At 31.7% G+C, this 67,801-nt stretch overlaps 2 protein-coding genes and 1 pseudogene across 3 annotated transcripts; all 3 read left to right on the top strand.

Moving 5' to 3' along the window:
• The first annotated feature begins 22,298 nt into the window (after positions 1–22,298).
• Positions 22,299–28,516, top strand: LOC139482007 (acidic phospholipase A2-like). 2 transcript variants are annotated; one of them, XM_071265638.1, is made up of 5 exons: positions 22,299–22,595; positions 24,336–24,384; positions 24,984–25,134; positions 26,828–26,931; positions 28,372–28,516. In XM_071265638.1, the coding sequence occupies exons 1-5, from the start codon at positions 22,581–22,583 to the stop codon at positions 28,500–28,502; spliced, it is 450 nt and encodes a 149-aa protein (XP_071121739.1). In that variant the 5' UTR covers positions 22,299–22,580; the 3' UTR covers positions 28,503–28,516. The 2 variants fall into 2 exon arrangements, with proteins under 2 accessions (XP_071121739.1, XP_071121740.1); XM_071265639.1 differs by lacking the exon at positions 22,299–22,595 and adding an exon at positions 22,604–23,065.
• A 1,637-nt stretch (positions 28,517–30,153) lies between these two features.
• On the top strand, positions 30,154–39,562 carry LOC139483342 (uncharacterized; annotated as a pseudogene).
• Positions 39,563–49,733: 10,171 nt separating this feature from the next.
• On the top strand, positions 49,734–63,406 carry LOC139482013 (basic phospholipase A2-like). Its single transcript, XM_071265649.1, has 7 exons — positions 49,734–49,882; positions 53,663–53,681; positions 54,253–54,301; positions 59,360–59,446; positions 59,990–60,140; positions 61,028–61,140; positions 62,391–63,406. The coding sequence occupies exons 2-7, from the start codon at positions 53,667–53,669 to the stop codon at positions 62,492–62,494; spliced, it is 519 nt and encodes a 172-aa protein (XP_071121750.1). The 5' UTR covers positions 49,734–49,882; positions 53,663–53,666; the 3' UTR covers positions 62,495–63,406.
• The last annotated feature ends 4,395 nt before the right edge of the window (positions 63,407–67,801 follow it).

Below are 67,801 nucleotides of genomic sequence, written 5' to 3'. Positions count from 1 at the left end.
GATATCTGATTTGCAAATACTGATGTTATTGTTAGTTTTCATATTGGATTTGTTTTCATTTTCCAAAAATGGCGAATAGAACTCGTCTTTCATCGGTCTCAACAGATAGTCGGGAAAACTGGCAGGTCAAAGTGTTGTTTGTGTCAGATAGACACAGGTGATACAGGCCACCATTTCTGAACCGGAAGTTACCGTTTTATCTTCATTAATATATTGTCTCATCGTTTTTTTATAAACTGTAAGTTACTTTTTTTATGAGTACTTTCATTGGATTATACCTACAACACAGCTTTCAAAGGATTCACAAAATGCAACTAATTTTAACTGACGTCATTTGCAAAATGAGCGGTGGCCATTTTGAAAAACAAAATTATGGACAGGAGCTGTTTTTTTAATTAACATTAAGACCACCTTTATAGCAAATTTCATGCTTGTATCACGATTTACACAATTGTTTGCATAATATATTCCACTAAAATGAGAAAAACATGGCATGCAACCGTTTTGTATATTAGGTACAATGTATCATCGATTGTTTTGCTACTACATAACATCACCTGGCAATTAATAGTTTTGGTCATATAGAGGACGTACGTTTATGCACAGCTTAATCATTCATTTTTTAGTGAAAATGCAACTAGAATAGAAACATTATTTATTGTTAAAGAAAAGTTGCATAATAAGTATTTTCTATGATAGTGTAAGTTGCTATATTAACAATACTATTATTAGGATAAGGACGAGTAATGTGCGTTCCCTGTCACCAACCAATTTAGTTTGCCAAATTTTATCTGGTATGTAGTGTTATTTCTTTAAAGATTGTGATAGTTGTTTTGTTGATAAGTAACTATATAGACATATGGAGCAAAAATAAATTTTACTTTTACTTCGTTCTGAAGTGGCTGCATACATGATTTTTAGTCTTAGATACTAGTACATGATTTTTTTATTAGTTTGTTAATCTGTTTGAACTACCTATCAGTAGATGTTCAATATACCTGTGTGTTCTGTCAGACCTGTACTAAGCTACTAATTTGTTGTGAGGGATGTATAAATACTGTGTCATGTCTGGTCTGTGTTTTTGTTACTTGTTTTACCGCTTAGTATTAATCTGATGAGTTAAGCCCTTTTTAACTGTTTTATAGCTTTTTTCATATATTGTGCTGTTACACCACCATACCAGGCTAAGGGAATGGTCGTACGCACGCAAGTTTGTTATGTTAAGCACCGCTTATTCGGTATTTGTTTGTTCCAAGTAAAGAACCTGCAATTGACATGATTCAGTGGTTGTCATTTATTGTTTTCCTCATATTTGTTTATTGTTTATTGTATAATACATTAACTAGGTCGTTAGAATTTCCGTTTGAAGTGCTTTATATAGTTATCAAAGGTACCAGGATTATAATTTAGTACGCCAGACGCGCGTTTCGTCTACACAAGACTCATCAGTTGATATTATGTAATTTCGGTGTCTTTTAAAACTTACTAAATGAAATGTGTTTTGCTCATTGTTGAAGGCTTCCTGTGGTATTTATGTCATTTGGTCTCTGGTGGAGTTTAGTCTCATTGGCAATAATTATTTTAATATATACATGCAAGTTAGAAGATTTTTTGGTTTTTTTTTCGAATAATACGCCTAAAGGATGTGGTCAGATGAAATTTAAATATAGTCCGTTATACGGAATGATTGTCTGCCTATTAAACTCAAGACTATAAAACTGGCATTTCTGGTTTTTCTGATCCGCACTCGGCATTTTAGAGTAACAGAAAGGCTAGTTGGATTGTTTGTTTCAGAGTGGGATGCGGACATAAAATCTACCAAACTAGAAATCTTGCTAAGCCTTTCGGTCAAATGAAGTAGAGGTTTCATATTTATATACTATTGTTATCGTCCTGTATATGTCGCCATTACTGTACAACTTGATATTTATCATCTTTTTGCCGGAACATTGTAAATATGTCCTTCTGTGGATTCAACATTATTCGTATTATATTTGTTTGTTTCAGAGTGGGATGCGGACATAAAATCTACCAAACTAGAAATCTTGCTAAGCCTTTCGGTCAAATGAAGTAGAGGTTTCATATTTATATACTATTGTTATCGTCCTGTATATGTCGCCATTACTGTACAACTTGATATTTATCATCTTTTTGCCGGAACATTGTAAATATGTCCTTCTGTGGATTCAACATTATTCGTTTGAAATTATTTTTTGTGGATTTCATTAATACAATTCAATGAATGAAAAATTACCTATAGGCTTGTATGCAGACCTCGAAAAAAACACGAAATTAAACATCCCCGAACATGTTAGTTTTTCTTTATCCACGAAAATTGGTACCCACGACAATAAATGAATCCACGGTTTGTTTTTGCAAACACAAGAAGTTGACACGGTGTGATTGCCAATGTCAGAATGTATTCCTATTTTTAATCATTTGTAAAGCCAATAGAGACAAGAAAACAAGTAGAATGAAATTTACACGTTAACATGGTTAATGGACAATATAATCTATCACGCATGCGATTTGTGATAAGTTTAATTTTGCTTTGTGCTACATCTATCTTAAACATGAAAATATATTGTTGATGACCAATGTTCGTTGCTTGTACATGACAAAAACACACTAAAACAATTAGCTAAAAAGCTTAACTTAGCAGATTGATACAGACAAAAACACACTAAATCAATTCGCTAAAAAGCTTAACTTAGCAGATTGTTACAGACAAAAACATAAACAAAAACACAGATAACACGTGGCGGTGTAAATATTCGGTTTAATCCTTTTCTCGTTTGTGTAATTTTACATTTTTTTTACGAAAGGATCTTGTTTTACTATACGGTTTATTTTGTGTTGAAGGTCATACAATTACATCCAAATATAGCTGAACGGTTCCACTGCATTTGATATATAGTGAATTGTTGTTTCGTTGACAATAAGACAAGATCTAATTATTTTCATAGTTAAAATTGTATTCCCTTGATTAATTCACACGAAATTTGTCATTCTCGAAACATTTACACAAATCATGTTGCTATTTTCATTAAATTTAAAACATGTTGCAGATCTGACAGAAATGCATATACGAAAGTCTCTCACTTCTATATTCTTTACTTGCTAAGTTCACTTTTCTGTGTTCTTTATCTATTGTATGGTGGCCAGTTAAAGCCATTTAGCGTTTTCGAGATTTTGCCTTTTCGCCTTTCATATTTTATAGGGCAAAACACATTTTATAAGTCGAAAATGCGAAAACACCAAAAACGCAAAATGGTTTCTCGTCTAGATTTCGCGTTTTCGACTCGCAATTTCGTGTTATCGACTTTGCGTTTTCGAGTTTTCGATTTTGTCAATGACTGCCCCTTCTGTCAAACATTTCGTATCTTTTCTCTGATTTGATTAGGAATCTCAATTTTAAGATAAGCTGCCTGGATTATGTTATTTCAAGAACTATTTTTTTTTCAAAGAGTCCTTAGTACTCATGCACGTAATATTAATAATAAGCATATATTTATTTAAAGACATTTACGTATGATTAAACCAATTATGAGTAAGGCTCTCTACACATAATATGAAATACCTAATATATAAATCACATTTGCTTTTCTTAAATTGTTTTATTACAAGTTAGGTCGCTACAGTTTACTCAATTATATTGTTTCATATTTTTCATGCCGGGTCCCTATATAGTTGACTATATGGTATTTTTTTTTTTTAATTGCTTACATCCAGTTCATTTGAACTTTGGTGAATAGTTGTCTCATTAGCAATCATACCACTTTTCCTTATTCTTTATATTATATCTTTAACAAAACATTGAGGAATTGTAAGTTTAACCAGAATTGTTACTATAATTATCTTAGTTTTGTTATATATGCATATATGTATATATTCTGTATATTTGCATATTTGTTAGATTGAATATGTTTAATTATAAAAAAGAAGATGCGTTAGTTAACATTGCATGTAGAGAGCCTTATTGAAAATTGTTTTAATACATACGAGTAGCTTCTTTGAAATAAAGATAGTCTTTATTATTATTGTTATTACATATAATATAAGTACTGTTAGGGATTTACAGATATCATGAGCGGCATCGCTAGTTAAATGGTAACAGAGGTCTATCTAAAGTTGAAAAAGTAGCTTGTCAAATTTTTATATAGTGTTGTGCTTTAGCAAATCATAATCTGATGCTTTATTTAAAAAAAGGATATGTGATGGTTATAGGCCAATGATACAACAACCCAATAACGAAACTAACCAAACGATATCGAGAAGGCACCATCACTCTTTAACGAACGACAGGCGTCTACACAATATGTCAATCTCTTAATCACCCCAAGTTAATAAAGTTGTGAAAAAATTAAACAAAGACAATCAAAATTATTAAGAACAAACACAAGACTCAAGTGAACACGTCCTCCTCAAAATATTTATTTCGTGAATATGTAAAACAAAATTGAAGAATTTTTGCGACTTGTCGGTAGTTTCCACTTCTTAACATTTGGAAGTCTAATAAATTATTAAGTTGAAGAACAATGAAAACGAAATATTCCATAAAGCTGTCCATTGTACCAGAAAAACATTTCATTTGCGGTTAATGTACAGACTGCATAAATGATAGTTAATCTCATTCAAGTAGTGTTGTATACTAGGATCGTACATGCAATAACTCGTGACGAAACGTCAAACAGTAAGAACCAATCAACTAGCGGACACGAAACGAAAAAAACAGTTTTGACCTGATGTGACAGTTGAACTTTTTTTTTGATGAAATATAAACGGAATAAATTAGCGTTATCAAAACATTGTTTTGTATCAATACATTTATTGTTTATAAGTGTGTTATAGTAGATGAATTATGTTTTATTTATGTAATTTTTATTGTATGTAGAGAGCCTTATTGAAAATTGGATTAATCCAAATGAGTGTCCCCACTCTCTATAAATACATGTTAAGATATTATTATTATTTTCATTCTTATTATAATTTATTATTACTATTTTGTTGCCATTTATTCGGCACTTTTCCCCCATTATTTTCTATTCTGTAAACCCCATCCATACCCTCATATGTTACTAGTATTGTGCAAAATATTTCCCTGGATTTACTTGTGCATGTGCACTAAGCATTTGGGAGCCTTGAAAAACATTCGTTTTTTTATAGACGATAATCAAGATAACATATTGTTTAAAAATTTGATTTCCACTTTCTTACTCTGTCAACGTTTCGTGACCATAAAAGTATTTTCAGCTCAAACGATCTTAGATATTGTAATTTTTTTTGTCAATTGTTATTTCTACTTTTCTGTCACTTTGCAGACGGACACAGTCCAATTACGCTGGTTTTACGTGTAAGTAACATTAAAATTGAATACCCCTATACATTGTAAATGTAATAATACTGTACTGATTAAGAAATGTATTTGGCCAAAACAGCAAAAAAAAAAAACAACCTTTCATACTCTGACTGCGGAGAGTTTGTCTAATTCACATTGTCATTAATGCTATCTTATTTTGAAAGCAGTTGTTCATTTAATAATATGTTTCTAAATTGTATGGAATTTGCCACTTCCTTTGAACATTTTTCTGCTTTTGACATTCTGCCGTGATAATTTCCAAAAATACTATGTACCTAAATTGTTACATGTACATGCCACTTACACCACTGTAAATACAGCTATCAACATCTAACAAACTAAATATTAACCAACAATAAATGTGTGCTAGAAGAATAACGAGATGGAAACAAAGTGCCTCTTTAAAGAAAATTTCTTTCGATATAAATTGATTATTGCTGATGACTTCTTGATTTTTATTCCATGTTTTTAATAGAAACATCAATTCTATGCTTGAAAATTGATAAATACACCGAAGTACGTTTCTGTAAATTTTTCAGTGTATACCCTCATACAGATAGTAAACACAGAAGATTTAGAAATATACATATGCAGTAATTCCGAATACACTTACGGCCCCATTTCCCATGTCATAACAGGAGACCTTAACATCGTTCGCGACCGAGAGTTAAAAGCATTCCTCAGTAAAGGACATAAATATCGTCCTCCGTCAATTATTAATTGGAATGAGTGTCGTTATATCATCCACGACTCACTCCGTACCTACTGTTTGGAATGGGTAAAACGGGGAAAAGCTGACAAAAAATCTTTGGACTCTTTTTTTAATTCAGTGATGAAGATGATATTCTTGATATTCGAATACAACATTTTAAAGAACATTTTACTCTTAACAACAACCATAAAAACCCTATTTCGCGTATCAAACATAAACTTAAAGAACTAGCCAAAGAATTTGTTTTTGTCCCGGCTGACAAAGCTGCTAATAATATCATTATTGTTTGACGTAAATTTTATATTGAGGTTCTGCAAAAGGAAATCACGAATTCACCAACATTTTAACTGACTTCATTTTCAGAAAACGACATCTGTAACAAACACAAACTTGTAGCTACTTCTTTACACCAAATACAATGAAAGTCCTCACTATGTACTGGCTTCCGAAGCTACACAAAAAACCTTACAAATATAGATTTATTTCATCTTCAAGCCATTGTTCCACTACTACATTGTCTATTTTACTTACTAGTACACTTGGTACAATAAAAAACCTGATAATAAATTGTTCAAATAAGGCCTATGCAAATAGTGGAATAAATTACTTTTGGAGTGTCAAAAACTCGTTGGAAGTACTTGATGAATTGCATGCATATATTAGTGATTTTGAATCTGTTCAAAGTTTGGATTTTTCTACCCTATATACCACTTTGCCTCATATTCTCATTAAGAAAAAAATCACATCCCTAATTAACTGAGCATTTAAAAAGTCAGAATGCGAGTACATATGTTCAAACTCTTTTATGTCATTTTTTAGTAGCAATGAACAAAAGAACCATGTCAATTGGACATGCTTTAATACTATATATGCGCTTGAATTTTTACTTGATAACATCTTTGTTCGCTTTGGAGATTCCGTATATTGTCAAGTTATTGGAATTCCAATGGGGACTAGCTGTGCACCACTTATTGCGGACCTGTTTTTGTATTATGAGTTACAATTTATGACTAAAATTAGCAAGGACCCATCAAACCACATTTGATACAAACATTTAACAATACTTTTAGATATTTGGATGATATATTGGCTCTCAATAATGACGACTTCAGTATGTATACCAAAGAAATTTATCCTGTTGAACTTACTTTAAATAAAGCTAATACTAAAAATAACCACTGCCCTTTCCTCGATCTTGATATCTATATCATTAACGGGAAACTTAATACAAAAAATGATGATAAAAGAGATGATTTTTCATTTCCTTTCGTTAATTATTCATTTTTAGATGGTGACGTTCCCTTGTCACCATCTTATAGTGTTTACATATCTCAACTTGTACGATTCGCTCGTTTATATAACAACGTATTAGATTTTAGCGAAAAAATTAATGTATCACTGAACCAGGGTTTTCGATATCACAAACTAGTCAAAACATTTACTAAATTTTATCATCAGTATAAGGAAATAATTCGTAAATATAACTCAACATGCAGACATCTTATACGTTCAGGTATTTCACATCCAATCTTTTATGGTAATATTCTTTACAAAGCACAAAAATGTCAGTATTCACCTCAAAAGCTTACAAAACCTTTTAACATACTTATTAAGAAGGGATATAGTTACGATACTGTTGTCAGGTCATTAAAGATATGTTGGCTTTAATATTGATTCACTTATAGGGTCTTTGCAACGGAACTAAACACATTTATTTAAAAAAAAACAGTTGTTGGCATGACACGGATTATGTTCTTCTCATATATTTTTTGATAGTATGATAGTAAAACCCTAACAGAAGGGATTATGCCTGATATTCATATGATGAAGACATTATCGTTCAATCCGTTTAATTGAGGTCTGGAACTGGCATGTCAGTTAACTGTTAGTAGTCTGTTGTTATTTATGTATTACTGTCATTTTATTTATTTTCTTTTGTTACATCTTCTGACATCGGACTCGGACTTCTCTTGAACTGAATTTTAATGTGCGTATTGTTATGCGTTAACCTTTCTACATTAGCTAGAGGTATAGGGGGAGGGTTGAGATCTCATATACATGTTTAACCCCGCCGAAATTTTGCGCCTGTCCCAAGTCAAGAGCCTCTGGCCTTTGTTAGTCTTGTATGATTTTTTATTTTAGTTTCTTGTGTATAATTCGGAGTTTAGTATGACGTCCATTATCACTGTACTAGTATACATATTTTTTAAGGGGCCAGCTGAAGGACGCCTACGGGTGCGGGAGTTTCTCGCTACATTGAAGACCCTTTGGTGGCCTTCGGCTGTTGTCTGCTCTATGGTCGGGTTGTTGTCGCTTTGACACATTCCCCATTTTCTTTTACAATTTTATAGTATACTGAGTACTATTAATTGTTATCAAAGGTACCAGAATTCTTAACTAATACGTCAGACGCACGTTTCTTCTACATGAGACTCATCAGTGACGATATGATAAAAACAGTTATAAAGTCAAATACCTACAAAGTTGAAAAGCATTTAGGACCCAAAATTCAAAAAAAATTGTGCCAAATACGGCTAAGGTAATCTATTTCTGGGATACGAAACTCCTTAGTTTTTCGAAAAATTCAAAGCTTATTAATTCGAATTTATAAACAGACCATATATAATCAATACCGTTATCAAATGTATACCATGTTATTTATACCTCCTTCCATGTATTTTAACGTATGTGTATAAAACTAATCAATTATATTTTACTGATAAACGGAGTATAAACACAATTTTACACTAGAAAGAAACATTACAAAGTATTTTATATGTTAAACAATGGCTATATGTATATTGCCGCAAGTAAGAGAGACCATCCGACTTGAAGTTGAATTTTACTTGTTTCACCTCCAGATGCAAATATGTCATGCATATTCAAATTAAACACACATTAAACACATCAAATATAAATACAACAGACTGCAAACAGACAACAGAGATGAGGCTTGGAAATTTGAACTTCAATTTGTAAGCTAAAAATAAGACTCGTCACATAATATGCATGGTATATATCGAATTTCCTGTACATTTATATGTTGTTTTAAAAATGAATATAATTTATGCATTTGTTTTAATGATTTTATGAAACGTATTTGTATTTCAGAATGTTGCTGTATGTTTGTTGTGTATCTTCTTGTATATTGATTTTGATAAAGTGGGTACGTAAGCAACTGGTTGAAAATAATCTTTAGTCGACGTTGAATTCCAAACCGGTTAATACATTCTTCATAGACAAGATAATTCAAATATTTTCATTTTTTTGGTCATGGCTCCAATGTCAACAACTAATCTTAAATGTCAGTCACTCCTTAATGTTGACTTTTTTGTATACACTGATCACATATTTTTATCCGTTTTCTTTTCTTCTTTAGATTTGATTCAGAGCTTTTGTAAAAAAAATACCAAATGCCTGATATAAAAAGACATAAAAGTAAAAATAAAAAGCACCGAAAGTATAAAACTTGATAAGAATTAAAAACCAATTATTCAGAAGTTCTTTTGACATTTAATTTCTAAATAATCAATAAGAAGCTTCCTGTGGTTTTACCCAAAGTAACTTTTGGTATCCGATTATATATAGGAAGATGTGGTATGAGTGCCAATTATACAACTCTCAATCGAAGTTACAATTTAAAAAAGTAAACCATTATAGGTCAAGGTACGGCATTCAACACGGAGCTTTGTCTAACATCGAACAACAAGCTATAAAGGGCCCCAAAAAATACTAGTGTAAAACCATTCAAACGGGAAACCATCGGTTAATCTATACATGCTATATGCAAACGATAAACGAGAAACACGTATAATTTAGATTCCTTTCAACTGATTATAAAAGAAAAATACGTGAACTCTTTATGATATTGTTTGCAATGAGTGGGTCAATTTGCTACTTACAATTTAGAAATGTCACTTTCGGTCTCATATGATAGCTTCAGTCATACAGATTACAAACATAGATGGTTCCTTTATACTTTTCCGTTAGATAAATTGCCACTTCCGGTTTACAAAATTTCATTATACTAATTTCAAAAATATATTTTTCAAGGTACTTTTAATCGATATCAGTGCGGAAAATGGCTTCTATCGGTTTACAAAAGGTTCTTTACAGGTCTTCTTTAAAGGTCATTTATCTACCAACATAATGCAAAAAAAAAACATAGCTTTATCATGTATATTTATGAATTTATAACAGAGGTCGAAATCTAGAACGTCAAATTTACGTTTGACCTTGACCTTATTGTCAAGGTCATAAAGCAAGGACCTCAAATCAAAAGACCCTAGGTCTCTCCTTGATATGGTTAGTGAATTATCTCACAATACAGCTTAATTTAAACAAACAAGGGAAGAAAGTCAACTCCCATTAAAGATCAACGCAATTTTTCAACCAACGTTCATATGTATGTGTTGCGACATATAGTGAATAGCAATTTAGTTAAACTATTTAGTCGCTATCTTGTACGGTTTCTGATAAGTAGGTATCATAAGCCAAAATTGAAATTCAAAACATGACTCTGACCTTTAACATTGACCTCATTTTCTTTTTGGTGGACCCTGATCCTCAAATTAAAGACTTTAGGTCTATCATTTGTGTTGTACCAGTTTCAAATCCACATCTTTAATTATTATGCGTAAGGGGAAATAACTCTCACATGAAGTCTCAGGACAACCTGAGGATATAACGAGCAATTTGAAAAAATAAATTTGTCGGTTCTTTTACGGTTACGAAGGAGTAGCAATAACAAGGAAAACAGTGATTTGGTAGATAACTCTTACAAAGAAAAGTGTCAATATCTTACGAAACAAAATCTTCTCGCAAAAAAAAAGTGGCGAAAAAAAATAGTGACGGTCTTTCCTCTCGAAACGATATATTTGCTATGGGAATTTCCAAATCAAGAATTGTATCTCATTTTCAGTGTCAAATGATATCTTATAGTATTGATTCAAAAAATATGTGGTTTCTTTACATTTTTGTATGAAATAAAGGAAATAATTGGTTACTTCCGGTAACATACATGTCGTAACAAACAATTGAGTATCATTATATTGTCTTTATATTAAACGGTTTTTGAAAGGAAGTGGAAATAAACCAAAAACAATTTTTTTAATAAAACCCTGATCCCTGATCTTGACCTATGTTAATTATTTGGAACAAGGACCTCAAATCCAAAGACCCTAGGACTGTATCACTTATGTATTTCGTATTTTGTATTATGTATTATGTATTATATGTTCTTTCATGCACACCTTATATTTATATATATTATATATCTCTTGTAAAATTCTTATATTGGTGTAAAATTGTGTATATGTATCCTATAAGCTGTATTGCTTTCGGAATAAAGTATTATTATATTATGGTTTACCAGTTACAAATGCATATCAATTATTACAAATACATAATTGGAAATAACTTTCATATGGAGCTTATTAAGCACAAGAAAAACAGTGATGAGAGATACCTCTTACATAGATAAGTATTCGGTTAAACGGTGGCAGTGTATCATGTATATGGGTCATTTTAAAAAAATGTCGAATTTTCAGTACACCCATGCTAAAATTTGTATTTCTAATGGAAATTTCAGTTGTAATGGTTTAAATGAAAGCTTGTCGGATTTGTGATTCAAGACATTAATAATAAACACACCTTACATCTATTTTGATTAAATTAAACTGCATTTAAGTCCGATTATGGGGGTATGTGTGTGCGTACATTGTCAGAAAAACACATTTCAAATGATTTTTTCCGATTTTCTGATCGCCTTGATATCTGCAAAAGGGTCTTTTTAAGAACGTTAACTATAATTCTAACGAAAAATCGTAGCTTCTTTATCATTGTATGTAACAGATTATCTACAAAGTAAATTCAATCAGCATACAGGAGGTTCGTGTCTATCCTGTTACCGCTACTTAAATCAGCCGTTAATTTTTTCTCCCTATGAATATTGAATCAGTCAGTGTTGATTTCAAAAATGCAAAGTAATCTTTACATTCAAAACGACTCGTTTCTTGAACGACAGTGTAGAGAAAAGAAATTTCAAGACATTTAGTGAAAAAAATAGAGCGTACTTTTTTTCATGTCTATGCTGTTACCAACCATTTTGATTAATTACACTAACAGTATGGTTGTAAAAAGTGCAATAACGTGTTGGAAACCAAATTCACAATAGAAAACCATAATCACTTCACCAAAGGGAGTAGTTATTTCACAACAGCAATAAAAAACGAAGAAATTTGTCTATCCTGTTATGTCTATCCTGTTACTATGGTTGCTATGGTTACAGTAACAGGATAGACAATTATAGACAAAAACGTCGTTAATTTTTTTATCTTAACATGTAGGTGGAAAACGAATGAAATATTTCATTGTTTGAACTCATCTTATGGTTATAACGTCTTAATCTTCCCAATCAAGCATTTGCAGGTGCAATACTGATATCGGTAACAGGATAGACAAAAAGGTAACAGGATATACTTTTATATAGTGATATATCAGAAACGTACGTTCCTGTTACCAACGAAATAAAGAGAAACGTAAATTAACTTATGAGGGATTTACTTGATGTTGGATTTATTTAAAAGGGTGAAAAAAGGCCGAATAATATAAATTGCTATCTTAGACTTGCATTACTGGTGGTAATTTTTACAACCTTTGAAAACCAATTTTTAGAGCCATTTTTCAGTACAACCTAGAAAATTGGCAAATAATCTATTATTTTACAGAATAAATACATATAGAAGTTTATTCTCTTGAAAACCATCTAATTGGTAACGCACAACAAGCTTCACATTTTATCTAAACCTTTTCTTAATAACCCAAAATTTCTTTTTAAAATGGTAACAGGATAGACAAAATATTGTACCACCGATCAAAAAATGTTTCAAGATATTCCTGTATGACATCATTAAGATTGCATCTTTTAATATGTTGTTCTTAAAGTAGTGTTTGTTTTGATTTGCTTATATAGAGGGTTGTTTGGATAAGTAACTTTTAATAAATTTTTCAATTTCAAAATTCGACATTTTTTGAAAATGACCCATATATAAGAATTAACAGCAAAGGTCAAAATCTAGAACGTCAAATTCACTTTTGACCTTTTACTTAATTTCAAGTTTATAAAGCAAGGACCTAAAATCAAATGATCCTTAGTCGCCAATATGTAAAGGAAATGAGTTCTATCCCAATACAGCTATTTTGAGTATTAGAAAGGAGGAAACTCGTAAAAATTGGAAAATGTAATCGCACCCTCTTGACCAAAATATATAGGTTACGACATGTCGCAAACATCATTTTAGTAAAAATACTTTGTCGATATCTTATACGGTACTGCAAAAAAGCAATTTTTAGCCAAAATGCAAATTTTGAATTTGAACTTGACCTTTGAACATGAACTCATTTTCTTTTTGGTGGACCAGTGACACCAACTCAAAAGACCCTATATTTCTATCACCTATGGTTTGCAAGTTACAATTACATTTCACTTATTTAAAATACAGAAAGGGAAATAACTCTTATATGGAGTCTCTGGACCGCTATCGTCAAAATTATTCTTAAGATCCGGAGAATATAACGAGCAAATTTGTGAAATATGTTTGTCATAATCTTTAACGGTTGCATACGAGATGCACACACAAGAACGACAGTGTTAAGGGAGTTAACTTTTACACAGAAATTAGTTCGGTTTAACAGTGTCAAATTTGTAAGCGCATACACTGTTCGATAACATATGCCTGATATTTATTTTAACGCGACATCTTGCGAAACAAATTTACACGCAAGACCTAATTATATGTATAATTTTAATTCTAATACATATATAATGTGATTTTATGCATAATCCTGAAATTGCGTGCATACAAACTTGAAGTATAACTATTCTTTTTATACTCAAAAACTAACCAATCAAAATATTGGATTTGGCGTTTCGAGCACACATTCTACATTCCGAGTAGTGTGTCAAATTTCATGGTCGCTGACCTTGTATTCATATTTGTGTTACAGAAACGAGTACCGTGAGGAATAAGAGAGCTCTTTGGAACCTTGGGTATCAATTAACCTATTATTTCGGACCGGTTCGAGCCACTGCACTTCTAGACTATGGATGTTTTTGCGGATGGCATGGTAGCGGTGCACCAGTTGACGGCGTAGATCAGTAAGTATGCACGACTACGGTTGATTTTATTGCTGATATGGAAGTGGTAGACCAGTTCATGCGGTGATAATAAGTAAGAATGCATGCCTTCGGTTGTTTTCTGCTCTTTGGTCGGTTGGTATCTCTTTGACACATTCCTCATTTCCATTCTCAATTATACTAATATCAATTAAATACTCAATAAAAGGACTTGTTGGTTCTACGCCTATGTTTCACCAACTGAACGATGTAAAAACAAAAAGATATATCAATACACTCTTAAACAATAACATGACTACTTAATATGTCAATATGGTAAGCACTTAAACATTCCAATTTTAGAACTGCTTTTAAAAGATACAACAAAATACACTCCTAAGTTAAATGAAAACAATTGAAGAATGTTTAAACTTACTGAAAAGTAGGAATACAACTAGCTCTATAGTGTCCATTGAAATACTAAAATCATACAGAAAGTTTATGAACCAAATATCAATAGACTAAAGGAAGTATTTGATATGTGCTATTTAGACAGCAATCCATCAAAACTATAAAAACACAAAAACACAGAAAGAACATCTAGGAGTCAAAAGACAGTCGGCAACAAAAGATAAGTGCCAAAATGACTGTTTTAACAATATAGCATTTTGTTTAAAAGAACAACAGTTCTGATACTTAAGACAAACACTTGCTTTGTTCTTAACTTGGGAAATGCATATTGACGTTTGGCGGGATAACACATTTGTGTTCTTTTAATTGCTTCGGTTTATAACTGATCAAGTATAAAATAAGTTAGGAAGCAACATTGATAACCAATGTTTTCAATTGACATGTCTATTTTAAATATGAGTTCAGGCACAGACCGTTTTGTGTATTCTAGTTTTGTATATTTTTTTTTCTATCTATCAACCATTAATTTGAATGTACCCGCTTTGAAAACTTTCTTTATTTTACAGATGTTGCAAAGACCACGATGATTGCTATGATCGCGTGAACGAATGCTGGCCTAAACTTTGGCCATACGCATATGAACTTAAAAACGGAACAGTTAATTGTCAAAGTAAATTTAAAATTTTTATTTTTAAAATCTATGTTGCTATTATAATAATGATATAAATGATAATAATTAAAAAAAAGATAATATAATAGTAGTAATAATAACAATGCACAAAAAACAAAATAATACTAAAACTGCCAATTTGTAAGATTAGTACTTCATATACACTCATGATATATATATTTTAGTATATAGCAAAATGCATGTTTTTGCCAAAATTGACTTTTGTACAGCTTTTTATTATTTGCATACATGCTGCATGTCTTGTTTTATTTGTTATTGCATATATTTTTATACTCGGTGAAAAGTTCATGAATGTAATCATTATAGTAATTTGTCAATATGCCGAGTCAAAATAAAGTTTCACTGACTTACTTATTTACTCACTTACTCACTTACTTATAATGATTACAAAATACCAATAATAATTAATAACAATAATGCTAATTAATGATACTAATAATCAGCATAATTATGGCATTACCTCTTTCTCAAAGGATACATATGTGTAGATGTCGTTTATTTATGTGGTTCATAAGTATTTCTCGTTTCTCGTTTTTATAAAGATTAGACCGTTGGTTTTTCCGTTTGAATGGTTTAACACTAGTAAATCTTTTGTGGTCTTTTTGTAGTTTACTGTTCGGTATGAGCCAAAGCTCCGTGTTGAAAAACGTACCTTGACCTATGATATATATCACTTTTATAATTATGACTTGGATGGACAGTTGTCTCATTGGCAGTACTTCTTCCTATATCTACTTAGTTTTATGATATGTTTTTTCTTTCCAGATCGTGCCAGTTCCTGTAAATGGAGAATATGTTTGTGTGACAAAGTTTTTGTGGACTGTCTTCATAACAACACGTTTAATCCGGACAATCATGACGTAGACCAAGATGAACATTGCCATGGGAGATAATAAATGTGGAACATATAACATACACTCTCAGTTAGTTTTCTTATATAAGTATTTTAACGTTGCATTGAATTACGGACAAAACTTATGATTCTTAAATTCATTAAGGACAACAGAAGTGTTAACTTTGATATGTGTCCATTTGATTGTTGCATATATGTTTTGATTGGCTGAGATCAGGAAGCCAAACACATGAAATATATTTAAGAAAATCGTGTTGAGATTTTGAAAGACAATTTTGAACTTTGTTGTACACAACTTTCTTAGGTAAGAGGAAGGTTAACCGTCATAATGAAGAATGAGAACATGTGATAAATTTATCCACCTTTTTCTACATTTGAAAATGCGTGTACCAAGTCAGAAATATGACAGTTGTTGTCCATTCTTTTTTATGTGTTTTGTTAATTGGTTTTACCATATGTTTAGGCACTTTCCTATTGAATATTCCTCGGAGTTCAGTATTTTTGTGATTTTATTTTTTATAAGTCCCAGACATTTTTTTCCAAAAACTGAAACCAAATTACGTAGAAGTTAGCAGCGCACATGTTTAACACAACGGTGTCACATTTTTAAGTCAGCCAGGAGCTTGTAATCCGACGGCTGTCGTTGTATTTGATTGGATTAGATTTGATTTTCGCTTATTGATGTAATTTAATTCAGACTGTTTGCTCTTTGTTTAATTTGATTTAATTTTGTCGTCCCATGGACTTAAATATGTAACTTTACGGCACAGTTTTTGTAATTGCTGAAGACATCGCAGTGACTTTGAATTATTCACACCTTTGTTCTTTGTACTATATGGATAGTTGTCTGATTGACAATGCTATTTTAAGTCATGAGTATGCCTTTTCCGTATTCTTTGTTTGGTTCTTAATATACTACTATGTGCTAATGTGTAGGGACATATTGAACAATAATTATATTGATGTTAAAAATCCTTAAAACTTTAGATATTGATTCAATTTTCTTCCTGGATGTCTGGTATGTTTTTGATAGAAGATTCCAGAAGAATCACTTTACACTTGTGATAATGTATAGCCAATAGAACGTTGTTACTTAATTGGAAAAGCTACACATGCTAGTTTGGAGCACTATATTTTAAAGACATTTGATGTACTATTCTCGCCTACAATGATTGGTAAAATTTGTGCATCATGAAAAATATCCAATGGCTTCGTTTGTTATTACTCTTTAGTACATACACTCTATATCATAATTGATATATAAGTCTTAGATAAATAATTTATGTATTAGTTGTTTTTTGGTTTGAACTAGCTCTCAGAGACTGAGAGTACTCTTATATCATTCTATACTTGTTTCTTTTGTTCTTAGGGATGTATAAATACACTGCAACGTCCGATTTGTGTTTTTTTAAGGTTTTTGGATGTCTCAATTTGATGAGATTAGCCGTTAATTTTATCAATGGAAGTTTCATAAATCTTATGTATAGGCCTTTTATAGCAGACTATACTGTATGTGTTTTTCTCGTTGTTAAAGGTCGTACGGCTGCCTATAATTGCTTTCATACACTTTATTTAAACTTTGAATAGTTGTCGTGTTGAAAATCCTTTCACAACGAATTATAAGAACTAACTTACAATTTTACTAAAGATTTAACATTAAATCAAATACCTATGTGTGAAAGGGAAATGATGAACCTGTTTAAGGGAGCCTCGTAAGACTTGTAGGAATTGAAACATAGAACATATTCCATACAAACGTAATATTAAAAGAGTAGATTGAAGGTAACACTGCATTCAAGTTTGAGATTCTAAATATAACCAATAGTCGTTAATTTATAGGATGTTGACTTCCAACGAATGCAAACACACAGTAAAAAGAGATAACAAGATGTGGTATGAGTGCCAATGAGAAAAATCTTCATCCAAGTCACAATATGTAAAAAGTAAACCATTATAGGTCAAAGATAAAAATAAAGTATATTTATTTAAAATGTTTTAAAAACTACTCAGAAAAATGCACGAACTACTCGATGTTCATAATTAACGTTTTTTTACATTTATGTTATTATATTATGTATTCTTTAAAAACATTATTTGTCTCTAACGGTCTTAGAAATAAGTTTATTCTTTTTTATTGATGCTGGTTTACTAAATACTTTCACAACTTGGTGTCAAGTACATGTATGAGAACGTACTTTTTATAGTCCGGTGACCAAAGTCAGAATCATGAAATTTTAATCGTCAAAAATGGTATACGGCTATATCATATATCATTGGATTCGGAAATATGTGTACTTTGAGATTCTTCTGGTCGTCAAAAGAAAATATGATGCAGTTTTTCAGAAATCTTGATCAAAGGTTACATGTCGTTTTTAAGGAAAAACAAAATTGAATATCCAACTCCAATTTAAATACTCTTTTTACAGTAGAATGATTGAAAACTTGAATCTCTTTTCTTTCTTATTCAATTTTCCATCAAAAAAGTGGAAACTAATCATTAAATGAGAACTCCAAACACACGTATGCGACTTTACAAAAAGGGGGTAGTTTTCAGTTTTATGGAAAATTATGAACAAATATGTATTTATTAATATAACCATCTAGTATACCTCAATTGCAGTTAAAACTTTAGTTTTGACCATAAACATTGAATTCGGTACATGCAAAACAGACAACAAAAATATTTTCAAAACATACTTATAATTGCAATGTCATGACGATTTCTATGAAATGAATTGGTACTAATAGGAATATAAATCATTTTATGATAAACTAACAACTTTGAAAAAATATGATTTATGATAGAGCAGCTTTCTTTTCGTTTATAAATGGAGAAAGTTTCGGTTATTCAATCCCAAACTAAGTGACGCAAGATAATATTATTTTTCTATGCATTATAGTTTAACATAGCACTAAATATACGTAACTTTAATCAGTTATTCAGACCTCAAATGAATTTTGTAATGTGGGAACGTTATTACGATGTTCTGACCCTTGGCTGGAATACATATATTCGTAAGTGGAAGGTGTAGCAAATCTAGATTGTCAGTATTGGTCCATTGTGTTTAAAGAACACGACAAAATGCTTAAGCTATGAATCCTATAATAATATTGCCAATATAAATATTAAACTTCGGACATGTAACGTGTTATACATTGCAATAGAGTGATGGTTAAATGTCTTTGTACCACATATAGCGAGCTTTTATCAAGCATGCTCATTGGACATCAATTTCAAAATATTTCGTCATTACAAAATACCCTTTGGCAATATCAATCTATAAATGGGGGAAATAAAACAACTGAAATATCAGTGCACCTCTAGGACAAATGTCAAAAAAATCCTGTATTGAACCTGTCTTGTCCTTCTTAATGTAAATAAAAAAAAATCTGAGGCACTAAACAAAAAGCAAGAACAAAAATCCAATCTCTGATCGACAGTTTACACTAGCATGATCACATGACTGTAGAATATTTCTGATTGTCGTGGTCGTTATGCCCTACAGTCTGGTATAATATATAATTTGATATCTGAACTAGGGTTAGCATTTATATCGCACTGTTAGTGGTAAAACAAACTTTCTTCTGTGAATGTTCTTGTAATTCTGAATAAAGTTTGACTCCCATTAAAGGTTTATAGTGGCTGTATGACAAATTAGCTTTAACCAGCCTTTACTCAAATGTTCTTGTTTAGAGAACGAAATTCCTGGTTTTGGTTGTATTTTTTTTTTTAAATTTTACAATAGATGCAATCATATGAAAGAGAGACGAAAGATACCAAAAAGACATCAAAAGTCATAAGTCGAAAATAAACTGACAACGGCATGGCCAAAGAAAAAAGTAAAACACTCACAGACAAATGATAGTACACATAACACAACCTTTGATAGTCGTGACTTCGATTTCTTGATTTGAGCCGGTTGCTATTTTATGTTTATGTCCCAAAGAAACATTAGAGGCAACAGAATTTTACCGATGATTTATGTTTTGAAACAAAAGCTAGGTGAATTTTAATTTTTTTAAAAAGAGTTCAGTTTAGTCAACAACATGTAACCCGTTTCATGCGAATCAAAAGTATCTGTATGTTACAAACAGGAATGGAACACAAATTAAATGCAAATGTTCAGATCTGATCTGATACTTAGTACCTAAAAACTTAAACCGCAAAAAGATGTTTCTACAGTGAGTTGGATCACGACAGAGCTTAAAGATAACAATTTTCGTGACACGGTGATTAAAACTTTGTCTGGTCTATTTCAGACGCCTGTTCTTCTCCATAAATAAGTACATGTCACCAAATTCATTTTTTTACGTTCGACACACAGAAACAGAATCTGCTAAACCTTCCGGGGCAGACCGGATAACCCTTGTTTTTCAGTATGTTTCTTTGTAGAGTTCTATAAAATTTGTTTACGTCGTTCTTCGACTTTTACCATTCCGTTTTGATATTGTCGTCGATTAAAATGTGTGAATATGCCTTTGAGATCTGCGGCCTGTTTTAAGTAGTCAGGGATACACCCCTATTCATGATGTCTGCATTGACTAAGCATGTACGACCTTAAGGTATCATTTGATGGCGCAGAGTAGTGTAGTACATTGAGATATGGGGAAATTGAAAATTGGAAAGTTAAAAACACCCTGCAAAGTTTGTCATAGAATTTTGTTTGTAGTCATCAATCTGTCTCAATATCAGAGAAATGGTCAAGATATGAATCAAACATTCTATTTTTTCTGTAGTATCCTTTATCAAAAGCTAACTGGTAAATGTAAGTACTTCCTGATCCACTGATGTGTGGGTAAAAGAGAGACGGGAAATCAGGCTTCTGTATATCTGAATTTGAAATCAAAGAACTAAGCAAATGATGATTTTCTTTTTAGCCTTCGAAAAGGTTCTGCATTTCAAATTGCAGTGCGAACTGTAACTTTCACGTTGTCATATAGAATTAATCCACTTTTATTATATTCAAGCGAATAGAATGAACCATATATGTATTGTACGTCTATGAATGAACGAAAGTCACAATTTCGGGTAAATTTCTACATTACACCAATCTACTGTGTCAAAATACCTCGATTTTCTATAAGTTGTAAAAACAAATCAATTATTTTTACAGAAAATAACACTTTATAAAGGATTAAACTGAATATTTGCTTCTTTGACATGTTAAAGCCAGGTTTCAGCGGACTTTCTAGTTTTCTTTTTTTGGGGGGATTTTGTCGGATCCATGTTTTTTTTAAGAAACAACTAAAAAACTCATTTTGCCTCTTATATAAATAAATTCATACTAACAGAATCTTAAAACACAGCTACGGACACACAAATAATTCAACGAAACAATCAAACATCAACAAAAACAAGTAATATTAAGTCCAAAATATTACAGGAAAACTATGTCTTCAGCCCAATTAGGGATGGGACATAACTATCCGGAATTTTTAAAAGTTAACGATTGAAAAGCAGAGATTTTAGTAAGTTGGAAAAATACTGCTTAAAAAAAAGGCCTCAGAAAAACATGTGTCCATGAAAAGAAAATTTGCAGTTTTATTACTTTATACATGTAGTATGTGCGACATAATTCATTTATCGGCGCTTTATTGTATGATGTTGGAATTAGGTAAAACACAAAAAGTCCCAATTAACAGTAGTTTTTACCTTCATAATTTGTCATCAAAAGGCTTTTAGAATTATCTTTTCCGCCTTATGGATAGAGTATTATGTCTACTGTTTAAATAAATCAAAAAAGAAAGATATTCGAGGCCAGTTTTTGAAGAAAAAGCTAAACTGCTGGCCACGAATGATCTGCATTTGAAGTCAAATTTGATTACCAAAAGTTAAAATGAAAAATATTGCACAATACGACTTTTTGACGACCAATCTAAAATTCAAGTAAAATCATTTTTCTAGGACTGTGCCAATTTTTATCCGTATACCATGAAGTGAAACTAAACTCTTTTAATAATCGCCTTTTTCCTATTCTGTCACCACAGTATTATATCTATATTCTTATATATTACACTATCATTGTATTCTAGAGTTATTTCGTCGTCGGATTAAAAATAAATTACAATCATTTTACCTTATATGTCCCTAACAAATAGACAGAACAGATCATATAATCGAAACGTTTACATATTACATACATCGTATATTTTAATGTCATCTTCTGTCATTCTAACAAACATGTATATTGTAAATTTAATGCAAATGAGGTCACTAGTTTGATCTATATACATGTAAAACGTCAGTAGAAGTCAGTATATACACATTTTAGTCTTAAACGATGGTACAATGACTTGATTATCCCTAGCAATATGCCTACATTGCTCTTCTAATTATTCCTTAGTAGCGAAAAGTAGTGCTGTAGACCCGGCGACCGTTTGATTTGTTAATATATTGCAACTCGTGTTGTATTCACCATTCAGTGAGAAAATCTTATTATGCAGCTTTTGTGTGTAAGTAACTTCGTAATATATTGGTTTTGTTTTACTTTTTTGACCAAGCGTCAGTTACAAGTCTTCTGAAGACAAACGCACATTAAGCGTCAACAATACTGTACAACACTGATATGTATGAGGAGTACATTTATCGAAATATGCAGTGTGGATGTTGTAACTGGAATATATTTAAACATATCAGATGAATAGAATATTTAGTGGTTATGTTATTTCAACATTCAACTTTTGGTGGATGGATATCTTGCTTTTTCTAGACAGAATAGTTACACAAAAAAATAATTCCCATAGGATGTTTATAGAATTTCTTTTATTTAAAATTACTGATAGAAAAATGAAATATATGTTTAGTAAACTAACAGGTATAAGCTATACTGAATACCGTTTAAAAAAAGCAACTACCAAAGTTATGATTCACAGACGGTTTCTATGGGGCAATCACTGCTAATTTTTCAATAAATGAATTTCAGGTAAGTCCATTTGTAAAGAACGATCAATTCTCTTACATGCATATGTTTGTTATAATGCACCAAAGACTTTTTATTTATTATTGTGTATTTTAATCATCTCAAAGTTTCCTTTTAGACATGCTTGTTTGAAAGGATACACCATGTAAACGTATGAAAAAGAGAGGCGAACAATACCAAATTGAAACTCATGAGTGGACAATAAACTGACAACCCAATAACTTAAAAAAAGACGAATTGACGACAAAAATAGACAACACACAACATAGAAAAAAAAATGAAAAAAAATGAACCCCACCAAAACTTTGAATGATTATAGGTACTCCGGAAGAGTAAACAATTATGTTGCAAATTTAGAAACCATAGTGTTGGTAATGTTAGTACAAACCCGGTACATGTAATAAGTCTAATTCATAAGTTAACATTGGAGGAATTTGGAAATACTTTTAACTTATCCTCTTAGATCTCTTCGCTTAACAACTTCCTTGGGAGCACCAACCCTCGATCAAGCTTTTTAGTTAATCAAGATAAGAAATTAATGCTTGGTAATATAATATCAAATGGAAGATATAAACTTCGCATGATGTCGCTGCTGAAATGTTTCTACACAAAAATAAAATGTTCACAATTGGGAAAATGGAATCATACCTATCTGCCTATTGCCTGAAAGTATTGTTTTCAACGGACCTTTATTGTCAGTTTCAACATGGCAGTCAAAATATGAGGCAGATATAACGGTACTAGTTGTATTTTTTACTAACCTTTGATTGGATAGATGCATTCAACATAGACACCAAATTTTGATGAATATCAAGACTTATATCATACTGATTGATTGATTTATTGTTGGTGTTTTAATGCCACTTTCATGCGCCACTTGTTGGCTATTTCATAGCGGTCAGTTTTTAAAGGTGGTAGCAGCCAGAGTCGGAGAAAACAACAACCCTTCGATAAGAAAACTGACATCCTAGTCAAATAAGATTGGAGTCGAGTGCAACCGCACGAGCGGTGTTCGATCCCACAACATGAGTGTTTACTGGCTAGCTATTGCAGTAGCACTTAGACCACTTGGCCACCAAGGCCCCCTGTAATCATATTGAGTTACAATCATAGTAGACATGTTATCACAAACTGTAAAAAGATCCTGTATTGACTTTTTTTTAATAAAGAAAAAATGTTGATACACAAATCGATTTATTTTCTTCTAATTTCTTGATAGATTTGTCACTTGATTTGCACATTACCATTACATGCATATTTGTGTTTATTTCAGAATATTACGGCATGCTTATTGTGTATAATAATGTACATGTATATAGGAGGTAAGTAAACTCAGGGTTGGAAACAATCAATTATTGTCTTTTTTGCCGTCCTCTCTGCACTATTGTTTTTAGCAACGTAATTGTAGATTAAAATACGTTAGATTTTCATGAATGATAAGGTACCATAGAAAATTTTGAACGATTTATTTAATATGAAAACATTTAAAAACAAACAAGGGTACGCATACGGTAAAAGATAAACGCATTGTTCGTAATGGCGAACTTGTTATCAAACTTGAAACTCTCTAAAGCGAATGTTGACTTTGCAATATTGACATTGTTGTTTTAACTGACTTGGTTTATCCGGACCATCGTCTTATATTTCCTTAAAAGGGTGACGAAAGATACCAGAGTGACAGTCAAACTAATAAATCGAAAATAACTGACAATGGCTAAAAATTAAAAAGACAAATAGAAAAACAATAGTACACATGACTCAATATAGAAAACTTAAGAATAAGCAACACGAACCCTTAAAACTCGATCAAACATAACAACAAATGGAAACGTAAACAATAGTATGAACTAATAATTTGTAAACACTACGATGTTCGGTGTTGTCTAAATTATATACATTATTGCACATGTTTGTGTTTCAGAGGCCAGAACGGTGAGACATAAGAGAGCGATATGGAATTTTGCATATCAATTAACCTATTATTTTGGAGCAGGTCAAGCCTTTTCACTTTTAGACTACGGTTGTTTTTGTGGATGGTATGGTGAAAGCAAACCTCTAGATGGCGTGGATCAGTAAGTATGCTTAAAAAAAATAACAGTTTGAAAAATAAAACGTATACAACATGCTAATTATATTTATCATATATTTAGTACAAAATACAGCAATTTTGTATATCTAATAAAGGTTCTTTTCTCCAGTCTGTATCACCTACCCTGTATCGCATACCTCGTATCGCATAGCTAAATCTGTATCGCATACCCCTTATCGCATACCTGACGTGACGTCATAATTTGAATGACGTCAACATTTGACCTATGAAGTCCAGTTGCTGTATTTCCTTGAATAATTGGAAACAATGAGTTCCCACTTGAAAAATATCCTATCATATCAACTAAAATCGATATTTTTCCAAAACTTATTACCCTGTAACTTAACGAGTGGTTATACTATATATATTATGTTGCTCTTGTTGCACACAATGTGTCTTGTTTATATAAATAAAAAAAAAAAACACAATAAGATATTGTTCATTTTGTCATAATTTTCGTGTAGTTTGTTTTCATTACCTGATGGATTAAACACAAATGCAATTTTTTACGATTTTAATTTGGTTAGAATAAATAGCAAACTTTTTAAGAAAATGTTCTTGCTGTTCACCTGGTCAGAAAATTAAAATGATCATGAATAATATCATCGCCAAATAAACAATAAAACTTTAAACATTTCTACATCTTATGATATGTATTTGATGAATATTAATTTTAGCTGAAATAATAGGACACTTATCCTGGTGTATCCCCTACGTGACTATCTAAAAAAATACATGTATGAATCAGGAAATTGTATTTTAATACATGGTATTTAACGTATATTGAGAATGTGATAAGGTTATAGGAGACATTACGACGTGGATATTAAGAAAATAAGAAAGTCTATAAAAAAAAATAGTCAGTTTGAAAAATACAATAAAATCAAAATATACTTTTCTAGCTTATAATTTCGGACGATTAAAACACAATGGATATCTCATGAATCTGATTCTATTAAAATATATGATAAACAGAATAATACATGGCAAAAAACCTTCGGCCCTCGGGACTGATATTGGTTTCTCGTGGTGATACAGCATGCGATAAGGATTTTGCTATGTACTATTCTATATGTATATACAGTACGCGTCACTGGTCTTAAATTAGTTTTATTATAAAGATGATGTATTTAAAAAAAAAATGATAAGGCTATCCGATTGAACCGACACTTTGTCGTAAAGTGGTCTTTTAAAGAGAAAATGCTTGTTCCAAGTCATGAACATGAATGTTGCTATTTATTCGTTTAATGAGATTGAGCTTTCAATGATGCCATTTGATTAAACCCTTTCGTTTTCTGAATCTGCTGGAAGTTCGGTAATTTTGGTATTTCACTTTTTGAAATACAATAACCGTTCGAAAATGACGTTTATCATTGATGTTATTCATGTTATTTGATGATATGATGATATATGCTAAATTCCTGAACACTATACTATATCTCAAATATAGTAATAGAAACATAAAATAAAAATACAGATTGTGAATCTTTCATGTTACTTCACACTGAGTCTAATTAATATTTACTTCTAATTATGAACGTGCATGTGTATGTCTATGATCGTTTCTAACGAAACTTTTTTCAATCATTGACGAAAGTTAAAATCGAGAGTCGTTATTTCTGTTTTCCTTATTTTATGCCATTTGTTTGCTCATTCATTTTCGTTTTGTTTTGCAGATGTTGCAAAGACCATGATGATTGCTATGGTCGTGTAGACGCATGTTGGCCTAAGACGTGGCCTTATGCATATGATCTCCAAAATAAAACAGTTAACTGTCAAGGTAAAGCAACTATTTTCGAAATGATAATCGTTTCATTTTTAATTGGTTACAGTTCTTTCTGATCAAGATCTTAACAAAAATGTTAAAAAGTCAAAACACATACAAAATATTGTAAATAAGAAATCTATTGACTTAACATTAATCAACATTTTGCAAATGTGGATACATTATAATAGCGAAGCATTTGCCTTTTATTTAAGCTTGGCAAAACAAATAACTCTATCAAAATATCCTCAATATTGTTAATATCATGCATAGCATAGTATAATTCCTAGTAAAATAGTCGTTGACATAATAAATAAATATAAACAATCTTCAACATTCAAGTTAAATTATCCTCACCCCCATCTTTTACCTTCTTAGTACAATAGACATGTACGTTACGATAATCTGCACTTGTTCATATTTGTAGGAGTTAATATGCTATGTCATGCATAGTAACACTGCAATTTTCGAAACTACATGAACTGCAATGAATAAATTAGTCTAATTGTGGTTTGTTTTATGATGTATAAGAAACAGAAATGTATGTGTTTCTCCTTCAATAATTCACATTGCATATTTTGTCAACGCTGACATGTAAATATAACATATTGACAGAGGCTTCATCTATAAAAAAAAACATGTCAAATTTGAATTTAGATGAATGTCTTAAAATAGAAGAAGATGTGGTGTGAGTGCCAATGAGACAACTCTCCATTCAAGTCACAATTTGTAAAAGTAAAAAATTATAGGTCAAAGTACGGCCTTCGACACGGAGCCTTGCTCACACTATGTATGATTGGGAACATGGCTATGCTGAATTGTTTAAACTCCCTCGATGGTGTGGTAGCGTGTTTACCTCAATAGTGGGATTCATTGGTTTGAAGACATACCTGGTCATATCAAAGGCTTTTAAAAAGGTACATGTGACAGTTAGACTTGTTCCCGTCCTGATTATGCAGTTAATTTACACAGCGATCAATCATTGTCATCATCTGATTTCCTTCTTAAATTATGATAATTATCATTTATGCTTTGTTGTTGTTATTGATATTTGTTTTATTATTATTAAAATTATTACCATCATGTTTCTCAAATTTACTACCAATGTTATATAGTTTAAAGAGGGACGAAAGATATCAAAGGGACAGTCAAACTCATAAATCTAAAACAAACTGACAACGCCATGGCTAAAAATGAAAAAGACAAACAGAAAAATAATAGTATACATGACACAACATAGAAAACTAAAGAATAAACAACACGAACCCCACCAAAACTAGGGGTGATCTCAGGTGCTCCGGAAGGGTAAGCAGATCCTGCTCCACATATGCCCTCTTTGTCGTGTGTTTGGTTCACGAATATACAGTTATATCTTTATTGTTTTATATATCACATGACCTCCAATAAAGTAAATTGATAATTCAGTGTTGTAATATGTCTTTGTTATATTTTCAGATAGTCCCAATTCATGTAAGAGAAGAGTATGCATGTGTGATAAAACATTTGTGGACTGTCTTCATAACAACACGTTTAATCTAGACAACTACAATATAAACCATGATACGCATTGTAAGGGGAGAGAATAAATGTGTTAACAAAATATTATTGTCATTTTATTGGAATTACCATTATCAAAATGCATTTAATTACTTTTTTTGCAGAGATACAACAATGTTTACAGCGAAATATGTTACAAACAAACATAATTTTCCTTCGATGTACATATTTTATTTCTGCAGTCTTGATATAAAAAACAAACGCAAGATTTTTGATAAATTAAATGTTCGTATTAAATAAGCTAGAGAGAAAATTAATTAAATGAAATTTGCATATACGTACTATAAATTGTTTAGAAGTGATTGTAGTAAATGTTTAAAGCCATTCACACTGATTGATGTTTTAGGAATATATACGACTTTCAAATCCAAACCAAATCATATTTGTGAAATACACGTAAAACTGTACATTCGAATGAAAGTGCTGGGTCGAAAGAAGATTATGAATTGCATTTGGTCACTGAGCCTTAATTTCAACATGTATCGGGGTTTCCTATTTTTAGTAATTAACCAATGTATTTTATACTAACTGACATTTAAATGTTGTTCCAATTCAACTGACACAGTTACTCAATCTCTAGAAAGGCGCATTAATTAGAGACAAAAAATCTACTGTTATTGAACAATTGTTTACATACAATTGGTTCAAAGTAATCAATGCTTGATGCAAAATTTATGTTACTTGAGAGCAATTCAGAACTGCAAATATCATAATTATAGATATAAATATCATGCTGATTATAAAATGTAAACATTTTTTTAAAAAAATCTCACCAAGTTCATCCATTCAAAATGATTAAGTATGCTAAAATGAATAAGTCTGCTTTATTATCACTATACACGTTGAGGTTCTTATCATCTTTCGGATGTGTTGCCGAAAATAACATGATCTAGGTCCTGATAAACATTTATGACATAATCATGGTGCACGTGAAATAAAGATGAGTTGATATTGCGATATTGTTTTTTTTTTAATTTTGCATTACTTTCGAGGTGTTAATTGATCACTACAATATTTGCAATATACAAGTATCTAAGTAGATGAATAGTTCTGTCAATGGTTATTTTCATTTTTTGGTCTTCAATCTACAATGAGTGCAGAATTACATCAAAAAGAACTTTGTATTATGACGTGTTCTTGTCTATCAAATATCTGTTTTTCACAATCATTTTATATGAGATTAATGATTATTTTCTTAAACAAAACATCTGTTTGTCAAGTTTTAATTGACAAATCAATTTAACGTCTTATACATTTACCTGTAAGCGAAAAGCGACTAAACTAAACAATTCTCAATTATTGCAGTATTTCTGTAATGTTTAAAAGTTGTTTTAACGTGTTAAATTAATGTATTCTTGGGAGGATGCACATTAGTCTGTTTTACATATAATGTCAGAAGTAATTACATTTATTAAGATGTCATCTTTTAGTTAACATACATGCCCTACTTTTCCTCCAATAAACTTTCACCATGGATCATTGATAGTAGACATAAACAATTCCCGTCTGTGATAGTAGACATAAACAATTCCCGTCTGTGATAGTAGACACAAACAATTCCCGTCTGTGACAGTAGACATAAACAATTCCGTCTATGATAGTAGACATAAACAATTCCCGTCTGTGATAGTAGACATAAACAATTCCGTCTATGATAGTAGACATAAACAATTCCCGTCTGTGATAGTAGACATAAACAATTCCCGTCTGTGATAGTAGACATAAACAATTCCAGCTTGATGTAAATATTCTACCTTTTGCTAGGAAATATAAGTATAAAGCAATAAGTAAAAATGTTACAGATAAAGGTAAGTTTATTTTAACGTATTATTAAAGATACTTTCAAAACGATTCAATTAACTAAGCAATATATATAACCTGCCTGCATGGTGGCCTGTTAGAGTAAGCAGTTTCCTTGATGTTGACATTTGTAAGTTGTTTTCATCTTAATAGTTGGGAAATTGAATACAAATTTGGATATGCAATCACAAACATAATTTGATTTCTGATTTGAACGGTTTTCCTTCAATTGTTTAGTGTTTGTCAGAGTAACAAATTGAATGTAAATGATATAACAAACAAATACAGCATTGGTTTTTTTTTATAAATTTTAATGTGTACCAAGTCAAATTTGTCTTTTAAGTCTATGCATGACATGATTGATTAGACAGGTACACAAAACGTTTACTAAGGATGGAAAGGGGGTTTTTATTTCTGTATTCATTTAAATTTGTAGGGAAGTAACTTTTACCTTTGAAGTAGTCCTGTAAATTTCCAAAGAAATGTATAATATTGTATTTGTATTTGTTTCTGCAGTTATATGATTTATCTATTCTGTTTTTTTTTTTCTTTTATCATTAGTATTTTTAACATAGCTCTTTTTTCCACGATTGTTCGTTATATTCTCGCAAATCAAATTAACTTATCGATAACTACTTGTATTACAATAAACCACATACAATATACGAATGCACCGAATTATTGCCAATGACATCAAGTAATGCAGAAATTAGCAAGTATTGTTCGTTTTACGGCGAGGGACCTCGGTGGCTGAGTTGTCTCACTGAGGCTGTAAGTTCTAACCCCGCTCGTTCGGTTGCAACTGATTATAATTTTAATTAACTAGTATTGTCAGTCTTCCGATCTAAGTTCCGTGATTTTATATGGGCACTCCGGGCACTCCAGCTTCATCAATCAACAAAAACTTGCCGCCACGAAATAGTCCGTAAGCAGTGCCAAAAACTGGCATTAAAACACAAAAATGTACAGCTTTTAAAAGCCATACATTGTAGCAAGCTATAGGTGGATTAGACATAACAAATGTAAAACCAATCAAACAAGAACGCATGAACAAAACCATCAAAGAAAAATAGTAGATGATAAACAGCAACATAAATCTCGCTAGGATATTTAAAACGGAGTCAGATATAATTCTTGTTTTTGGAAATTATAGACACAGTTATGAGGCTTAAGATACCCAAGGAATTTAAAATTTTATAAGGGGAAAACAAAATGACATTGCAATGACAAAAACGAAAATCAATCGATATCCAAATAACAGTATGAAAAAACCAGACATGAAAATCTAAAGTCTAAGAATAAAAACCGTCGGGTTGTCTCAAATGATGTGAATGGGCAATCAGGTCTGGTTCCTCTAGGTTTAATACCATCAAATCGTAGTACGTCATATCTGGTTGAATACGAAAAAAGGTCGACAAAATATTCCTTTGGATTTGATAGTTTTAGAAAATTCATCTTACATTGCATTGCAGTAAATGTCTCATAAACATATATCGTGGATGTTTCAAAGCACCATTATTATTTTTATAATTGTGTTTAATAAATTATTTTAGAAACTTGAGGTTACTAAAGCTTGTACACAAGAATAAGAAAGGTTGATGGTTATTATCGTATATGCAATGCAACATTATGTGATTTTTTTCTATAGTACTGGACAGGATTAAACATATGCAAAGAATTACTTTATTGAAAACAAAGATAATATTCTGAACAATTTTTTGAAAAGCGCAAATTTAACAAAGACTTATAGGGAAATCAACAGTCGTATTACATTGATAACTTTGTCTAATGACGTCCTGGTCGATTTTGTAGGGTCATATTTTATAAAAAAAAAATAGAAAGAGATTGAGCTAAATAAATCGACATATTTTGTTCGTCATCTGTAAATCAGTTATTAGATAACGATCAACTAATTCGGAAATGCATTCATGTACATTTCGATGGAATGATTTTAACGTTCCTATTCGGGAACTCTTCGTTTAAAAGAAATCTTCAGATTTTGAGTAGCAACCCCTTAAACAATTTGTTTTTCTAAATTCTTAAAAATCCACATATGTCTGCACAGTTCAGAAATTATTTTTTTAAGACTTCAAGGCATATCCAATTGCCTTTATTTCTCTTTTAGCTGCCATTTGCAGATGTTTTTACTCTTCAGATTTAATTTGCAGCGCCCCTATCGAAAAAAAATATAATTTGGTATTTCGTTTTGTTGGTTGTTGATACTAACTTTTATACCGGACCAACACAGCGATGATTATACTCGTTATTAGCGTCAGTAATTTGAAGGATTACATAAAAAAGGAAATAAAAGTATTCTCAGTTGAGCCTTCGTAAAACGTGAATTTTATTAACAGTTGCAAATTGAGTTCACCAAGCGACGGCTAGGGGAACAAGATAAACTGATATTTGCGACAGTAAAATCAAGTTTTTATAAAGTTCAAGCTTTAAATACAATACAATTAACTCTACATATGTATTGATCATCACATATAAAATAAATTTCAATCCTGGTATCTATTTAATTTATGATCCATAGTGTGTCCCTTTATTTGGCTTCGATATAGGTATACATACAACTTCCTTTCCACTACATATAGGTTAATAGAAAACATAAGTCCTATTTGAGATGTTAATTGTCTTAAATGTTTTGTTGATAATACAGAATAAATAAACATAATTTGTTGATGTCATCTAAATAAAAAATGGATACAATAGTTTGAATTTTAAATGAAATTTGTATTTGGTTGTGTGTAAATTGTTATCTTAAATATCAAATAAAGACAAAATATTGATAGTTCTTGTCTGTATTTCTACTGCTGAAGTATATGATAGAAGGATCATTACATGTCATTTTTCATACCAGACCCTTTATCGGCCCTCGTTTTGACATGTTATAATCTATATACATAATGAGATTTGATTATATTACCATTTGTCTGTATATGCCATATTTCTATTGTAGTGATTATTTGGAAGTGACATAATGCAGGCTGGGGTTTTCAAAACAAAGATGACTTCAAATTTAGCGTATGAAGATATAAAATTTAATGTTGATTTGGTAGACGCAGCCAAAAAACAAATAGAGTTTCTGCATCTTGTCGACAAAGAAGGGAATCTTTATGAAGGGAATTTAGTAAGGCAAGCTATCTTCAGGTACTATTTTTTTTAATCCTATACCGAAAGTAACATATAACGCATTTTGTTAAACAAAGTTAATAAGTGTAGATCCTTATCTGTAGATATCAGAAGTTTAGGCTATCCCTTTTTTCACAGTATGAAACGTCGTCATATCGAAGAGTGCGACGTACGATAATTTTGTCATGAGGTTGTGCAATTGTTCATGATTTAGTTTGTTTATTTTATCGAACATTTGTCTTTATTGAAACGAACAACTAGCCAACAATGAGAAGAACAAATATAACAAACTCCGTGGCTCGTGTTCTTTTTTTTTTAACTGTCTCGAGTGGATAAATATCGTATTTCACGAGATTAAGATCTGTTGGTGACATCTAGATCGGTTTCTTATATATGCAGGCAAATTATGCCTTCTCTCAAATGATATGCACAAAGATGCGTTCTGTCTATGTGACGTCATCAATCTTGGTTGCCTTTTTTCATGTCGTCACAATAGAAAATTCAGAGAAAAGCAAAAAAATCGAAATCCATCATCCTCGAAATTCGACCAATGGAGAACTGAGATCAAACAAACCTCACATTAAATAAACAAACGTATTTTACTGATATAAAAAATTGAAAACAACACGTTTTACAATGTCGTCACAATAGAAAATTCAGAGAAAAGGAAAAAATTCGACATCCATCATACTCAAATTTCGACCAATGGAGAACTGAGATCAAACAAACCACACATTTATTAAACAAACATATTTTACTGATATGAAAACAACACGTTTAATAATTTCTTGCGTCCGACGCGCTTTTCTGAATTTACCTTCGTCAGGAACGCTCAAAACCAAACATTTGAAATCCGAAGATGTATACGTACCGAAACCGTTGAAGAACTATATGTCAAAAGTACTTAAAATGAATAGTCAAAATTTAAATTATTTATATTTTACTGATATGAGTGGTTCCGAATATACGTTATAGTTGTTAACTCATTAAATCCTTATTTTACATAATTAACAGATATGAGAAGTTTTGGCTTCCTTTGCTAAATGCCAATAACAATGACCGCCGACGTGTAGCCGCACCATTAGATATATGTTGGATATGCTATCCCCATTGTCTTATGCCAGAAATTGTTACACATTATTTGGAAAAATGTTGAACCACAAGATAATGGTTGGTAAGGATAGATCAGAAGGATTAGTATTTACTGAACAACTTTGGAAACAGATGTATCCTAATGCACCATTTTGTAACAAGGATCCCATGTCTTTTGACATTCCATCAGATTATATGTCATGTCTGAATTATGACTTGGAAGCTGCTGTCTACAGGCAGAGAGTGTTTTATTATCAAGTATCTCTTCCACATTATACTGATAACAGATTCCTGGAAAACAGTATTATCCGATACAAAAAGTTTTTACATATGAAAAGGTCCTATCCTGACAGTTTCATTGTGCCTTGTTTTGACATTGACTTGATTTGGCATACTCATCTTCTAAATCCATTGTCATATAAATCAGATACAATGTTAATTCTTGGAGAGCACTTCGGCCATGATGATTCGGTAAATGATAGGACGGAGGGATCTAAATTGTGCCGGTCCATGAACGAAACTCAAATTATGTGGGAGGAATTGTACAAAGAAAGATTTACTAATATAGCCTCTATGTATAGGGGGTTACCTCCAATTGGAAAGATGAAAAATAATTCGAAAGATCTTGTTTTTCAAAGTTGTAAAAAAATTGCTTTGATTGAAATATTAAGCATAGAACATGTAGAAGTTGGACGAAAATCAGCAAGTAATATGAGGAAAAAAATATATATAATTGATCTGATAAAATTAGAAAAGCCAACAAATATAAAAAGTTGGACAAGCAAGACCCTTGATAAAGATTCTTTTTCTGTAGATTCCAGTATTTGTGATATCATCACGATTAAAGTCAAGCAATCTGAAAAAGTTGGATTTTTTAAGAAAAATGTTACCCAGGTCAAAGGATATATAGAAGTGAATACATTATTAGCAAACATTCCAATGGATGTGAAAATTTATAACAACAAAACAATTGTCAATCTGTCAGATGGGTCGTTTCTCAAGATTAACTATGGTATTACAGTTGATAGACAGTGTAAAAGTGAATCAGTATTACTATTTCACAAGGGAACATTCCGTTCATGTGTCCTGTCGGAGTATATTGAACAGCTTGAACTTGTTACATTGCCACAATTACCGGAGGGTGTTGACAGTGTCTGCTCCATCGGTGTCCACGAGTATGTATTTATCGATCACAATAATTTTGAAAAATTAGCAGTATCCAGTGTACTTTTCATATATATGCAAATATCTTGAAACAGTTTCAAACATATTTCATAGATGTAGTAGGTAACAGTACAAGTTAACCTTAAGCCCTCCAAAATGATTATGCATAGTATATGCTTTCTAAGATGCTTTCTAAGATGCGTTATAAGATATATTCAGTATGTCATTATTTCTTTTTTTTAACAAAACAAGTTATACTTTCAAAATCTTTTTCATAGAACATCCCGTCTGAATATTTTTTTTTAGGCGGAGTTAGTAAAGATATTTACAATTTTCAATAAGTTAAAGCTTTTTATAGGCCAAATATTAGTCCATGCGCTTGAAAATCGGACAGTATATTCTATTTTCATTTTATTGACCGAGTTAAACAAGACTCAGAATAGGAATACAAAACTTTCAATTTTATTCTTCATTTATGCTTTTTTATATCAGGTCTTTAATTAAAGATTAATTTCCACTTATTTACAGATTGAGAAACCGTACACAAACCTTTACATGCCATATTATGCACAGCATCCCATTATTAATGTCAGCAATACTTGTTTTCTGTAAAAACAAGCTTAGTGTGGTTTGCCAGCTGATTGGATTAGAACAACTACCAGTTTGTTCACGGGTAAAATATGAATTATTCTTTACAAAACATGCCACCCAACCCTCAAGTAACGTATGTTAACAGAGAGTCTGAATCTTCACCGTGTAGAACACCACATGCGGGGTGTCCGCTCTGTTTGACACGGGTTGTACAACGGGTTCGAGCATATAAATCTGCAACACGGAAATCTAGGGAGAGGTTTTTGAGAAACAACAACTCTGTAAAAGTCTGCTTTTGCTTGCTTGAAATAGACTATGGTTCGGTTCATTCCTTGCATTACATTATTTGGTACTAACGATTCTTAAAACAGAAAGTTTGATACTTGAACTTACCTTTATTGTTTTTCTCCGCTTCAAAACAGCAACCCCATGTCAAACATAGCTGACACCCTGCATAAGGGTTTCTACACGGCGAACTCGGTCTTTAATGGTTAGATTTAATAATTATCAGGAATTTAGACAAACGGCTATTACTGTGACGTGATAACAATGCATATGTATTTCATCTAAAATGTAACCAACAATGTTAGCTACTCAAATTTGTAAATAGCATATTTTTGTTCTTCCCCCAGCGGGATTCGAACCCTTGAATCTGCGACATCGTGGCAAGACTACCTGTATTGTGTGCTGTAGTGAAGTAAAGCCTTTACTCGTCGTCTTTATCTATAGCATAATATGCAAATATGTACAAGCCAGTGAACAGGCAGGTCTCAGAAACGAATACAGCAAACAACTATATTATTCAGTGTGTAGCAATATTCTCTAAAATTCAACTATAGGCTGGTGAAATATTTTAAGTGATACAATATCTGAAGTCATTTGTAAAACTATTTCAGTACTGAGTATATCTAACAGAATTCAATAATCCATCATTTACATTGCAAAATATGTTGTAAAGTGTTTTATCTCATTATATAGGTAGCAGATAAATCTAAGTGTGTGACTGTTGACCCTGTAAATTTTGAAAGAGCTATTTTGATCAAAAACAACGATGGAGACTGGGGCATTGCAATCGGAAAGTGGTCAGGATTTAGACGAGTTCGTACGTAACTATCAAAACTGACACAACAGTATAACATCTTGTTAAGGATGTAAGGGTTTTGGAATTTGTGTTAACTGTTCGGATTCCTTGTTTTTGTCCCATACAATATAAGGTAAAATATTGTCCCCCATAACACCTATTTATCTTTTTATATAAGCAGATTTTTTATTTATTTTCTTTTGATTTGAGACCCAAATTATACGAATGGAAATATAAGGTAAACGTCAGAGTCAGCATTTTCCCGCTATACTTTAAAAATCAAATATCATGAAAAGGAATCTCATGAACTATCAATATTTTTAGCTTATTTTGTTTCTTAACTAATGCTCTTCTCATTTATAGTATCAAATTATATTTCTTGATTTTTTTAATTTCACATAAGTACATTCGTAAACCCCCAACTCATAAAATATGCTGTATTCAGCAATCGTTTTTTCTGTTTTTGTATTGATGTGTCTGATTGTAAATTTAATTTCAAATTGTTCAGCCTTTGCATCAGGGAATGATTTGTTATTTGGTTCGGAATTTTATTATATCAACGTTGCGAACCAATACTGTAAGGAGTTATCTTCTGTCCAGTGATTGTTTTACTATGTTATCTACCCGATGCGAATTTTTCATATTAACGAGGTTGAAGGTAGACTTTAATTTGCACTACATTTTTATAATACCAGCAGAGTGGTTTATAAATGTTAAGATGAATATGATGAGATATCCTCCGTTATTATCTAATCGATTCTGTAAACATGCTGCCATTATATTAGTTGGAGGTTTTTTTATCGTTGGGACCTAGTCCTATACCTTTTCCTTTTATAAACTGTTGTTAGTGTTAAATATCCAGAAATTCCGACTGCTGAAGATACTTTAAATTTAGATAACCTACTTTCGTAATGATTTTAGCAGAATAATTAATTAAACACATACACGGCATAATACAGTTTCGCTTGACTGTTTGCATGAACAAAAGGGATATTTGTACATTACCAATGCAATTCACTCCGAGAAAAAATTCATTAAATAAAATGTATTCAATACAAGCTGTACATACCTTCCAAACATGTACACATTTGCAGATATCAAGATATTTCATTCAACTACTGGTTTTCAGGCAGTGGTGGTATACCTGATGATCCCGGTCATTTGGAGGTTAAGTTGTACAGTATGAACACCAAGTCATGGACATACTTTAATTTTGAAGAGAGAGATGCACATGCCCGCAATTGTTACGAATTTAAAATAGATGATACACAGGTAGACTTAGCCAATGGTAGCATAAGATTCTGGAAAGGTAGTAATACAACTGCAGAACATATTGCAGTATCATTCAGTATTTCTCTACTTCACGTGCTTTGTCGACCACGTGCAAACAATTTAGAACCACGACAGCAAGGGAAGTTTAAACAAAACATAAATAATAGAATTCAGCAGTTTGATATTGGCAAAGTTGCAATGTTTAACGCAGCAGGAATGAATCAAGCCACACCATCCAATCATCATATTAGAAAAAAATATGGAAGGAGATATTATCCATGTTATATGGGTGGAGCAACTGTTCTCTATTCAGGTGATAAATCTGGATCAGATTGGGAGAATGATTTAGAAAATTATAGAAATGAGTGTGGTTATGGGTTTGTATGTTATCGTGATGCAAATGGCGATCCTTATGGGGATGACGGATATGACGATTGCTTCGGTGAAAGTAATGAAGGAAGTGATGGTGGAGTAGGAGGCGGAGGATGCAGGTATAGTGGAGGAGTAGGTAGGGGTGGAGAGTATGGTGGTTGTGGAGGTTGTGGAGGTGGAGGTGGAGGATGTGGTGAGGGAGGAGGAGGTTGTGGTGGTTATGATGGTGGTGGAGATGGTGGAGGATGTGTCGGCGGAGGTGGTGGTTGTGGAGGGTGTGGTGGCGGTGGCGGTGGAGGCGGAGGCGGTGGTGGTTGTGGTGGTGGAGGTGGAGGGTGCGGTGGTGGTGGTGGGTGTGGTGGTTGTGGAGGTGGGGGTGGTGGAGGTGGTGCCGGAGGCGGAGGTGCAGGTGGGGGTAGTGGTGGTGCAGCATGTGGAGCTTGTGGAGGTTGCGGTGGTTAAGTTGGCGTCAGTGGTTTTGTAACCTTTTGTGGTTTTGGAGGCTGAACGAAAATACTGTTTATTCTATGATAAAACCTTTGTATTTTATATATCCTAGTATTAAGGTTCGATTTGTCTTTCTTGTAAAGGATAGCAGGTACCGGGTCTTGTTTTGTTTGTTTGTTTTGTTTGTTTTGTTTATTACTTCTAACGTGTTATATATCATTCGATTAACATATGTTCCAAATATCCACTAGTTTGATGTGGTGATTTTTTTCATATATAAATAAAGCTACATGGTACAGTATACAAGTGTACACGTTAATGAATATTGTGTAAAAAGAGAACGACCACTTTGTTTTAAAGCAGACATTTTTTTTTCTTTTCTAAAAAAATATGTCTAACTTCATAAATACATTATTTATTTTAATAAGAAAAGAAACATACATTGGAGAGCTTTGCTATCAAAGTCAATTATTATTTTCATGAAAAAAGATACCGGACGGTAAACAATAGATCAATTGATTCGTGCTTCAAAAATAATTTAGAATTGAAAAAAAAAAATCTCTGCAAGGGTCGATTGCCGTTGTCTGATGAAGTGTGTTGTATAATGACCTTAATTCAGGTTTCTATCTAGACAAAAACATAGTATTGGTGATCATTATTATTCATTGGATACCAATTTCGGGAGTACAGGTGAACCACGTAATTAAACGTTCATGAAAATTGAATTTCCTATAGTTTTTATACAGAATTCTGCAAAATCACGAAATTAAATATCAACGAACATGTTTTTCTTAATCCACAAAAATCGGAACCCGCGATAATGAATCCACATTAATATGTTGTAACTATATCATTTTATTTCAAAACTGATTCATACCTACTAGGTAAATATAACGTTGCATGTTTTTTTTTATATAAAATTTGTGTATAATTATGTATTCGTGGTTTTTTAACCGTAATCGATAGACTTTTATCAATTGTTTACAAGATGTACATGTACAACACCAACTAAATGGTAGTTTAAGGAAATAAACCTAGGTAAAGGGAAATAACTCTTAAAATCATCAGTACGTTTGTGTCAACCATTTTCAAAAATATATTCTAAGCTTCTAGGTTACATAGACTATTTCCAATCTGTTTCAGGTAAATGCTTGAAAAACATTGATGAAACTTGACTTTAACAAACACATAACTGATTTAAAGAGTTATCTCCCTGAACCAAGGTCTACCACCTTAAGGAAAAAAATAAACTACTAGTAACAGTACTGGTGGCAGTGATTTGTTTTATTGAAATATCTGATAAAACCATTATTATTGCCTTCTTAAGCTGTTACTTGAGGTTGCAGATCATTATATCCTTAAGATATGAACAAAGTGAAAACACAGATAACTTTATGAAATAATCTTCAGAGCTGAGTACATGGAACTCCTAGTTATTTTTGCTTATTAATATGTATAAATGTATATTCAAATCAACTTATTTGTGTTGTTGTTATTTTTGTGCTATGTTATAAATAACATTTGTTTTCGTATACATGTTATATAACAATAAAGAATTATTATTATACCTTGAAAACATTCTGAGCCATTCATTCGAATTTAGTACAGCCTAAAACGAGATCATTAAAACACTAAAATGTTTTAACATGAATACGATGAATACTGTTTCCTTTCTTTGCCTAACCCATTAAGAGAAAAATGGATTCGCCAAATAATGATTTTCGAGAAGGTTATGCAGGAAAAGTATGAAATTGTATTTTTTTACAAATATATATCAATACAAATATAATAATGTCATGATTATGTAGAAGGTACCACAACGATCAGAGAGCTATCAAGCGCCCTAACATGACTAGTGTAGAACAATTGAAACAGAAAAAAAACCTATCTAATATATAAAAAAAACGATAAGCGAGAAATACATATGAACAACAAAAGCAATACAACAAATGAACAACAAAACAAATGCATACAAATGCCGAGTTTTTTTTTTTTTTTTTTTTATTAAATCACCAACCACCAAATTAATGTGACATCAAAATAAACATAGCTTACAGGATCTGCTTACCCTTCTGGAGCACCTGAGATCACCCCCAATTTTTGGTGGGGTTCGTGTTGCTTAGACTTTAGTTTTCTATGTTGTGTCTTCTGTACTATCATTTGTCTGTGTGTCTTTTTATTTTAAGCCATGGCATTGTCAGTTTATTTTCAACCTATCAGTTTGACTCTCCCTCTGGTATCTTTCGTCCCTTTTTAACATTGATACATCCAAGTATACTAAGAAAGTATCGGAAATCTGAATTTAAATGTTATCATGAAATGTTGTGTGAGCATCAGTTGCCAAGTGGTCTAAGTAGACGAACAGCAATTTTAGTAGCCTTCAATATTGAGATCAGGCCTCACGGTCATAAAACTTTCGAGCATGATTTTTGTACTCAGACTCGAACATCAACCAATCAAATTACTGGATTTCATGTTTCGAGCATGATTTTTGTGCTCCGAGCACTGAGCAAAGTTTTATGCCTTCAAGGCCAGAGCTTATTGTATTACCAATTAAAAAGTTAAATGAAATTATGTATATAGTTATCAAAGGTACCAGGATTATAATTTAGTACACTGTTTACTAGAGAGATTTATCCGTCTGAACTGACTTTAACATGTTTAAATAAAGCTAATACTCAAAATGAACGCTGCCCTTTCCTTGATATCTATATCTTTAATAGACATGATGGAAGCCTAATTCCAAAATTTATGATCGAATCGATGAATTTTCATTTCCTATTGTTTATCAACATTTTTTTATGGTGACGTTCACTTGTCACCATCTTCTGGTGTTTATATATCTCAACTTGTTCAAATCGGTATTTGATGTTAATAAACGAAATCTCTGTATTACTGAAAAGTATTGCATCAGAGTTTTCGATAGTATGAACTAGTCAAAAATTTAATAAATTGTATCATCGGTACAAAGACATCATTCGTAAATATTATTCAAAATTCAGATATCTTATAAGTTCATTTATTTTACATCCAATCTTTTATGGTAATATTCAAAACACAACAATTTCAGTATTCACCTCAAAAGCTAACCAAATCTTTAAACAGACTTAATCAGAAGGGATATAATTACGATACTGTTGTCATGTGATTAAAGATGGCATATTTAGGTATCAAGATTCACTTATAGGTACTTTGCATAGAAAATAAACACATTAAAATTTTATTTTAAAACCAGTTGTTGGCATCATACGGGGTACGTTTTTCTCATATATTTTGTTATGGTATGATACTATACACCTAATGCCAGGGATTATTCCTGATTTTCATATGAATAAGACATAATCTTGCAATCAGTCTAATTAAGGTCTGAAGCTTGCATGTCAGTAACTGCTCCTTTGTTAATATATGTTATTTTGCTTAGTTTATCTTGTTACCTATTATGACATCGGACTTGGACTTATTTTAAACGGGACTAGCACATTGTTGTTTTGGAATTCCGCCTCCAGGTGCGGGATTGACTCACTGTGTTGAAAACTCATTGGGGGCCTTCGGCTGTTTTTTACTCTTTGGTCGAGTTGTGGTTTCTTTGACACATTACCAATTTCCATTCTCAATCTTATTCGTCCTAAGATCAAAACAATTAAAAAAACCTGGTTGATTTGCTTACTAAATTAAACGTAATAGTATAGCACATATTGATTTTTTTTTTCAGCATCGAATACACCCTTCTTACTTTGATAAAGATGAAAAAATATGATTTTCTGCGGTCGAATGTTGGTTCTTTATGAGAGTTGAAAATGCTAGAATGATTTTTCGTCATGGGAATACATAAAATCACGTCATATTAGAATTAACCATTTCAATGCAATTCATCAACGTTAACACAAAGTGCTGACATTTGGACATCGTGTTGCTGTATGTGTTGTTTGTGTCAATAATTTTGAATGTGCTAGCTAAAAAGGTTATAGTCCGCAGGAAGACATATTTGATCCCTAACTTGACTCTATATATTCTGACTCCGATCCAACTTGTCTTTTCTCTTACCACTTAATGCCAATTTATTAACGGAAAATCAAGAAATACCAATTTTGAAGTCTTAGGTTTGACCAGGCCGGTGTTCGAACCCACGATATTTAATTTAATTGAAGGGTGCATATTGTAAAAATTCATCTAATATGAATCCGCGCTTAAACATACACATACATGCAAAAAAATACCTTCTGCATCATATATAGAAATAAGAAGAAAGTGGTATGAGTGCCAATGATACTACTCTCCTTCCAGGTCAAAACGTATAAAAAGTAAACAATTATAAGCCAAAGTAAAGCCTTTAACACGAAGGTTTGGCCTACATCAAACAGCTGCAGCAAGCTATCAAGTTCACAAAAAATTACTAAATTAATGTAGCAATTCGAACAGGAAAACCAACGGTCTAATCTATATATAAAAAACAAGAAACGAGAAACACTTATGAACCACGGCAACCACTGAACAACAGGATCCTGACTAGTTGCAAACAAAAGCAGTATGTTTCAATGTTTAAACAAGCGACAATCTTCCACCGTACGCGAACTGATATACTTTTATTAGTAACTTGCATGTCCAATTATAACTGTTCATTCTGATAGACAAATTATAAAAACACAAAAACAAAACGAAAAAATACAAAATGCAAAGTGCAAAATAAGTAAAGGCAACAGTAGTATACCGCTGTTCAAAACTCACAAATCCATGGACAAAAAGCATAATCGAGGTAACAAACTAAAACTGAGGTAAACGCATTAAATATAGGAGGAGAACAACGACACAATATTAAAATGTAACACACACAGAAACGGACTAAGCATTAGGCAAAATACTATGAGAATAACAAATATAACATCAAAACCAAATACATGAATTTGGGATAGATAAGTACCGTGACACGTCTTATAGTAATGTCAATTCACACTCAAAAATAAGAGAAAACAAACGACACAACGGACACACAACGTTAAAATGTAACACACACAGAAACGAACTATAATATAACAATGGCCATATTCCTGACTTGGTAAAGGACATTTTTAAAGGAAACAATGGTGGGTTGAACCTGGTTTTGTGGCATGGCAAACCTACCTCTTGTATGGCCATGTGAAATATAACATTAAAATGACAACACAACATTACCGGACTACAATATAAATAAATAGAAGAACACAATTGACAAAGAAACACACGAATAATAGCTAACAAAAGGCAACAAGTTTAAAATTTTAATACGCCAGAAGTGCATTTTGTCCAAAAAAGACTTACTAGTCGCTAGTGACACCCATATACAAATGTTTGAAAGCCGAAACAAGTACAAAGTTTAACAGCATCGAGGACCAAAAGTTCAAAAAAGTTGTGCCAAAAACGGCCAGGGTTTTCTGTTAGATACCAGAACATCCCTATTATTTAGAATAATTTATACTTTCGCCAATAATAAATTTTATAAAATGACTATACAAACGATATACATGATAAAACTGAAGTATTAACTAAATATCAACTAATTACAGGAAACAACATAAATGCGTTTTACATGATGTTTCATAAATCATTTGACACTGACAAGAAAGAGAAACCATTGTTTGCCATTGCCAGTGTCCCCATCATAATTACAGAAAACAAAAATGTTCCATATTTCATTGCATTGTGAAAAAAACATCACTATATTCTGTACTCAGTTCTCACTTGTTTTGTCATTTTTTCCTAACTTCTAAGATGTAATGAATGGATACCTTATGTTTGACATAAGTATTCTTCTTCTTCTTTGTGGGAGGATTTTATTCTTATACACACTTGTTCGGGTTGACACATATTTAGTTTTTATACATTGGCTTATGATATTTGGCATATAGTGTATAGCCATGAATCAGAAATCATAACAGTCTAATATTATTATGACGTTGATCCCAAGGTCAAATAATTGATGTTTTGTTCTTGACATTTAACTTTTATGGTTTAATGATTGTCAAACCCTAAAACCATATATTTTCTTACATGCTATGTCATTAGTTTACTGCACAATAGGATTAATTTCTTAGGTCAAATCATCGTTATATAATGCATCAATAATTATCTCCAAAATGGTCTATATCCCAACCCCTTGCGTTGATAAGTCTTTTTCAATTCACATTTCCACCCCTACATCATTTTAATTTGCAATTGCCTGGATAAGACATTTTATTCATCACGATGTCTGTATGTTGTACAAGTAACATCACTTTCATTCCGTTATTTAATAACTATATAATATCTTTAAAAACTATTCAAACCCATCCAAAATTAGAAAATCCTGTATATTCTTGTTTCCATGAAAAGACATTCACATTGTAACAAACGTGTTGTAGTGGTCTTCAATTTAAAAGAAAATGTTGCTGTTGCTAAGCAAGATGTTGGTTTCTATGCTCGATATAGAATTTGTCCAAAATTATAATGATAATCTAGATGTTAATATTATAATGTAACGGCGTATACGGAAGTATGTTCCTAAAAAAATACTATGTTCATACTTTAAAACACATAAAGAACCTATTTTTGCACGGTTGCTATGCACTTGTTAGCTAAGTTGCTGATAAGCGTTTCGTAACCTACAATTTAACTAACATTTATAATTTCTAACTAAACATTGTTATTAAAGAGACAATCTGTATTGCATTCAATTTAATTTGTTGAATAAAATGACTAACTGATTTGAAGTAAGCTTAATACAAACATGTTTTGCTGTTGCTAGGCAACACTTGTGTTGCTATGCTTAATACGGAATTTGTTCGATAAAAAAAGATGTATATGAAAGAATATTGGAATAAAAACATATGGAAAGAAAATTCTTGAAACGACTGCTTAATTCGTACTTCAAAGGGGACAAACCCCCATTTTTCAACCATTGCTAGGCAACATTTATGTTGCTAAGGTTGTTTTAAGCATACAGTAATTGAAAGCAAATGGACTTTTTATTTGTGACTTCAAGTTCTTCTTAGTTAAACAATATTATTTGCAAATATTTACATTTGTACTGATGAAGCAATTAATATGTGATTATTTTCATTCTTAATAAAAAAAAAAACGTTGCTAGGCAGCCTTCCTTTCTCCGGAACACAATAAAATCATTATTTTGTTAAGTGTCTACATTATGTCCATCAATGATATTAATATAAACTGATTTGAAGAGGAGGCCATAAACGGCCCTAATCGTACTTTGTCCTTTCTACAATTTCGGGAATCAAACGATTTTGTGACTATGATGATGTGTGTTTGAATTGGTTTTTTTTCATACTCGGTTACAGTGATTCAACACATTTTTAAAAGTAGGGTGTCACATTGAAATATTCTAGGATGAATGAAGGTAATTAATGATGCTCTCCTTGTTACTGTTTATATTAATCTTGAAAATTAAGTCGACAGAAGTCTTTCCAAACAAAACCTTTTAAAATACTAATAAACAACCCTTGTTTTGTTCTATAAAATATGCATTATAATTACTGAAATTAAAGATCGAACAACAAGAACTGCATCAAAATTATTTACGTAATCATCGCATGTGCTGGTTTTGTAAAATATTGTCAATAGCGTTATAATGAAAAATGTTCAATCAGGTGGTATGTAGTTATGCATTTAAATCAAGGTTCTTTCGTTATAAGCTGACTCTACTGTCTGACCTGAGATATTTATATTTTTCCCACAGTCAGTTTTAAAACACTTTATTATGTATTTTTTAAACAGTATTCACTTTGCATATCTATATAAATGATTTGGGCCAAAACACCACACGACGGGGTTCATTTATCAGATACAATACAGTACATTTGTTTTTGAAAACAAACAATGATGGATTTAAAATGAATAGACGTTTATTTATTGTCACGATACATTGTATTATTAACTTAACTATAATAATAATGCACATTTGTATGATTATTGGGTGCAATGAAAAACCATCTCAACAGGTGTTACCCAACTTGAGATTTAAATCATTTCATAATATTACGTTATTCAAACCCTTGATGCAGGTTATTCTAGTCGAGTTTACAATGAGAACAATATGAAGTCTGTTTGATTTGTGGATAAGCAGAGTTTAGACAAGCACGACATGTATAATTTTCAAAACGTGCCATTTAAGCTGCATTTTACTATTTTTTGTTGATATTTAGTTTTTTTTCAGAAAACAATATTTTACCAAAACAAATCAAAACGAAAACAAAATTTTCTGAAAAACTAAATATAATAAGAATTATAAAAACAAGGGGCTTACTTGTGACTTATCGAATTACTTATAGAAAATTTTAATATGAACAACACGACGGGAGCCATATGTGGAACAGGATCTGCCTACCCTTTCGGAGAACATGAGCCCTAGTGTTTGTGGGGGTTCGTGTTGCTCAGTCTTTAGTTTTCTATGTTGTGTTTTTGTACTAGAAAACAGTCAAGTTTAAATCCACCATTTTCGACATAAGAAAATGCCTGTACCAAATCAGGAATATGACATTTTTAATCCATTCGTTTGTCGTGTTAGAAATCTTGATTTTGCCATTTAATTAGGGACTTTTCGTTTAGAATTTATTCAGAGTTAAGTATTTTTGTGATTATTCTTTTTTTACACTTTGAATGTTATATGATAATGCCAAACCTTGAAAAGCATTGTGTTGATATAAAAGACCTAAAAGTAGATATGAAACATTTACTTGATAAATGAGTGATCCATATCATAACCATGACAGATCAGAGTTGAATAAATTAGTATAACTCTTTATAATTTTTTTGATGAAATACTATAAGTGCCTCAGTCGATGTTTCGTCAGCCAGTGTGTAAAAGCGAAGAAAACATATTTGTGTATTTGGTATGCATTTCTTAACGATATGTATATATCGTTGCATACCAAGTGTTATTCACTAGTTCAATTTGATGACAATGTTTAAATTTGTCAGTTTTTCAGTATCAATAAGTGTACACATAAAAGCTGTATGTCTTTGTACTATTTGAACCATTTCAGAAATGCTCTTCGAGATTATGTTCGGCAAAACAGGCATCAATACCCAGATACCATATGTATATGCTACAATAAATTCGAGAATTATATTGATATAATAAGGCCGTCTTGATAAAAAGATAACTTTATACTGACTAAAAGTAAAGTTCATAGTATATATATATATATATATTCATTTCTTACAAATAAAAGCACACATGAACTAGGAATGTACTTGCTAAACCAAGTAAAAATGTGACATTTGTTTTTCAATTGTTCCTTTGGTTCATATAGTCGAGCGTTTGTTTTTTGTCTGCTCTCAGTAGCCCTCCTCTTTTTATTAAAATTTACCTTGCTACATGTATTTAAATGCATTGTTAAATATAATTCAGTGATACACAAGTGCATGTTAATACTTCATAATACATGTATTCACCATTTAAGATCATTTCATTTCCCTTATATTGATTTTACATTTACGAAAAAGTACTTTCCGCACAAAAACAATATGCCAAACGAGCGGGAAACTCTTTAAGGTCCATTTTCGGGTACAAGATCTAATGCATTTTTAAGCAATACATGACAAAACATGGCATAGTAGATTTAGTAATATTATAGTTCGTTTCTGTGTGTGTGTGTTATATTTTAGTGTTGTGTTTCTGTTGTGTCGTAGTTCTCCTCTGATATTTTTATGTGTTTTCCTCAATTTTAGTTTGTAACCCGGATTTGTTTTTTTCTCAATCGATTGATGAATTTCGAACAAGGGTATACAACTGTTGCCTTTATGTTTGTATCATCAGCTTCGAAACTGTAACTGATGCCTTTACTTTATAGAATAGGTGTTTTGAAACGACAACAAAGATGTTTACTATATTCATGATATTCGCTTCCACTTCAATGATACACATAAAATTTATAAAAAAGTGAAATCACAAAAATTTTGAACTCCGAGGAAAATTCAAAACGGAAAGTCTCTAATCAAATGTCAAAATCAAAAGATAAAACCCATCAAACGACTGAGAAACAACTGTCATATTCCTGACTTGAAGCTAGTCAATGTCATACTCGATTAACTAACTATCAATTAATGTGAATGAAAAAAAAACATGCGCAATATTGCTAAAATATGGGGATGAAAGTTATATTAGTATGTGTTTATATATGTCACAGTATTTCCTAACAGTGTTTTTAACAACTTGCTAAGATTTTATGCATTGTAAATATGCTTATTTTGTAAAAAACAATCCAATTTATTTCTTATTGAAACTTTTTGTTCAAAGAGTTGCATTATTATATAACAAATGTGAATAAAAACCACAGTACGCCTTTTAAATTAAAAAAAGAACATGACATCAAAGTATCATGTGTTTCTTTTCATTTAAACCTCAGTGACATCACAATGGAGAAGGATAAATCCACTACAGCCTGAAACATAGACTGCTGATCATCGTACCTAGGATTTCAGGTAAAGACAATTTATCAAAAATGTTTGCATATTTGTAGATACTTGTGGTGTCAAGATTAAATAAAATCTTTTGTAGACGTATTTTATTCATTTTCAACATTAGCATGAACATTTTGTGAACATTTTTATGTTACATGCATTATTTTTTTTCAGTCACAAGCTTCATTCTTGTAGCATGATGGAAGAATTGAAGAAAAGCGAAAAAATCACTGGAATTGATCATTTGAACATTTATAATTTTAATAACCTTTTTTTTTAAAGCAACTTCTTCAACTGTTTACAAAATATGAAGCGTGGACAGTAGAAACATGACTCTTATACAGTACTAGCTGAAGTAAACACAAATTACACTGTTTCAAAATTAAGTGTACCGTAGAAACTGTTTTGTGATTTCTAATCAGCAATTATTGTTTGAGAATTTTTCTACTAATTCTACAATATATGCATGCATTATTTATCAAATATGACGGATTTTGAGGAAAATCGTGAATTTAAATGAATGTGACCTTTTGTATTGCTTATATATGTTATTCTTAAATAAGCGTTCTGATATTCCTTTAAATCTAACCTCCTTGTTTTATTGAGTTTCTATTCTTTTTGTGCCGTGGATTAAATTTATTCATTCAGTGTATGTGTGTTTTTTTTCCTCATTGACTAGAAGTATACGGGGAGGGTAGAGATCTAGAAGAAACACGTTTAACGCCGCCGGATTTTTTAGCCTGTCCTAAGTTAGAAGTCTGGCCTTTGTTAGTCTGGTATAATTTTTGATTTGATTTTCTTTTATATATTTCGAAGTTTAGTATGACAACCATTATCACTGAACTGGTGCACATTTATGTTCAGAAGCCAACTGAAACACGTCCCCAGGTGCGGGACGCTGTATTGAAGACCCATTTAGTAGCCTTCGGCTGTGTTCTACTCTTTGGTTGGGTTGTTGTCTCTTTGACACATTCCACATTTCCATGCTCAATTTATCCCCTGATGTCGTTAATATGTCTTTTAATTGAGTAACGTTATTTCAATTGATATGTAATATTATCGCACCACAGGTAAATTATTACGCTGTGATTGGGTTAACGTCGTCACGTGGTCTTAAAGGCCACGTCTACTGTTTATGGTAACGTCATCCATTGATTTTGTTTTATTACTTTTTTAATTTTCTACAAAACGAGGCAGGACAAGTCCTGTGTGCGATAAATTCGTTATACGGCCGGTCACTACTGACCCTCTACGGACCATAGAGGGCGAGTAAAATTGATATTATACATATATTGTCTTTTTATGTTGAGATTTTAGACTACTTTGTTAGAATTGTAAGGTGGGCGTCTATTAACACGTTTAAACCCGCTGCATTTGTTGCACCTGTCCTAGCCTATGTCAGGAACCTGGTGTTTTGTGTTAATAGTTTGTTGATGTGGTTAATACATGTAATAAGTGCTACTAATTTCTCGTTTCTTATGTAGATAAGGCCGTTTGTTTTCCAGTTTAAATAGTTTTACACTAATCATTGTGTTTGGCCCTTTATAGCTTGCTGTTCGGTGTCAGCAAAGCCTCCATGTTGAAGACCGTATTTGATCTATAATGATTTTCTTTAAATTCTCAAATTGTGATTTGGATGGAAAGATGTCTTATTGGCATTCATACCACATCTTGGTTTTTATTTATGTATAAGCTGTTAAATAAAAACGCTTGCTTCTTTTTAAATTCTGAATGTTTGATTTTAAATTTAACAGTTAAAGTTTCTTTAAGAACAAATTACCTGTTTTCAAAACTTGGAATTTTTCAAAATACTGTAGCAGGAGCAATTCTGCTGGAGATTCGGGGATGCGGACCACAGCTAATTATAGTTTGTAAACTGATGTGTACGAAAACGACGGATGCCAAATGTAAAAGCGCTATAAAATATCTATGTAAATGAAAACTAAAAAGCAAAAACAATATATAATTTAATCAACAAAATACAACTTTTATCATGTAAAGCCAAAAGTAAAAATGGAGCATTCATTGACTTCAATGTAACCCGTATTAAGAAGGCACATGGCTATATACTAATCTAAAGGGTGGTTAGAAAGCTTGACTTTTGTGGTTGGACTAAATGTCAGTCCTCAGAGGATTCAAATTAATAAATTCAAACCAATTGTATAAAATATATAAGTTAATCGCAGAAGGTAATCAAAGGTTTTGTGACGATGCAAATATTACACTTTAGAATATAAATAAATATCTTTAACCAAGGAATTCTAAATACCAATATCTATTCAATCCAACAAATATGTATTGAATAACCTTCATCTAAATCATCAAATAAAGAAATATGAAATTTATAGTTTTAAATAAGGGAAATAATAATGATATAATAATCCTAACTGCCACAATACTATGGATTATTTTCTTTAAGGAAAAGTTAACTTTAGCTTTTTTTGGCAAAACTTTAGAAAAAAAATGGTTCTGTAATGGACTTCAACATTTAATTCCTGCAGCAAAAGATGTCTTCAGTATTGCAGTTAAATATATTATACCTTTTATTCTTGTGTAAACGGAAGTCAACTTTCTACTGGGCTACAAAATATAATCTGCGTTTGAATTGGTTTTTTTTCAATGTTTGTTTCATTCAATGTATTTTATTAGGGGAAACATAAAAAACTGATTACTAAAATTTATTCTACTGAACTACTGATAAATGAAAGTAATTCTTGACACTCGACAATATCATAGTCAAAACTGTTTATACTAATGTTTAAATATCCTAAAAAATCAAACTCGCTAAGTCTACAGAAATCAATCCTAACCTGTTAAAAAAACGAACAAATAAACTCGTAAACACAAATACGAATTTGAATACCTAAAATTAAGGATTGAGCAACATACAAATTAATGACACAATCGTTGCATGTTCTGACTTTGTTATATATTGTCGATAGTTTTAAAATGAAATGTGATACAAAAACGTGTTGTATCCAAATACTTATTTAAATCAGTGTAATTTTTTATCAGTTGACTCCTTTGTGCGACCTGATCTATGAATTTTTAACTTAACAAACTGTATTATGCAATTATGAAATATATCTGCAATCTATTGAAGGGTATGTACAGTATTCACTTTGTATTACATGAATGATTTGGGTGACAGATAAGGTTCGTTTACAGAAGGGGTTTTTAAGTGCAATTAGTATAAAAGGGTGACAGTTTTATCATGTACGAAGTGACTATTCCCCATTGTGATAGTATTTACCTTGCTATACTTGTAGTTATATTGCACACTTTTAAGAATGTTGCGTGCAACAAAAAGATTATATAAACAAGTTGTAAACAATTGGAGATTCAAAATAAGTATGACATGCAGTTAGTCAATACACCGTTGACAATTGTTCTGATCTTATCAACAAGAAAAAGCAAAGGTTGAATTATCCTCAATTTGTTATTATAAAAGAATTGAAAAATATATTTATATTGCATTTTAATAAAAATAATAAAAAGAAATCAATCGGTTAAATCATTCTTATATCATTAAAACCATAATTGGACCAATTATGGTTTTAATGAATTTAATGTAGATAAAAATATAAAAGGTAAGAGAAGCTTCCTTTTTTCTCAAAAATCTAAAACCATTGAAGCGTAATTTGTAAATAATGACTATATTAACCAGCATAGTTGTAATCGAATTTGTTTAAAATAATGTTGGTCAAACGAATTTGATATTCACGACAAAAAAGATCGGCAATATTTTATCCAAAATCATTCATTCATTCTTATAATTTTTTTATATTTTTTTTTATCTAGAAAGATGCTTACCTTACACGTAAGTATATCAATTATAAAAGGCGAACTAATTTAAAACTGATATACATTTCATCAATGGTTTCTACTAATGTTTAAATTTTTTCTATTGATAGCGAATACAATTATTCCCTATTGTCATTTTGTATATTTTGTATTGTCACGAATATGTTTCAATCTTGCCCGCTTACATATGATTATAACATCACTGTTTGAGACATTTTTTAAGAACGTTACGTTGAATGAGCAACATTAAAAACATATTTGTCATTTTGTCTTTCTTTTACCATGGCATAGTAAGTTTTTCTAGTTTTAAGTGTGACAATGTTATTTTTTTATCTCTAGTGTTGCACAATAAAACATGCACAAAAGTACACGTAGAAGAAACTTTGTTTGGTTTCAATGGATGCCAAAGGTATATTAAAACTCAGCTAAAGCCCGCCTCCGAATTCAAAATTTGTTTTCATTTACTTATTTGACGTACTCTTTCAAAAGTGATAAACTTTGATATAACATCTTGAAATAATTTGTAATGGCTCTTGTATTCGATATCAAGCTAATTAATACGTAATGTTCTTGTTTGAATATTTCAGTATATAACTGCGTGTGTTCTCTGTGTCGCAGTGCAATCCAGCCCACCAGGTAAACTTTGATACTTTAAACCAACTTATTTTCGCGAGCGATTTTTTTTCGCGAGGAGAAAAATAACGCGAATATGAATCGTCCCGAATATGTAAAACTCGGATCATGGCTTATTAAATTTCACCAAGTAAATAAGAAAATTGCGAAATTAAATAGCCGCGAATAAACTTAAAAAGGGTGAAACGCGAAATTAAGTATCCGCGAAAATAGTTGGTTTACAGTACATGTAACTAAAATTTGTTTTCTTATTTATTGGTTGACAGTAGACACACTATGTGTATAATATTCCAAATAGATCACAAGGTGCATATATATAGATTTGTTCAGACATTTTTGAACCAGTATGCATTCACACAATATGGCAGAATGATCTTTACAGCTTCCACTGCACACAATACGCCATTTAAAACATTATAAAAACGATGGAAAATATTGTACAATAAGAATATAGTCAGCAATTTAAAAGGAAACAAAATTATTTCAAGTAAAGAGATAATAGTTTTTAATAGCTGTTAAACAAGGTTTAATCCAATATTAACGGACAACGCTTGTACCAAGCCGGTTGTTTCTCTTATGTGTAAGTTTTTTCACATTGCTCGATGGGTGTAATAAAAATATATTTCATCCTTGGAGATAATTCGTAATCGGCAAATAATTGCTCGAAATTAAATTTTAATGTTAATTTTTCTTGTTTTCATTTGAAGATCCTATTGTGACGTCATAAAATGCAAACATACATGCTGAAGTCATATACCAAAACGCAACAATCTTTAAATCCATAACATGGAAGGGAAAACTGTATATATATACGCCAAGAAATTAGAGACACAGATTTCATCGCAATAACTCGTGCATTACGATATTCATGATAGTACTCCACTCTCAAGAGTTACATTTTAATTATTGAAAAACTCGGCAAGTTTCAAGAATTAAGATAACTACTGTGACACACGTTACGCAGTCATTGATAACATTTGAATTTGTGAATCTATGAACTTCCTCTTTTGGAATTAACCTTGTAGTTCGATTTTTTAAAACTTCTTTTTTAATTTTCGGTTATTTACATTCGAAGATACAAGTCAATAGAGAGTATGGGTGATTTTGGGGATCAAAAATCATTATTATTATGGAAAAGACAAGAGCATATGTGATATTTCAATTTCTATAGATGACTTATGTGACAATATACACGATGGTGAATGTGCTTGTTATAGAATGACATTGGTTAGTTAAAACAGAACAAACAAATAGTTGATGCTGCAACTATTTTTTATGTTGCTGCGAGGCACAATCTCTATTCATACCATGCATAAAATTATACTCATTTTCCAGTTGGTGTCGAAACTCCTGCTCTTCGTCCTGTTTTATAAAATAGCACACTTTACCTTTATACTTAATGTTTATGCACATTGTTTTTTTTTTAAACATGGATGAACTTTTTGAAACAACAAATTTACGTTATGCAGGCAAACAATCGTTCATTTTTTTTTTATATTGACGATCATGTTTTTTTTTCAGAAATATTTTAAACGTTTAGCATTTGTTGGCTTTAGCACATAAAATGTGGATCGTGCATTCATTTATACTGGTTTCTCTACTGACGCGATCATTGATTTATATAAATGTTAATTGTATAGATGTATGTGTGTACACATTCTTTACAATTTTATTGGGACAAACAAATGTTTTATATTTATATACCATATAATTGTAAATACCGTGTTCCTTTGCATAATTCAAATATCAATATTAATACAGATCACAGAAGGGTATTAGGATATTGACAGCAAAGGTTGATAATGTTCCTCTTGCAAAAGAAGATCCATTAAAGAGGAATATCATTATTAGGTCTTTCCACTATATAGCAATTTGACCTTTAACAAGAGGTTGGGTGACATATGACCGTGTGACTACATCTCCTCCGTAACCGTAAAAGAAAGCGACAAATTGATTTTATAAAATTGCTCGTTATAATCTTTGCATGATTTGTCTTATATGACCGAAGCGATACAAACACTCCATATGAGAGTTATTTCCCCTTATGCATTTGATATAAGTGATATGCATTTCTATCTTGTAAACCATAAGTTATAGAGACCTAGGATCTTTTGATTTGAGGTCCATGGTCCCAAAAAAAGAAAATAAGGTCAAGGTCAAAGGTCAAAGGTCAAGGTCATATTCTAAATTTTGATTTTGGCTTATTTTCACTATTTCCAAAAACCGTATAGGATATCGACAATGTCGTAACATGTAAATTTTGATTGCAAGGGTAAGTTGGACGTAAAAGGGAGTTTTCTCCCCTCTTGTATGTAAAAATACGCGTATTGTGATATAACTCATTAACCAAATATAATTAAAAACTATGGTCTTTTGATTTGAGGTCCTTGGTTTATGACCTTGAAATTAATCTGAAGGTCATAGCTCAATTTGCCATTCTAGATTTTGACCTTTGCTTTTACCTTATATCTATACATAATAAAGCCATGAGACTTTTTGCAATAGGTTTCAAACCATTTAACCTTAAAAAAACCCAACCGGAAATGATCTTGTGTAAACCGGAAGTAGCTATTTTTGTATTTTATTAATTTAAAAGTATATATAGAACCAGATACTTTTAAAATCAGTGTCAAGTAAATATTCAAATAGTATCGGAAGTAACATTTTTCAAACCGGAAGTAACAAATTATCTCCCTTATTTAAAAAATAATGTATAGAAACCATATATTTTTGGAATCAGCGTACAATAAGCTTTCATTCTAAACCAAATACTTTTCTTTGTAGGAGTTATCTCCCCGACCACTGATTTCCTTAGTCCTGGTATCTATGATGAGTTTATTTATTTCCTTGTGACTACATCTCCTCCGTAACCGTAAAAGAAAGCGACAAATTTATTTTATAAAATTGCTCGTAACATCCTTCGCATGATTTGTCCTATTTTGACCTTAAGTGATACAATTACTCCATATGAGAGTTATTTCGCCTTATGCATTTGATATAAAGGATATGCATTTCTATCTTGTAAACCATAAGTCATAGAGACCTAGGATCTTCTGATGTGAGGTCCTTGGTCCAAAAAAAAAAAATAAGGTCAAGGTCAAAGGTCAAGGTCATATTCTAAATTTTGATTTTGACTTATTTTCTCTATTTTTGAAAATTTAATAAGATATCGACAAATAATTTTTACTTAATTGTTAGTTGCAATATGTCGTAACATGTTTATTTTGGCTGAGAGGGTGCGTAAACAATAAATGGGAGTTTTCGCCCATATTATATTTAGAATTATGCGTAAAGTGATATAACTCATTAACCATACATATTAAAGACCAATGGTCTTTTGATTTAAGGTCCTTGATTTATGACCTTGAAATACAGGTCAAGGTCATTGGTTGATTAGACGTTCTAGATTTTGACCTTTGCTATAAATTCATATTTATACATCATAAATCAATAGGAACTGACATTTTAAACTGAAGTTTGATGTTTTCCTATCAAAATATATTGTTATTGGTAGAAAGACCTTCAATTGGTCTCTGAACAATTGATTTTTATTATTATTTTTTCTTCCGCCAAATTTTGTTGTTTTTTTGCTAATTTGAATCGAAGCGATTTAATGAAATTTTATTTGAGTTATCTACCTTTACGAAATAAATGTGTCGGTATGTGTTATTAACTCATAAACCATTAACCGTATAACCTTGGAATGTTTTATTTGAGGCCCCTAGGTCCTACTTAGAAAATGAGGTCAAGGTCAAAGGTCAAGGTCAAGTTCTCAATTTTGACTGTAACTTGTTTTAGCATTTTTCTCCAACAGTTTGAAAGATATGTAAAAAAGAACAAGTGCAAAATGATTTCTTTGTGGTAATGAAGATATGTGATATTTAGCATGTTTAGTTTGAAACAATTTAATGGCATCTTATAGGAGTGAGTGCCCCTGAAATGTCTAATTATCAGGTGAATTGATTATACTTCAACTTGGTTCATTATGAAGCAATATGACCTTTAACAAAAGGTTGGGTGACATATGACCTTGACAAAATGACAACCGGAAGTGACTTTGAGAAAACCGGAAGTAGCTATTTGGCACTTTTTCATTGAAAAAGTACTCGAAGTCTATATATTTTGTAATTTAGATACATTAACTTATCATTTAAGACTAGAAGTGACTTTCGATAAACAGGAAGTGGCCAATTATCCCCTGGTTTACAGGCATAGTATATATAAACTATATATTTTTGGAATCAGTGTGAAAAAAGTTTTCAAATGATACCGGAAGTGACATTAACTTCACCGGAGGTGACTTTAACTCACCGGAAGTAGCTAATTATCTTCCTTATTTCACTTAAAAGTAAATAGAAACCACTTATGTATCGCATCAGTATAAAGTAACTAGCTTCTTTTCAAAATTTCTTTGACGTGGAAAGACCTTCAATTGTTCTCTGAACAATTTGTTTATAATTCTATTATAATATTTTAATTATGCTGACAAAAGGGGACATATAATATGTGGAAACAAACCTCTTAAATTAATAAAATGTTTATATGTACAAAAAAGTATATACACGAAGTTAGCAATCTTTGTAAAAAGTCAAATAACCCAAAAAATACGAACTACGACATGTACGAGGAAAATTGAAAAAATGGAAACTCCATAAACAAATGACAAAATCAAAGCCAAAACAAATCAAACGAATGGATAATAACTGTCATACTCCTGAATTGCTACAAGCATTTTCATATGTGAAAAATGGTGGATTAAACCTGGTTTTATATAAAGCTAAACCTCTCACTGTATGGCATTCGCTGCCAATTAGCCGAGCAGTCTCGTGGTTCAAGTTAGTTAATTTTTAATATGTTATGTATGTCGCATGCGTTATACATATTATTGTAATATGATTAAGTGATTTAACCCAAAGGAAAAATATTACAACTTTCATAATACAAAATGCATGTCTGTGTATGTATATGTCATGTGGTGCATGCATACTTAATTTGTCAAACATTGTAAGTATCCTATAAACAAAGCTTGGTTTTGGAATAAAGACATCATAAATACTTCAGGTTATTCCAAAAGTGTTTTGAGTGAAGTGATTAATTATATGGAAAGATCAGAATTAGATGATGTCAACGCATTGGATGACCAAGCTGGTGATTTTAAATACAAATATATTTGACTGCTGTTTTGGAGATTTTCTAAATGATTGTATAAAACATAACTTATAGGAAGCTTGATTGATAAATAAGAATTGAGAAAACACGGGATTTACTGAAAAAAGGGCGTCACACAACATTTGTTTTAGAAATTTCACAATCATATACTTCGATATTATCTTTTCGGACAGCTTTTTGAGCTCTTTATAATTTCTCATCTTCTGTGAGTCAAATTATTACAATGTTTGGCACAGTAACGATTTAATGTGTCATACTCGTACTGTCTGAGCATTGCTGAATAACCCGGGAATTGACAATACTTTTTAAATCTGCACATTTGTTATAAATAGTCCTGCAGTTCGTATGGTCATTGTGGTACTAATCATACCGTTACTACTCTTTTGATTATGTTGGAAAAGGACGGTCACCTTTAAATAAAACTTTCAATTTACAAAACTAACTGATAATATGTTGTTTTTTTTAATAAAAAGCACCAGAAATCAATGGAAAAAATCTTGACTTAATAATTGTCTGCTTCAGATGTACATAGTAACATAAGTAAGAAGGCGATGTGGAATTTTTCCAATCTGATGATCGCAATTTTTGGATACAGACGTGGTATCGAACTTCTTGATTATGGTTGTTATTGTGGATTCGGTGGTGCAGGTACACCAGTAGATGGTATAGATCGGTAAGTTTATGGATGTGTCTTCATATGCGATTGTCATTATTTCAATGCTATATCTCGAGTGAAAGCGAACTCATCAACTGTCATTTTGGAATCCAAAAATGCATTCAACGCATGTTTTACATTTTCGTGTCAATTGGAAATTTGGATGGTAACAGCAGTATTACATTTTTGACGTGCATGTTTAGTAAGGAAACCAAATATCCTTATAGTTTATGGTTTAAATACTACTCAATAGCAATCCTCATAACATGAAAATGGGTCATGATAATTTTTTAAAAAGGAAACTGTACTTTTGTAACCAAATAAAATGGAAACAATCTAAAAAAAAAAGAATAGGAAGTTAAGACGATAGTACGGTTTAAGTAATTTGATACTAGAAACCAAACTTTTACGAAACACTATGTAAAAGAGATGCGAAAGACACCAGAGTTATAACCAAACTCATAAGTCGAAAATCAAAACAAAAAAAGACAAACAGACAAAACATAGTACACAACACACAAAATAGAAAACTAAAGACAGAGCAACACAAACCCCACCAAACCTAGGGGTGATCTCGGGTGCTCTGAACGGGTAGGAAGATCTTCCTCCATATGTGTCACCCGTCGTATTGCTCATGCTACTACAATTTCATGTAAGCTATTGTTATACATTTACCATGTTCCTACAAAATGTAATGCAGATGCAACATCTTTATGCAAGTGACCTAACCATGAGCTAATAAATGTAGGTTGTACCTCAGGAATTTCTTTTTATCAACAGCGTACTACTTTAAACAGTTTTTCATCAAAAAGTATTAGAAATTATGATTTTCAATGTAAGAGTGATGAAGAGATATTACAATGTGTGGTCGAATTTAAATAATAAGTATAAGTTATAAATTTGAGGTGCTGTCAAGCTCATGACAAATGCTATGGGGATGAAGAAGGCTGGTGGTGCCGGCCTAAATGGCAACATTATAATTACAAGATTTTGAATGAGAGGAGAGTTGACTGCAAAGGTAAGTATGTAAAGACTTTCCAAAATGGCCATATTCTGTGACAGTGTAAAATTCAATAGAAGAGAGACCTATGGTATTGTTAAATAAGCATACTCGTAAACATGGGGTTGCGAGGGGTTAGCACGATCACCCCATTGAAAACACATAAGCACTATTAAAGTCGATGTTCAATTTGAATTGTAACCGCTAAAGTTGATCATGATGTCCATGTAAACCCGCCCCTCCCCCCTCCCCCCCCCAAAAAAAAAAATGTCCCTTGGAAATTCCTGGCTTCTGGCCTGATCATGTAATAAAGAGTAGGTTTTCATATGCTATATTTCAGGTTTCTAAAAAGAATATATTATATAATGTGATATTAATTGCGCTATTATTCATTATTTTGTTTCTGTAAAAAAAATAAGTCCTAATTTTTCTCATTTTTCTGGGTTTTTTTACTTGGTAAGCTTATATATGCTTACTACTTTAAGGAGATAGGTTTAAGGTTATAACTTTACCGCACCATCCTAACCACCCTAATTACTTTCATCTTTTTGAGTTGATGGACTCAACAAATGGAATTAAAGAAGAGGGTAAGATTTATGTTCAAGAATATATTTCATGGGGGCGGAAAGGGGGTCTTGAATTTATCGTGCATATGCCACGAGTTGGCCATTAATGCTAAATATTTTACCACGAGCTACATCGTCATTTTTATCTTCTAACGTGAGGTGAATCGTTCATCAAAAACACTCGACGTGGGATAAAATAAGAACAGCCCATACAAATCATAGTGTTTCCATAGTAGCAAACATAATGCATATTAAAGTGGTCAAAGTTGTAAAATATATATGATGTGCCAAAAAGAAGATAGGTTGCATTAATAGTATATTGAGAACTAGTACTATGTATATGTTATCAATTTACTTTTGTTCGCCCGATAAGAAAAAAATGCTAAAATCAAATTGCCAAATGTACGTCTTTTTGAAATTACTCCTTCACTTATCTATGTCAATATCATCGAATTTTAAGTGACTGTCATACAAGTGAGAGGTTTAGCTAGCTATAAAACCAGGTTAATTCCACCATTTTCTACTTTAGAAAATGTCGTACCAAGTCAGGAATGTGACAGTTGTCCATTCGTTTGGTATGTTTTAGCTTTTAAATTTAATTTGTCGTTTGATTAAGGACTTTCCGTTTTGAATTTTGCTCGGAGTTCAGTATTTTTGTGATTTTACTTTTTTATACTCATTCATCTTTGTTTTTACTTTCAGATAGTTATGGTTCCTGTAAATACAGAGTGTGTAGATGTGATAAGGTGTTTATAGATTGTCTACACAGAAACACGTACAATCTAGCAAACTATAACATCTGTTAATGTATTGATCACATACTGTAAACCAACTAATTTTTGAGAACGATTTATTTTTGCGGCTTTAGCATGTAGAAAATAACGCGAAAATAAACAGTCGCGAAAATTTAAAACTTAGCACATTCCTTATCCTTCTACATCAGGTAAATATGAAAATCGACAAATAAATACATGAAGTTGCAAAGTGGACTAGAAATACTAAATGCGAAGTAAAATATCGTCGTAAATAAGCTGGTTTACAGTATATCATGTTTGTTTACTTTGATTAGACTTAACTGTGAGCAGAAGCCCTGATCTTATAAGCCTAATCAGTGCATAACAATTATTTATAAAAAATAAGGCTTTATGAATTTATATTAATTTGTGACAAAGGTTTCATCATATTTATTCTATTGTAACTAACAAAAGACTTGTATTGAAAAATTGGATATATTTTTTTTTTCGGAAACCACACACTTGCTTTTCTTACGTTTATTTCTTTTACGCCACAAAATAGAAACCAGACCGTACAGTATGTTTAAATTTGTGAGGAGCATACGCGTGTGTACGTGGAATTTCATTAAAGGGTCAAAATGTTAACTTTTGGGGGTGGAACACCAGTATAATCACCTGAATTATGGGCATTCGTGTCAAATTATGATCTGAAAATTGTTACTTATGATCTGGAAATTGTTACTTATGATCTGGAAATTGTTACTTATGATCTCGAAATTGTTACTTATGATCTGTGGAAATTGTAACTTATGATATGAAAATTGTTACTTATGATCTGGAAATTGTTACTTATGATCTTGAAATTTTTACTATATGATCTGAATATTGTTACTTGTGATCTGCAAATGTAACTAATAATCTGATAATTGTTGGTCATCTTATATTTGATTGAAACTAATCTAGAATTAATTAATTTAACTGTTATTCGAATTCTTTCATTCTTTAAATATTTTGATAACAGTACTAAAAAGTTCGTACAAAGAAAAACGCTGTAAAACAGTTTTATCTGCGCATCAATCATCTTCTGGTATACTTAGTACCTTGTTTTTATAAAAGAGAATTGCATGTTCTTTCGTCCATCACTTCCGCATCTGATAGTAATCCTGTCCGTCCGTCCGTTCGTACATATACATTTTAATACTGCTACATTGAGACCGTGTATTTAACATACATTTGAAAATTTAGATAAAGCATAGTATTTTTCGAAATGCTAAAGAATAAACTATCTATAGATTTTAAAAAATCTCATACATGTATGTAGCAACATTCAAGCAGCGCCTATATATGGAATATTTCTCTAAGTTGACATAGAGCTTGCATTTTCATCATGAGATCATTGATAGAGGTTTGTAGCTCAAAAGGAAGTTATAAACGAAGAGTTACAAATAAGCTCACCATAGATACAAGGATTAAAATTGTATATTAACGCCAGACGCGCGTTTCGTCTACAAAAGACTCATCAGTGACGTTCGGTTCAAAATATATTAAAAAGGCCAAATAAAGTACGAAGTTTAAAAGCATTGACGACCAACAATTCCTAAAAGTTTTGCCAAATACAGCTAAGGTAATCTATTCCTGAGGTAGAAACACTTTAGTATTTCAAAATATCTCTACTTACAAGTAGTCAAGTTGGACTCATTCCTTCGTAAATCTTACGGACGTCATTATGAGTTGGTTGGGCAGCTATGGAAACTATGCTTTACAGGTGATGACGGATATGTTCCAACTTGTGTGCCCAAATACCATCTCCTTTTTACATGAACAGGTCGAGAACTCTAGATTTTCTGACGTCAGAATATATTTGCATAGTAATTTCCAAAACACAAGGCCAATATGGCCTTGAAAAACTGACCAATCGACTCAATGAACTACAATGCATTGTGGGCTACTACGAGTAAACTACTACTTAAAACACGTGGAATTAGTGGGAAAACAGTCCATCAATATATTGTCTGGGACTCTCATTATCCAAGTTTTTATTCTGCAAATATATTTAATGTAAAATATATAACGTAATCTTCAATTTGCATGCTCAGATTAAAAAAATATTGTTTATTGGCTTCACGATTCGACTTTCTTTTTCGCCTTGCAAAAGTAGTTGAACCGGTTTTGTGCATTGTTATAAATTGAACCTGCATTAATTTCACGACATGACACAGTGAAATATCCAATGAAGTGACTACTGTCCAGTAAGAAAATCATTTGAGCTCTTTTAAACCTGTATAATGTCATTGCAAAAATCATTTCTGCCTAGAAAAACACGAAACTTTCATTGAAACACTTCTTTCTGTACTGAATGTGTATTTTTTTTATCAGGACCTGAACTAATAGTAAGAACATCATAATATTTAGTATGTTAAAAAGAAGTGTTATGAAAGCGGCAGGGCGGGTCCAGCCATTTTAAAAAGGGGGTCCTAACCCTGGACAAAAGAGGAGGGGTTCCAACTACATGTCCCCATCCAAATGCACTGATCGTCCAAAAAAAGGGGGTCCATCCCCCGGAACCCCCGCCCCCTGGATCCGCCACTGGGCGGGTACGGTATATAGCTCAATACATTTTTTTCATAGTTTAAATTCATCCATCGATAATATCCGTTTGTTGCTAATTTTATCACAAAATATACCTCAGAGGTTTTTTATCGTTCGGCTGCTGTCCTGTTGACATATGTAAAATATCTCCAATATTAAAAGTCTCTGGATCATAGTGGGTGCCATATTACCTTTTATTTTTTTTCTAAAACGTGCTTTGTATATAGAAATAAGAAGATGAGGTATGAGTGCCAAATGAGACATCTTTCCAACAAAGACATAATTTAGTAAAGTAAGCAGTCATAGGTCCAATGCTGAAAATTAAGCTATTAATGACCCTAAAATTACTTGTGTAAAACAATCCAAACAAAAAAAAAAACAAAAAAAAAACGGCCCAATTAAATATATAAAAGGACAAAAAATCTATCCCATAAAAAAAAATATATATTGTATAGGAGCTTGCATTTAGTGGTTGTCGCTTGATTATGTGTTACATATTTTTTTTTCGTTCATTTTTTTTTTATATAATTAAGGCCGTTAGTTTTCTTGTTTGAATTGTTTTACATTGTCATATCGGGGACTTTTATAGCCGACTATGCGGTATGGGCTTTGCTCATTGTTGAAGGCTGTACGGTGATCTATAAATGTTAATTTCTGTGTCATTTTGGTCTCTTGTGGACAACTGTCTCATTGGCAATCATACCACATCTTCTTATTTTATTATAGATCCAACGCTGCAATTTTCACAAAACATATCAAACGTTCCACCTTGTCGCACATACATATTGATAAAATTATTACATCTTATTTCTTATGCATGTGGAGCAAAACTTTGGTTAGCTTGCTTGCTTGTTTGTATATTGTACAAAATATAAAATATACAAGTTAAACTATGCCTATATATATATATTGTTTAAAGATGTCAATCTCATTTTCAAAGCTTGTATAAACAACTATACAAACAAAGCAAGCAAGCCAACCAAAGTTTTACTTTGCAGGTTTAAGAAATCAGCTGTAATGATTTTATTCAGTTTGGCAAATGTCCGAGCCCGTTAAAAAAACGAACAAACTGAAACTACAGTTGCTGACTTCACTACCTTAAAAAAAAGGAATAGTTTGGAAGTCCCATATACTGAAATGTGACCAACAAAAATACTTATAAATTTTGTTAACACTGCCATGTATGTAAATATTTCTTCGCCTTTTTTACGAACACAAAATTCAAGGATCCCACATTTGCCTTTAATTATCTATACGAACATTGCTGTACTCTTGAATATAAGCACCGGCTGTTATCGACGGCTTACTTTACACTAATAAGTTTGTCTCATGGGTAATTGTGTTTTTTCGCTGTTGTTTCGTTGCTTCTGGTTGACAAATACATGAAATCTCTGTGCCATCATCAAACATGTTAATGGCTATATATCGGGTAATTCAAACCCTTTTTTCTTCACATAGAAACAACTCTTCGTTAATCTGAGCATGGAAGTAATACTTTATATCACGAACTATAAATGAGGATACACAAAATGAAAAACTAAGCGAAATTGTGAATCCCGCATTGCAAGAAAAAATGTGTTGTATTTCAGTAAATAACACGTGTTCTTGGTTGATTGTAAACACGTAGTAGTCCATCATGCATTGTGACTCATTTAGTGGATTGGTCAAAAACCTAGGTAAAAATAAATTACGTCACATGTAAATAAACAATTACATGTGCGAGAACATACGATATGCTAATTTATGCATTTCCATATAAGGTAGTGGTCCCGACCTGATGAATGTAACCTACCGAATTAAGACTTATCACGGGTTTGTTTTCACACGAGCTACAAGGCGGGTGCCACATATGGAGTAGGATTTATTTGATATACGGACCACATGAGGTCAATCCGGGTTTTTATTGATGTCCAAGTTGCGCAGTTTATAGTTTTCTATGTTGTGTTTTTTGTACTGCTGTGTTCTTTGTTCTTGTATGTTGTTGTCATATATAATTGCTCCTCACATGATGTCAGTATAGTATTGTTTTTTTTATCATTGCCTTGCCAAAAAAAACTTACGAGACCCTGGTATCCGGCGGTTTTTAGTTGGATTTAACTTATATACATGTATGTCTTTTCGTCGTTTTTTTATGTTGTCAATTTATTTTCAACCTGTGAGTTTTAAAGTTCCTTTCTAATTGCTCCGTCTCTATTTTACACATTGGCACCCTTTTTTCTAACATAAACAAAGAAGGATTTCATATTTGTTTCAAGTGTTGTATTTAAAATATATGAAATAAAAGAACAGTAAAAGATTACCGGAAACACACAACTAGAAGTAACCTGACAAGACATGTTCTCCTTAGAAGAGTTGGCATTTATACAACGACTGGTTCCCCATGTGAGGAAGAATCTGCTTTTCCTTTCTGAGTACCTCGGACCACCTTAATTTGTTTGTGGGATTCGTGTTTTGAGTCTTTAGTTTTCTATATTGTGTTTTGTGTATAGTAACTTAATATCTGTTTGTCTTTTTGTTAAGTCATTGTGTATATAGATAAAAGAAGATGTGGTATGAGTGCCAATGAGACAACTCTCCATCCAAGTCACAATGTGTAAACGTAGTTAAATCGTCAATATTTGACTTAATACGTTAAATGACCTTATGGTATCTTCCGCTTCTTATTTGATATCAGTTTGCCTGAATAATAAAACAGTTTGTATACTTTAATGGCCCCGGAACATTACCCTATTACATTTTTTTAAATCAAATTAAAGATTTTTCGTGAAAAGATTCTAAAAATATCAAAAG

This window comes from Mytilus edulis, chromosome 7 (genome assembly GCF_963676685.1).
Source record: "Mytilus edulis chromosome 7, xbMytEdul2.2, whole genome shotgun sequence".
In the NCBI taxonomy this organism is placed as follows: Eukaryota; Metazoa; Mollusca; class Bivalvia; order Mytilida; family Mytilidae; genus Mytilus; species Mytilus edulis.
Note: the sequence above shows the minus strand (reverse complement) of the source record. Positions and strands in the feature narration are given on the sequence as shown.

Excerpts from the sequence above, each read along its gene's own strand:
- LOC139482007 (XM_071265638.1), top strand. Across the intron at positions 24,385-24,983 it reads AATGTACATGTATATAGGAG|AGGCCAGAACGGTGAGACAT; the intron begins GTAAGTAAACTC and ends TTTGTGTTTCAG. Across the intron at positions 25,135-26,827 it reads CCTCTAGATGGCGTGGATCA|ATGTTGCAAAGACCATGATG; the intron begins GTAAGTATGCTT and ends TTTGTTTTGCAG.
- LOC139482013 (XM_071265649.1), top strand. Across the intron at positions 59,447-59,989 it reads CGCATTGGATGACCAAGCTG|ATGTACATAGTAACATAAGT; the intron begins GTGATTTTAAAT and ends TGTCTGCTTCAG. Across the intron at positions 61,141-62,390 it reads GAGGAGAGTTGACTGCAAAG|ATAGTTATGGTTCCTGTAAA; the intron begins GTAAGTATGTAA and ends TTTTACTTTCAG.